The sequence below is a fragment of the Lutra lutra genome, chromosome 12 (assembly GCF_902655055.1).
Source record: "Lutra lutra chromosome 12, mLutLut1.2, whole genome shotgun sequence".
Classification (NCBI taxonomy): Eukaryota; Metazoa; Chordata; class Mammalia; order Carnivora; family Mustelidae; genus Lutra; species Lutra lutra.
The window spans coordinates 86,728,557-86,783,062 of record NC_062289.1 but is presented as its reverse complement, the minus strand read 5'-3'; the positions used below and the strand labels follow the sequence as shown (position 1 = coordinate 86,783,062).

Genomic DNA, 54,506 nt, shown 5'->3' with positions numbered 1-54,506 from the left:
AGTTTGTGAAGACTTCAGACAATCAAAGGTGGTACCTCAGAAGCCTGTTCAGTCATGGAAAGGGTCCTCTAGAGACACTCAGGGTGCTTCTCCCAGATCCTGTCAAACATAAGGCCCCTAAGATGCTTGAGGTCATTGTTCCGCAGCAGTCACAGCAGAAACTGAAGGTAGAGGAGACTTTGTTCAGGGAGATTTGTGGTTGTGGCTTTAGTTTAATGGTGTGAACACCCATTAAGGTTCCAGGAAGCCCAGGAATTCTTGAAAGAGTCATATTTGGACTCTTGGACTGAAGGAGAAAGAGACAGCACAGGCTGAAAAGAGGCCTTCAGACCTCCCAGATTCTGGCAGGAAGCCAACTGAGGTGCTCAGCTGCACATATGTGCTACTTTTTATGAAATAGGATGACTCAGAGTGGAGCCAAGAGCCGTGGATAATCATTCTCAGGCTCTGAGAACTCCTGAGGGAGTTGCCAACATTTGCCCAGCTGGATTTCAGACTTACTGTGGGCCAGTGACTCCTTTGTGCCTCTCAGAAGAATGTGCATCACTGTTGTCCTAGGCTGGTCCCACTGTAGTATGCTGGGGAGACAAATAATTTGCCTCCTTATTTTCATAAGTCTACAGATTGAAAAAATCTATACGTTGAGGAAATGTACTTAAGGAACTATACTTAAGGGATTAATTTACACCTAGACTTGATTTATTTTTGAGATTCTGGACTTCCTGCTGATGCTATAGTGGGATGAGGCTTTTGAGGCCCTTCAGGGGGAGATTTTTCATTTTTTCATATGCAAAAGACATGAATCACTGGCTCCCAGAGGACAGGTTGTAGAGAGGGTAGCCTCTAGGATGGTGCCTGGTGATACCTTTGTGTAGTCCCCCCCCCACTTGAAGGTGGCCTGGACTCGGATAGCAAAGTGGTGGAACATCCCTTCTAGGATTAGTTTACAAACACACTGTGATGTCTGTCTTGGGCTCCCTCTCACTTTTTTGCTCATTAGCTCTGAAGGAAGTCAGCTGCCATGTTATGGGCTGCCTTATAGAGAGAGGAGTGCACATGGCAAAGAACTTGTCTCCAGCCAGCAGCCCACAAGGCCCTGAGCCCCACCAAGAGCCATGTAAGTGATCTGGGAAGTGGATCCTCCACCGTTTGATCCATAGGATGACGACAGCCCCAGCCAACACCTTGATCGTTGTGAAGTTATGAGTCCAAGCCCCGTACTGGGTGTAGAGATTACTAAAGAAAAAAGCATTGTGGGTTTTAAGCTGCCACATTTGTAGTCATTTGTTCCGTAGTGATAGATAACTGATACAGGTGGTTAAAAAGAAGAAGAGGCATGCAGGTGAGAGGTCACAGTGACCTGGGCTGAGACGATAGCAGCAGACCTCAGGGAGAAGTGAACAGATCCGAGATGTATTTTGCACATGGATTCGGCAGGACTTGGTGATGGACTGGATGTGGAGGATGCAGGGGAAGGCAGTGGCAAGGGTCATGCCTAGGTTATCCCAGGGCATGAGCTCCCAGTGGGGAAGGGTGACTTCCTAAGAGCAAACTCCCTGGGGGTAAAGAAGTATTTGTAGGGGCTCAATGAGTGAAATGTAAGGGTGGGTGGATGAGAACCTGCAGCCAAATGACACCACATGTCATTTTCTCTGATGCACGAGTGCCCTTCATCAGTTTCAGAAGAGTGACCCTCGTAGGCAAGGGTTGGTGAGGATATGAGGAACCTGGAACCCTCATAAACTTTCATATGTTTTATACTGGTTAGTGTGTAAGATGATTTACAGCTGTGGGAAACAGTTCGGCAGCTCCTCTGAAAGCTAACATAGAATTCCCATGTGTTCCAGCAATTCTATCCTAGATATATACCCCAAAGAACCAAAAATAGGTATTCAAGCAAATACTTATAACAAATGTTCATAGCAGCACCATTCACAACGGCTGGAGATGGAAACATCCCAGATGTCTTTCAACACGTGAGCAGATTAACAAAATGTGGTATATCCATATGATGGAATATTATTCAGTCATAAAAAGGAAAGAAGCACTGATTCCTGCTCCTAAACCTCAAAGACATGATGCAGAACAAGAGAAGCCAGAACAAAAGGTCACATATTGTATGATTTCATTCATATGACATTTCCAGAACAGGCAAACCCATAGAGACAAAAACCAGACTAGTGGTTGCCAAGGCCTGGGTGGAGAAGGGAATTGGGAATAACCATTTCATTGATACAGAATTCCCTTTTAGGGTGATGAAAATGTTTTGAAATTAGATAGAGGTGGTGGTTGTACAGCACTGAGAATGTGCTGAGTGCCACTGAATTGTACAGTTTAAAATAGTGGTCAATTTTATGTTCTGTGAATTTGACCTTAATTAAAAAAACCAATATGACAATTAGCCCCATTATTCTCAAAAGGATCTTTCCTTTTTAAACTGAATTATTTCATAACACAGTTAAAAGGCCAGTTAAAGTATTAACAGACCCAGGCTACTAGATGAATTTTCTAAGTGCTTGGAACAAGGGTGGTGAACTTGTGAGTCTGACGTGTTTAGTCAGTCACTTATTGGATAATCTACTTGAGTAATTGCCAGGGAAGTATGTTCACTTTCTTTTCCTTTAGTGGCTTGGTATAGCTCTCATTCCAAGTGGGGTCTTTGAAGATTTGGGATAAGGAAGCAGTTGAAAACCATATAGCCTTTCTCCCTCCCCCCACCCCATGCTTTCCCTCTAGTTGGAGTTTCTTTTCCAGTTTCAGAAGCATTGTGTATGTCGTCAGTTTTTAAGAGCTGAACAAGTATAGTGGTGCCTGCGTGGCTCAGTTGGTTAAACATCTACCTTCAACTCAGGTCATGATCCCAGGGTCCTGGGCTCAAGCCCCATGTTCAGAAGCAGGGAGCCTGCTTCTCCCTCTCTCTCTCTCTCTGCAGCTCCCTCTGCTTGTACTCTCTCGCTCTCTCTGTCAAATAAGTAAAATCTTAAAAAAAAAAAAAAAAGTTCAACAGTATAGCAGTTCATGCAAACAGTGGAAATCGATGAACTCACTACCAGAGGCAACCTTTGTTAACTCTTTCCTGCTGCCCTTCTCTGAAACCAGGTTGGCATTTACCTGCCCCTAGCATAGCACCTGTAACGGCAGCTGGCTTTTGTGGAAACACAAATTACCTCCTTTCCAGAAACTCTGCAGAAACCCAAGCTTTATTCTGTGGTAGGAACTAACACCTCTAAGATAATCTTCACCTACCTTATCTCATTTAACCTCCTAGCAGCCCTGGGAGGTGGGCGCAGACAGACAGATGACTGTCGTTATCCCTGTTTTATAGATGAGGAAATAAGACTAATCGAGGTTAACTAGGCTTAACCAATCTTCAGTAATTGATCCAAAAATATTTATTGACAACCTGCTGTGTGCCCAGCAATGGGCTGGATCACCCAGCTGTTAAGTGGCAGCTCATCCTGGAACCGAGAACAGACCTGATTCTGGTGCCATAGCCCCATTTTCCAACCCAAGCACCATCAATGTAGCTGAGGCAAGGGTTACTGCAATGTGCTCCTTACTGCACCTTGCCCAGAAGTCTTCCCACCTACTCAAGACAAGAATAAATTAGTTGGTCTGAAGGCCTAGCAACACCCCTTCTAGCACAGTACTTCCAAAACCTTAAGGTGCAGACAGATCCCACGGGGATCTTATTCAAATGCACGCTTGGGTTCACTCTGCCTGAGCTGGGGCCTGAGAGTCTGTATTTCTCACAAGTACCCAGGTGATGTCAATGCTGCTAATTTATGACCCATTCTTTGCCTAGCAGGGTTCCAGTGCTCCCTTAGCCACTGTCTTCAACCTTGAGAGGCCATTTTTCATGCCTCCATGTCCCAGGCCCATGTTCCTGAGTTCAGAATAATGCAGTCCTTGAGTGGCACCCCAGTTCAGTTTTGTAATATATCACTTCAGGCATTGTAACACACATTCACTGAGCACCTACTCTAGGGATACAAGTTGATCTCTACCATCAGAGAATTCAGGGTTTAAAGAAGGAAACGGGGTGCCTGGGTGGCTTAGTCTGTTAAGCAGCTGCCTTTGGCTCAGGTCATGATCCCCAGGTCCTGGGATTGAGCCCTACATCAGACTCCCTGCTTGGCGGGAAGCCGGCTTCTCCCTCTCCCTCTGCCTGCCTCTCTGCCTACTTGTGCTCTCTCTCTCTGTGTCAAATAAATAGATAAATTCTTCAAAAAAAAAAAAAATGAAGGAAGCAGATCAAGTAAAAGATAATATATAGGCAACACGCGGAAGTCTGGGCTAAGTACAAAGTGCGCTCGGGGCTGGAGGAAATACCAGGTCCTGAAGGAAGTGAGTTGAGTACCATTCCAGAGAAGACATGGGTTGGGGACTAGCACTGATGATTTAAGACATTGTAGTGAGAGTGAAGGGACCAGCAGCATGTTTGCCAGGGCAAGTCAAATGAAGGAAAAGCTCCAGGACTCAGTGCTCAAGAGTTGTGGGGTTATCAGATCCAAGGATAGCTGGTGCTCTAGTGCAGTCAAGTTCTGTTCCAGCTTGGACAAGTCGTACAGTCCCTCCGAGCAGTTAGAGCCTGGTGAAAGCTCATCATCAGTCAGAACAGAAATGCTTTGCTCAATTTTACAGAAATAACGTGCCCAGAGGCACACTAATCATCACACCCCAGGGGGGGCTCTTTCTCCAGGTGACTTGAAAGTTCCAGTAATAAACTGGAAATCAGCAGGAGAAACCGACTGGAACACTGGTTTTCCGTTGTGGTGGTGTCTTCCTTTTTTTAACTGTGATTTTTCGAAATTCTCCCTATTGTGTTTGCTGGTTATAAAAGTAATATTACCTGAATATCCATTAGTAGGGGCTCGTTCAATAGCTTATAAACACTTATGCATTAAATAACAGGGTAGCCACTGGACAAGAGGCCTATTATATGCACTGAAATGAAAGATGCTCATAGTAGAAAAAGTGAAAAGCAGTAAGCGTTCGAGATAAAGGCAATGCTTCTCATAAGTAACAATGAAGGATTGTATAAAAGGCTTATTATTGACACACACACAAAGGTTTATTATTGACACACACACAGTTTTCTATACTTCTGATGTTTTTATATGCACTTGTAAATGTGTGTTTGTCGTGAGATAGTCAGGGATGTGCAGACCAGCAGGAAGTACAATTATTTGTGGCAGGTGGTTGATTTATCAGTTACCACTATCCTCCAGGAGAGGTCCTTGATTTGCTGAACAAGTTTGGAGGTGAGTGAGGGGGAGCAGAGTGTGCCCAGCTGGTTTGCTGTGTGGTGGAAAAGGATGAGTCAGGGGAATGCTGGGAGAGAGGAAGAGGAGGGGCCATGGAGAGTGAAGAACAAGAGAAAAGGAAACCCCTGGGCTAGGGGAAAGGGAGAGGATGCGTATCGGGGTAGGAAAGGACTGGACTGATAGTTTAAACCCCATGTGACGTGTCACTTCCCCTTGTTCCTCCAAAAAGCTTCAGTAAGTTTTGCTTTCAGGCATATATTTGATTTGGAGCAGATCTACACAGTTCTGAGTCCTGTTTCAAGATTAACACTGGGTGATACCAGAAGCTGCCCAGCAGGGCCCAGTCACATCTGAATTTGTTATGTGATTTTTTTCCCCCTACAAAAATGGAAGCCTAACCCAAGAGAAATGAAAATATGTCTACCCAAACACTTGTGCGTGAATGTTCCTAGCAGCATGATTCATAATAGCCAAAAAGTGAAAACAGAAGATAAATGGACAGACAAAATGTGACCTGTCCCTATGCTGAAATAGTATTGGACCATACAAAGACGAGAAGCGCTGATGCACGCTACACTGTGCATGAATCTTGAAAACATTCCACTAAGTGAAGGAAGCTGGACAGAAGAGGTCACATACTGTATGACTCTACTTATATGAAATGTCCACGACAGGCAGATCTCTAGACACAAAGTAAATTAGTGATTGCCAGGGAGGAGGGGAATTGGGGGAATGGGAAGGGGGGGCAGTTGGAAGATGAAAGCCAAGGAGTATGGGTTTCTTTTTTGGACGATGAAAATGTTCTACAGTTGGCTGTGATGATATGAGCGTACTAAAAATTTGAATGATGTGCTTTAAATAGTTGAATTGTATGGTATGTATGATATACAGCAATAAAATTGTTCAAGTAAGGGATGGAGGGAGGGAGGGAAGGAAAGATGGGAGGAAGGAAGGAAACAAAGGGGAGCCAACCTTCCGTTCTTGAGATAAACCAGTGTCTGTCAAACTTCAATAGACATACCAACCACTGAGGACCTTGTTAAAATGATTCCTAGGTGTGGGAGTGGAACCTGGGGTTCTGCATTGCTTCGAAGCTGCCTGGTGATGCAGTTGCTTCCACGTGGTCCTAGGTGGCTCTGGTGAGTGAGTGTAGATACCTCCATGGTGCCCGTCACTCAACAGCCCCTGCCTAGGTGATGGGCCTAACTACAAGTGAGTGCCGTATGAACCCATCCTCCAGCCACAGCTGACTGGCTCAGGAATGGGCATCTGACCCAAGCCGGGCCTAAAGGAAGCTCCTGGCAATTGAGACTTAAACATTAAGCCAGTCAGAGGTCATGGTGTCCAGGCTGATGCAGTCATTGTCTGTCCCGTGAATATTGAAGTGGTGAAAGCCCTTCTGCAGAGAAAGGAGAAGGCTGTGGAGAGAAGCAGAAAGGAACAGTATTCCCGGCTTACTGCCCACAGCCTTCTCCAAACATCTCCCTTTTGCTTAAAGTGGCACCTCATCCCTCCAAATGCCATCAAATGGCCACTGGTTTTTTTTTTTTTTTTTAATGGGCATTTAAGTTGTTTGATTTTTCTGCTAGTAGAAATAGCAGTGACATGCTTTTCACACCTGTCCAGTTGTTTTCTTGGATACATTTTTAGCAGTGGATTCCTACTGGAGAGGTCGTACTAGGTTATATTCTCCCATAGCGGGAGAGCACACGCTGGTGGTGGTGGTGTTTGTTTTTTCACCTAAACTTCTGTTCTCCAAATATATCATAATAAGATCTTACAGTCTGTGAATGGAAAATTTTAAGCATTTGCTGAACTTGACTTGGCTCCAGTCCTTCAGCTTCTCAGAGTTGGAAGGAACCTTAGCAATCCCATCCTGCATTTCCTCAGCATCCCTGCTTTGGAACACTTCCCTTGACCCCCGGTCTGAACCATCTCACACACAGTCTTTTCTGCCGCTGGCTTCCCTCACTGTGTGCCAATGGCCCAGGTCTCTCCTTTGGGAGCCACAGAAACACCATTGCTTTCCTGGGACAGCTTTTCATGTGTCTCACTTGGTAGCCTTGCTACTTACTGTGATAAAAACAAAAAAAAAAAACATAGGGGCGCCTGGGTGGCTCAGTGGGTTAAAACCTCTGCCTTCAACTCAGGTCATGATCCCAGGGTCCTGGGATCGAGCCCCACATTGGGCTCTCTGGGCAGCGGGGAGCCTGCTTCCCCTTCTCTCTCTCTCTGCCTGCCTCTCTGCTTACTTGTGATCTCTGTCTGTCAAATAAATAAATAAAATCTTAAAAAAAAAAAAACATATAAGGTAAAATTTACCATCATAACCATTTCTAAGTGTATAGTTGAGGGGATCTAAGTATATTCGTATTGGTGTACAATCAGTCTCCACAGCTTTCTCATCCCACAAAACTGCAACTCTGTACTTATTAAACAACAGCTTTACTTGGTAGCCTCTTGAAGCCCAAATGGAAAAGTGGATTTGAAAAAGTCACACTTACTGGGACGCCTGGGTGGCTCAGTTGGTTAAGCAGCTGCCTTCGGCTCAGGTCATGATCCCAGCGTCCTGAGATCGAGTCCCGCATCGGGCTCCTTGCTCATCAGGGAGCCTGCTTCTCCCTCTGCCTCTGCCTGCCATTCTGTCTGCCTGTGCTCGCTCTCTCTCCCTCTCTCTCTCTGACAAATAAATAAATACAATCTTTAAAAAAAAAAAAGAAAAGAAAAAGTCACACTTACTAAAGAATTGTAATACCTCACTTGACAGTCGTGATTTCCACTTTCCAGCTGAGAAACAAGACACAGAGGTTACTCAAATATACAGGCATATGACACTTCGATGTAGCTTAAAAATAAACTATCAGACTCTCCATTTTTATCACCACCATCATCATCGTCGTCATCATCTACCATCACCAGATAATGTAAGAAGTGACTTCCTTTCTGACACCCTGGCAATGGGATTAAAGAGAGGAGTCTTCTCCCTCTCCCTCCGCTGCTCCCCCTGCTTGTTCTCTCCCTCTTTCTCTGTAAAATAAATAAGTAAAATCTTTAAAAAAAAAAAAAAAAAAGATAAAGAAAAGAAAGTAAGGGAGGGGCACCTGGGTGGCTCAGTGGGTTAAGCCGCTGCCTTCGCCTCAGGTCATGATCTCAGGGTCCTGGGATCAAGTCCCACATCGGGCTCTCTGCTCAGCGAGAAGCCTGCTTCCCTCTCTCTCTCTCTCTCTGCCTTCCTCTCCGTCTACTTGTGATCTCTCTCTGTCAAATAAATAAATAAAATCTTTAAAAAAAAAAAAAAAGAAAAGAAAGTAAGGGGAAAAAAAAGGAAGCAAACCCCAATCTTTCTGAAGGAAGTTCTGGTCCCTCGTAAGTGTGGTCCCCAGACCAGCGGTAGCAGCATCATCTGGCACTTAGTAGGTACCCCTTAAATATTTCTTCTTGGGGCCACAAGATTGGGAGCCAGATTTATATTTCACTGATTTTTTTTTTCTTACCATGTGTATTTCCTTTTGAAAAAAGGTTAATAAAATCAGTATGAATCAATAAATATCAATAAATATCAGTCCCCTTTTATCCTTCACAAAACTGCTGAATGAGAGCTGGAAGTGACCATAGGGGTTACGCAGCTTGCCGGAGTTACCCCAGACAGCTCTGTGACTCTGGCTGCTGCTTTTTTTTTTTTTATTCGAGGGGAAATTCATAACATAACATTGGCCATTTAAGGTAAACAATTCTTTGTCATTTGTTACATTCACAGTGATATGCAACTAGGTTTTTAAACATTACAGTTCCAGAACATTTTCATCATCCCTAAAGGAAACCCCACATCCATTAAGTAGTCACTCCCCAACCTCCAGCCTCTGTAACCACCGGTCTACTCTCCATCTCTAGGATGGACTTTTCATATACACGGAATCCTACACTATGTGGCCTTCTGTGTCTGGCTTCTTTCTCTCAGCCTCGTATCTTTGCGGTTCGTCCATGTTGCATCATGTGTCAGTGCTTCCATCTCTTTTCATGGTTGAATATATTCCATTATGTGAATAGGCCACATTCTGTTTATCCCTTTATCTGGTGATAGACATTCGGATTGTTTTCCACCCTTTGACTACTGCTAGTAGTAGTGCTGTGAACATTCGTGTATAAGTTTTTGCTGGAGTCTCTCTGTTCAGTTATTTGGGGTATGTGACCCTGGCCTCTTGATTCCCTCATTGCATTGCCTGCCAGACGTAACTATCGTACACTGTGTCCCAACACGGTCTTTGAAAGACCCCACCAAGTAGTTCTGTCAGCTCTTGGAGAAGATGGCACTGTAGTTGTACCTATGGCCCACGAGGTGGCGCTGACACTTAAAACAAAACAAATTTTTTTAAAAACCTGCCTGGCCAAGCCAGTTCTCCAGGTTACCAGGAAAGTTCCTTGTGTTCTTTATTCAACCAGAAGCCAAGCGTTTCCTCTTGGATACTCAGCAAGACCAAAGGCAGAAACAGCAGCTTTACACCCAATACTCCTGTGACTGACCCATATACAAATACCCAGAGAGATTAGGTTGTTCATAACCTGAGAACTTTGTTTTTCGTCAGACAGCTACTTAGGGGATCTAATTGGTTCCTGTCCCTGAAAACACGAGGAGATTAGTAAGTGTCTAGGATGTTTAAGTCTCAACATTATTTGATTTAGTTTTGGAATCTAGGTAAGATTTGGCGAGGTGAGGTCCAGAGACGACAATCAAGAAAGAATTCTTTGAAGCAAAATGGGGTTTTCTTAAAGCACCGGGACAGGACCCCTGGACCGAAAGAGCTGCTGCCCCAGGATTGTGAGGAGTGACTGATTCTGTACTTGGGAGTTGAGGGAGGTAAGGAAAAGGGAGATTTTCAAAAGAACTTGCAGATGCTTAAGAGGATTTACAAGACACTGGAGGCATCACCATTGTCAAGGTTGTTTTTCCCTCCAGCAAGGCATTAACATTAAGACAGTTGTGAGCTTCCTGGAGGAATATTATACTCTGCCTCCCTCAAGGATTTGTCAACAGACTGCAGATTATAAGGGCATTTAATTTTTTAAAGATTTTATTTATTGGGGCGCCTGGGTGGCTCAGTGGGTTAAACCGCTGCCTTCGGCTCAGGTCATGATCTCGGAGTCCTGGGATCGAGCCCCGCATCGGGCTCTCTGCTCTCTCGGGGAACCTGCTTCCTCCTCTCTCTCTGCCTGCCTCTCTGCCTGCTTGTGATCTCTCTGTCAAAAAAAAAAAAAAAAAAAAAAAAATCTTTTAAAAAAAAAATTACCAAAAAAAAAAACCTTAAATTAAAAAAAAAAAAAGATTTTATTTATTGTCACCAAGAGATCATGGACAAGCAGGGAGAGCGGCAGGAGAGGGAGAAGCAGGCTCCCCACCAAGCACAGAGCTCAATCCCAAGACCCTGGGATCATGACCTGAGCCCAAGGCAGACCCTTAACCGACTGAGCTACCCAGGTGCCCCAAAGGTGTTTAATCTTACCTACATTTCCTTCTGGATGTTAAGTTATTGACAAGAAGGCTTTTTTTCTTGTTTAACTTTTTTTGAGGCAGGCAGAGGGGGAGGGGGGAGCAGGCTCCCCGCAGAGCGGAGAGCCCCATGCTTGGCTCTGTTGTTGGGTCCCCAATGTTGTGTCCCCCAGTAATGGGTCTGTGATTAAAGGAGCGAGACTGATAACAAAGCGAAGGTCAAGCAAAGCTTTATTTCATGCCACGCAAAGAGAATCAAACCTGCCGGCCGGGGGCCACACCTCTTACAGAGAGCACGACCCCTCCCTGCCTCACAGACTAACTTTTATAGAGCAAAGGCCATGTGGTTGGGCCTGACCACACGCAGGGGCCAATGAGATTGCAACACACGGAGAAAGCGGCACAGTCATGCTAGGTCACACACGGGTGGCCAATTGTACTACAGTTCACCCCATAGTAGCTGATGGAGCAAGTGTCTGGCTGAAGACAAAGCAAAAGCTGGCACCTTGCACCCCTTCTCCACCCGCTCCCCTCGGTAATGTGTGTGACATTCCTCAGGCACCCCTGACTGCCATAAAGGAGAAACAAATAGTTAACTTGCAGAGATCACAACCCTACAAGACAGGAGTCTCCCTTGGTTTACAAATGTTCTAGAGATCTACAAATAAAAAGCTACCTTATCAATAGCACAATTTCCAGAGGCAAATAACTCAGTTCCTCAAGCCCTAAATAAAGTTAAATTTCTTCTAAACCCAAATCTCACTAGCAAAGACGCTTGATAGCAGAAATGTGAATGGCTTACCAAAAGACAACATTGATCAAGCCACAAGGCCTCCAGTATCCCGGCACCTTGTAGGCCCTCTTTAGCATATGAAAGCTCCATTGAAACCTCCCTTCCCTTCACCTTCCCCCAACCGCAAGGTACAGAACCTGCCATCCCTCACAACCTGGGGCAGCTGCTCTTCCTGCCCACGGGTCCTGTCCCTGTGCTTTAATAAACCATCATTTTGCACCAAAGATATCTCAAGAATTCTTTCTTGGTCATCGGCTCCGAACCTCAGCCCACCGAACCTCACCTAGGTTCTAGAACTTCATCAGTAGCTATTTGAATTAGCCTATCACCTTAGTCAGAATGGGTGCCCAAAAGGCGCCCCAAGGGTGGGGCCCATACTCCTTGGTAGCTAGGGAGACAGTATGGTGCTTTACTGATTGGATGTCTCCACCTGATCGGACTCATCCCTGCATTCGGGCTGTTATCTCTACCTGACCTGACCCACTCTTGTATTTGGGCTTTTTTACCTGGGACTGGTTTCGGGGACTTGCTTTTAAATAAGTTCCCCTGGGGGGGCAGCGTCAGTGTAGGTTTTACTGCATAATCAACAAAATGGCTGTTCAACCGAGGTGGGGCCGCTCTGGCTCAATAGGCCCTTACACTATTCCAGGACCCCAAGACCATGACCAGAGCCGAAGGCAGAGGCTCAACCCACTGAGCCACCCAGGCGCCCCAAGAAGGCTTTTTTCTTGTAAATCACTAAGATCTTGTAAACCGAGGGAGACTCCTGTCTTACAGGACTATAATCTCTATAAATTAACCCTTTGTTTTTCCTTCTCTTAGCTTTAGGACAGCCAGGATTGCCTAAGAAATGTCAACTCATGTCCCACCCAAAGAGGGGGAGAGGGTTATAGGATTTTAGCTCATGCTTTTTCCTCAGCTTGCCTTTTGCTCCCTCGTCGTTATAGACGTCTTCCTAGCTAGCATTTCCTTGTTCTTCATTGGTTTAAAGAGTGCATGTTCTTAAATTTATAGTTAAATTTGATTCACAGGACCCCAGGGCAAGAAAATTTGCAGTTCTTTTTTTTTTTCAACACATTCCTTTTATTTATTTATTTATTTATTTATTTATTTATTTATTTGAGAGAGAGAGAGATCACAAGTAGGCTGAGCAGGCAGAGAGAGGAGGAAGCAGGCTCACTGCTGAGCAGAGAGCCCGATGCGGGGCTCGATCCCAGGACCCTGAGATCATGACCCGAGCCGAAGGCAGAGGCTTAACCCACTGAGCCACCCAGGCGCCCCTTTTCAACACATTCCTAAAGGGGTTCTTGGCAAAATTGTTTAGAGTACTAAAAGTTTAATGATAACTCAGAAGGGAACGTTCTAGTCTCTGTGTTCTTTTGGGGATCTCCCCCCTCTCATTCTTAGCCAGGTTGTGCTGGAGTTGGACACTCTTGGCTACAAGGGTGGACTATTATGACTCAGGTCTAAGTGAATCACCACATCGCATCCCCCTGGCCATAGTGATTGGTCAGGGGGGACATGGGATATCACATCAAGGGAACCAATCAGCATGAACCTCGGGTCCCTGCAGGAGCTAGCACAACCGGGCTCTTTCCTAGCCATTGAATTTGAGCCAGCAGGGTGTGAGGCTGGAGTTCTTGAGGACACTTGGCTCTTCTAAGGGTGGTCCAGACCCACCAGAACTAAAATGGGTAAATGGTCTGAAAATGAAGCCCACGTAGCAGAGGTGGAGCCCAAGAGGTGGAAACTTTTAAAACTTCTAAATCAAGCCATGGCAAAGCCATAATTCCAGGATTTTGGAATATTTTTTACACTAGCTGGAATTTGGTTTTCTGACGCTGGCAGCTAAAATATTGTTAAATGGTACACTGTATAGAAAAAACCTTCCCAGGGGCGCCTGGGTGGCTCAGTGGGTTAAAGCCTCTGCCTTCAGCTCAGGTCATGATCTCAGGGTTCTGGGATCGAGCCCCACATCGGGTTCTCTGCTCAGTGGGGAGCCTGCTTCCTCCTCTTTCTCTCTCTGCCTGCCTCTCTGCCTATTGTGATCTCTGTTTGTCAAATAAATAAATAAAAATCTTTAAAAAAAAAAAAAAAGAAAGAAAGAAAGAAAGAAAGAAAAGAAAAACCTTCCCAGAAGTAATCTTACCCTACACCATGAGATTTGAAGTAAGTTGGTGGTAAGGTTAGGTACCAGGAGGTATCACTCTAAAAAGGAATTTTCTTTAGCTTAGAGAATATTGAAAAGAAGGCATTGCCTTGATGACTGTCAAGTCACAGGATGGTGTTTCATAACATGGTAGGGATTGCTATTTCCCCTAACCCATCTTCCTTTTCTTCTTTAGAATGAAGAACTTCCAATTTTAACTAGGCACACAGATACCCAGCAAAATGCCTCTTCCTTTGCATCTAGATGTGGCCATGTGTCTAAATTTTGTCCAAAGACATATAAACAGAAGTATTGTGTGCAATCTCCGGTAAGTCTCCTTATAGGGAACAGTATCCTTTCTACCATCCTGGAATACTGATGTGATAACTGGAATGTCAGCAGCCACATTAAACCTTGAGGATGAGGGCCATACCCTAGGGATGTTGGAACATTGCAATTGTAGGAGCCCAGGTCCCTTAAAAACTTTGTGGGCTCACTTTAACAGCCCTTCACTGCCCACCTTTAGACTTCTTTCACTTGAGATAAAAATTAACTTTCATCCTTGTTTGAACTGTCTTTGCCACACATGTAGACTGGGAACAAAATCAAGGAGTATGAGTCAGAACTCAGTGAGAGACACCAAAATAGCTAAATAAACATTAGCTTTCCTTTCATCATTCCTAATACATTATTCCTTCTAAGCACTAAAACCAAACATTAAGTATTTAGTCCATGGAGGGTGATGTAAGCCCCACACAGTATAATCCCACAATCTGGGGTTGTCTGTCATTCCACTGTGATGCTTCACTTGATGCACTTACTTGTTTCCTTATCGCCATGGCTGAAAACACGGTGAGGGCAGGTCATGTGCCCAGCTCGCTCACTGCAGAAGCAGAGCCTAGCACAGAACCTGGCCTAGGAGATGTGTTACTGAAGACTTACTAGAACAAGGAATAGATGAATGAATGGGAAAAAATAAACCCAGCATTCTTTGTGAAAGTGTTGCTGCAAGGAGATCCCCAACTCAAGGCTCCTTGATGAAGTTCTAGAACATAGGTGAGGTTCGGTGGGGTGAGGTCCGGAGCCGATGACCAAGAAAGAATTCTTGAGACATCTTTGGTACAAAATGGTGGTTTATTAAAGCACGGGGACAGGACCCGTGGGCAGGAAGAGCAGCTGCCCTGGGGATGTGTGGAGTGGTCTATTATATACTTGTAAATTGGGGAGGGGATTAGGGATGATGTAAGTCTAAGAACTTTTGCCTTAGGAATTTTGGAAGCAAGGTTTCTAGGACCTTGAGGGGCTAGCTATTGTCTGGGGAAAAGTTTATTCATTACCAGTAATAAAACCTTCTCGTGAGACCCTTTAGATGTATGTTGTTGGGTCCATGGTCAAAGGAGCGAGACTGATACAAAGCGAAGGTCAAGCAAAGCTTTATTTCACACCAAGCATCGAGAATCAAACTGACCGGCCAGGGCCATCTCTTGCAAAGAGGCGACCCCTCCCAGCCTCACAGACTAACTTTTATAGAGCAAAGGCCATGTGGTCAAGCCTGGCCACACACAGGTGGCCAATTGAATTACAATTCACCCTATAGCAGCTATTTCAACTAGCCTATCACTCTGGTCAGAATTGGTGCCCAAAAGGCAGGGCCCACATTCTTGGGTGGTTAGGGAGGTGCTTTCCTGATTGGATGTCTCCACCTGGCTTGGCTCATCCTTGTATTCTGGGCTCTGTTATCAGGGGCTGGTCAGTAATATTTTTCTGTTTTCCCAGACTTGTTTCTAAGTAAGTTCCTCTGGGGGGACAGGGTCAATCTGAGTTTACTTCATAAACAACAAAATGGCTCGCTCTGGCTAAGCTGGCCCTTACACTAACAACGGTTTTTCCATCTTTATTTATTATTATTATTTTTTTTTAAAGATTTTATTTATTTATTTGACAGGGAGGGAGAACTCACAAGTAAGCAGAGAGGCAGGCAGAGAAAGAGGGGGAAGCAGGCTCCCCGCCGAGCAGAGAGCCCGATGTGGGGCTTGATCCCAGGACCCCGAGATCATGACCTGAGCCGAAGGCAGAGGCTTAACCCACCGAGCCACCCAGGGGCCCCGGTTTTTCCATTTTTAAAGGCTTATAAAAAACAAATATAAAAACAACAAAAGAATATGTGAGAAAGGTGTTACATATCCTACAAAGTCTAACATGTTTATCTTGGCTTTTTACTGAAAAAGCTTGCCACCTCTGCCCTAGATGTTCACATTTTTCGAACTTGGTCTTTACTAATTAAGAGCTCACACGGTGAAGTGACCTATAGCATGTAGGTTTATGCGGATGATTTCTAGCTGGTAAAAACAAAATGCTCATGGTTACCTGTCTCTTGCTCTAGAAGACTTTAACCAGCTTTGTGTTTTACCTAGCAATCTTACTCTCACATTCCTGTACTAAAATGCCATGGCCAGTTCCTCAAAGTGATTTTTGAACGTGCCTCATCCTACTGGTTCCTGTTGGGTCCCCAATGTTGGGTCCCCCCATAATGGGTCTGTGATTAAAGGAGCGAGACTGATACAAAGCGAAGGTCAAGCAAAGCTTTATTTCGCGCCAAGCATCAAGAATCAAACCGACCGTCAAACAGACTGGTTGGGGCTGCCCCTTACAGAGAGGGCGACCTCTCTCTGTTTCACAGACTAACTTTTATAGAGCAAAGGCCATGTGGTTGGGCCTGGCCACACACAGGCGGCCAATGAGATTGCAACACACAGAGAAAGCTGCACAGTGATGCTAGGCAACCAACTGAATTACAATTTACCCTAGTAGACATTTGAACCAGCCAATCCACCTTGGTCAGAATTGGCACCCAAAAGGTGCCCAAAGGGCGGGGCCCATACTCCTTGGTAACTAGGGAGATAGTATGCGTCCCCCCACTGATCGGATGTCTCCACCTGGCCTGACCCACTCTTGTATTTGGGCTTTGTTACCTGGGACTGGTTTCCATGACTTGTTTTTAAGTAAGTTCCCTTGGGCAGGGGTGGGGCAGAGTCAGTTTAAGTTTTACAACAAAATGGCAGTTCAACCGGGGTGGGGCCGCTCTGGCTGAATAGGCCCTTACAGTTCCCTCACTAATTAATAAGTAAAGGTTTGACCTATCTTATTTTATATTCGTTCATGAGTCATGTTTTTAACTTGTGAAAATCAGACTTTTGATGTAGTTTTTGGAGTGTGTGGTTGGGGTCCAGAGCTGATGGCTAAGAAAGAATTCTTAAGAGGTCTTTGGTGCAAAAAAGGTGATTTTATTAAAGCACAGGGACAGGACCCTTGGGCAGAAAGAACTGCCACCAGGATAGTGAAGGGCAACTGATTATATACTTTGGGGTTGGGAAAAGTAAAGCTAAGGAAAGTTCCAGAAGGATTTCATATGCTGAAGAAGACTCAGAGCATCCAGAAAGTCTTGCATTGTCAAGCTAAGGTAGAGCTTCCCTCAAGTAAAGCATTCACATTAAGACAGTTGGGAGTTTGCTGGAGGAACATTATACTCCGCCCGCCTCAAGTATTTGTCAGGCAGCATGTTAGAAGGTATTTAATTTTATCTACATTTCCTTCTGCCTTTGTGTCCTACATCGCTTTCACATGCCTTTCACCCTAAGTCTAGCTTAGGGTAAATACTAAGCAGATAGGAGTGGTACTCCTGCTTACATAAGGGGCACAAGTTATAGGGAAATAACCCAGGCTCAAGCCTTCAGGAACTGAACTTCTGGCAAGAAACCTGGAAAATAAAAGACAGCGTGAGTGCCCTCTAGGGAGCTTTCTTCTGAGCCTGCAGTCAGCAGGGGCCCTTCTTGGCCTTACATGACCACAATACCTGATCACTGTCATTGCACCCGGCACCTGTATTCTGTTCTAATCACCTCTTTTTTCTCTTTCAAGATTTTATTTATTTATTTGACAGAGAGAGAAGGTGAGCGAGCACAGCCAGGGGAAGCAGCAGAGGGGAAGGGAGAAGCAGGCTCCCCAGTGAGCAGGGAACCCAACTCGGGGCTCGATCCCCGAACTCCAGGATCATGACCTGAGCTGAAGGCAGATAGTTAACCATAATCCTCTCCTTGGAGAATCTGACTGGGCTTACCAGATTCTGTGCTTCTGGAGGTGTAAGTGTGGCTGATTCATTCTTGCATCGCCAGTACCTAGCACTCAGTAACCTCCCAAGAAATGTTTACAGTGGATGAAGGTTAAGTGTGAAGGGAGTTTGTGATCTTTCCCTCCAGCTGGCCAGCTTGGGCCAAGCATCTCCCTTTCACACTCTCAGAATACCCTCTTCCTTTTATGTTCCTATGTTTACTGCCGCTCCCTGTGGCCCCCGCTCCCGCCACCCACCGGCGGGGGGCGGGGTGTATCCTGACGGCTGTTCCAGGTTCAGCTGACCACCCCATCCCAGCTACAGTGGGCCACCCTCAGCCTGGGAGGCTACTGCAGGATGGGAGAACAGGGGCAGGTTCAAAGCTTTGCTAGCTTCATGTGTCCTGACACTGTTGTTGCTGGTTATCAGCAAAGCTAAAATACAGAATCATTTTCTTGGCAGTGAACCCCATCTCATCCTGAAGTAAGAAGGGGAATGTTTCTGCCCACTGGTCATCAAATCCTAGGCTTCTCATTGTGGCACACTGATTTCAGGTATGAACAACTGTGGAGTCTATTTGTGTGTGTGTGTGTGTGTGTGTGTGTGTGAATATATACATAATCTAAGTGATTAAGGTTATTTGTATTTTCTTATTTTAAATGTAGTCACATTGTTTTGCTTTCCTCTTTTTTGATGATGCCTTCTACTTATGGCAGTTGAATGCAGTTTTTTATATATGGCAGTAAGGTCCTTCATTTTTTATCTAAATAAGAGTCGATTTAAAGAAAAAAAAAGTGATACAGGTATATGCATTTATGAAGCACTATTCAAATAAGTCAGATTAGTTTTTAGTGGAATAGGGATTGTTGACCAAGATGTGGCTTGGCCTGAGTGAAGTCGGGAGTCAGGCAGCGTACGCCACACCTGGACACTGCAAAATGATACAGAAGGCGGGTTTTCTTTAAGGAGAGATCAGACTTTTCCTCACATTGTTAATCTGTGACCCACACATGATCACAACCTTGACAAACTACAGCTATACGGCTTTTTGCCGAGTCCATTACTCACCAAGGAAATCTTCAGATTCCTCGTTTACTAATAATCCTAATTACAGGTCCCTTAACTAAACCAGGGCAGTGTTCTGGACAGGAGATTTGCGAGGTCTGGTTACAGGAATACAGGCCTCACTTAAGATGGATAAACAGACATCTGGCTTCCAAATTAATCTCGCGAACTTGATCAGCACGAACCTGTCTCATTTTACTTTGACCCAAGTTTTTCAACTTAAAACAAGGACAACAGGGGTGCCTGGGTGGCTCAGTGGGTTAAGCCTCTGCCTTCGGCTCAGGTCATGATCTCAGCATCCTGGGATCGAGCCCCGCATCAGGCTCTCTGCTCAGTGGGGAGCCTGCTTCCCTCTCTCTCTGCCTACTTGTGATCTGTCAAATAAATAAATAAATAAAATCTTTAAAAAAAAAAAAGGGACAACAGACATTGGATGTGAAATGTGTCTTTCCTGGTTGACCGCCCCCTCTCTGAGGGCGGGGCCTGGGAGTCCTGTTTTGGTGATTTCCCTAGGGGCCTAGCACAGGGCTGGCCACAGGTAGACAGGATGGAGAGAGGAAACAAAAGCTATTTCCCCACAGGAGGGGAAGGGCAGTAGCATATATACAGTGTGACACACACACAGGGGGGACAACATCCCTGTGTGGTGGTATTTCCATGGGTTGCTGAGATGCACAAAGACTTAACCAAAAAGTGAAGAGCAGCATTGTTTTTAATGAATTTTAGTCCAGAATAGAGAGGAAGGTACTAGCTGTTGCCCAACTTGTTAGTACAAGTATAAACAATGGCTTTTTGTTCCCCATTGACACAAGTTACAGAAGTCTCTCCGATGGACAGGATAAGACACTTGAATCTAGTTTTGAAAAACCAGCCTGAACTAGCAGTACTGCTGGCATGTAAAAAGCTTTCCCATACTCTTTGCCCCACACCCACTCCCATCTAGCAATTCAAATTCTGAGACTTTCTTGATCAAGAGATTTTGGGAGAAAATTTCTCTTTCGAGACCTTTTAGTGTGCCAGGGTCATTCTTCTTGATTTTGCTGCTGACGTCCTTGACCTCCGCTGCTGGATGAGGGAATCGGCACAGTTCTTCAGGAGTTCTTCTGAGGCACTTTGATCGTGACCTGTAAGAAGAGTACAGAGCAGCTGTTCAGTCTTCATGCTTCCCTGCGATCTGTGGGCACTCTCAGCTGGCGTGCTACCTGAGGATGAGCACAGCGGCTTCCTTTACTTCTGATAGCTTGACAGACAACTGGCCAATCCCAGGGACATCGCCAGGACCCTGTTCTGCATGAGAACACTCTCTGCCTCCCCTTAACCCAGTCATTTTTTGATTGTCAGCGGGCAGAAGAGGGGGAGGATCACTACGGCATCTAGTAGGTAGAAGTCAGGAATGCTGCTCATGGAATGTCCCACAGTGCACAGGACAAACCCCACAACAAGAATTACACAACTCCACATGTCAATAGTGCTGAGCTTGAGTGACCCTGACCTACCTCTGTACTTTCCTCCAAAACAATTAAAGGAAAAAAAATAACATGCTGATAGTTCATGGATGTCTCAGTGTGTTATGGTGGGAAGATTCCAGACTCAGGTGCAATTGGGATTAAATCTTTCCTCCAAAACAATCAAAGGAAAAAAAAAATAACATGCTGATAGTTCGTGGATATCTCAGTGTGTTAAGGTGGGAAGATTCCAGACTCAGGTGCAATTGGGGTTAAATCCCTGTTTTACCCCCCATGGGACAAGTGCTTCACCTCTGTGTGCCTCGCTTCCTCATCTGTATGATGGGGTAATGACAGAATCTCCTTCCTGAGCCTGTTGTGAGCACTGACCCAGATGACCTGCATAAGGAAGTCTAGCAGATTCTGGACAAAGTAAGCTCTCTGTAAGGATGACTTCCAAAGAAGACATCTTCTCATTAGTGCCCCTTGCAAACTGGATTTCTCTTCTGAAGTTTTTAATCCTATTTTTTAAAAGATTTTATTTATTTATTTGACAGAGACACAGCGAGAGAGGGAACACAAGCAGGGGCAGAGGGAGAGGGAGAAGCAGGCTTCCTGCAGAGCATGGAGCCTGAGGCAGGGCTCAATCCCAGGACCCTGGAATCATAACCTGAGACGAAGGCAGACGCTTAACAACTGAGCCACCCAGGCGCCCCTTTAATCATATTTTTGTCAGGATTATCACTCAAGTTCCCCAAACTCAAAATACAGGAATCTTTAGCATCACGCGCACAAAGCACAGTGCCTGGCACGGAGCTGAAGCAGCTGTGCCTCCTTCGCCTGCAGCCCCCACCCTCCAGCCATCAAGTCCTGCCACTTCTTTTCTTCAAAAAGCTTCTTCCCATTCTCCAACATCCCAGTGCCCGAGCCCTCCAGCATCAGCAACTTACACCTGGATTCCTGCACAAACCACCTCAACTCAAGCCTCTTTTCAGGCTCTCCCTCCCACTGCCCTCCAAGCAATCCTGCTGCTGTGACTCCTGGGGCTCAGTCCTAGCACTGCCCCCCTACACCGGGCCTAAATAGTCTTATCACTGTTTTGATGAACAGTTACAGGCCAGTGAGTGTCATGGTCAAATCTGGGTCTTGCCTCTTGTATGGGACAATTTTATTTATTTATTTTTTTTTTTAAAGATTTTATTTATTTATTTGACAGAGAGAAATCACAAGTAGGCAGAGAGGCAGGCAGAGAGAGAGGAGGAAGCAGGCTCCCTGCTGAGCAGAAAGCCCGATGTGGGGCTCAAACCCAGGACCTGGGATCATGACCTGAGCCGAAGGCAGCAGCTCAACCCACTGAGCCACTCAGGCACCCCAGTTTTATTTATTTTTTAAAAAGGATTTTATTTATCTGAGAGCGAGAGAGAGAGAGAGTGCGAGCACATGAGCAGGGGCAGAGGGAGAGGGAGAAATGGACTCGCCTGCTGAGCAGGGAGCCAGACATAGGGCTTGATCCATCCTGGGACCATGACCCAGGCTGAAGGCAGAGGCTTAACCAACTGAGCCACCCAGGCGCTCCTGGACAGTTTTAAATAAACAGGCAAACAGGTTTATGTTAATCCAACGAGCTTCTTGAGAACACAGGTTGTGGCTTACCAGATGACTGAGTGAAGTGCCCGTCTGCCCTTCTCACCCTGGTCCTCCTGGCTGGGTTGCATGCCCTGAGCCTTCTCTTTCCCAATCCTGGGAAAGTCCAGCTCTGCCGTTACTCTTTGCTTTAAATATCGCTTGTGTTTGTTGCCTGGTTAAACTGTAATTAGTGTCCCTTGTAGGAAAAACCATTTTCGCTTTGGTGCCTTTCTTTGCTATCTTCTCCATAATTTTAAATAAAGGTACCTAAGTATATATGTATGATTATATAGACTTGACGTTGGGCTTACACTGCACTCATGGCTTTGTAGCCTATCTTTTCACTTTAAAGGATGATGATTTTCCATGTCAAATATCCTACAAAAGTATTTTTAAAGGATTTATTTATTTATTTATTTATTTGGGAGGAGGAGCGAGCCGAGCCGGCCCACATGGGGGACGGGGCGGGGTAGAGGGAGAGAGAGAGAACCCTCAAGCCGACTCTGCACTGAGCATGCAGCCCAACGTGGGGCTCGATCTCACGGTCCTGAGATCATGACCTGAGCCGAAACCAAGAGTCAGATGCCCGCCAACAGTGCCACCCCAGTTACCCCCTACAGAAAAGATTTTTAATGGCTACCTAGTAAACCATGATTTGGGTGTTCCATAATTTATTGGGCATTTATGTTACATTTGACTTTTCCATATTTGAGAGACCATGCTGTGATGAACAGTTATGGAATATCACTTTCTTTGTACTTCTGATTCATCCTTCAGGCTATATTCCTATCACTGACATTATGAAATCAAAGGATATTGGTATATTTATGGCCCTTGGTCTCTAACACCTCACAGCTTGATTCTTTTTTTTTTTTTTAAGATTACTTACTTATTTATTTGACAGAGATCACAAGTAGACAGAGAGGCAGGCAGAAAGAGAGAGAGAGGAGGAAGCAGGCTCCCTGCTGAGCAAAGAGCCCGATGTGGGGCTTGATCCCAGGACCCTGGATCATGACCCGAGCCGAAGGCAGAGGCTTTAACCCACTGAGCCACCCAGGTGCCCCTCACAGCTTGATTCTTATTAGAAGCTTTTCCCTTACTGCTTTGGCCCACTGGGATCTGTCCTTCCTCTCAAGTCTTATAGAACTTGGTGTGTAACAGCCTAGCAAAGGAGTGTGTAGGTGTAGTGATGGCCAGGTGCCAAGTATTTCTCATGAGACAGAGCAGAGACTGGGTCCTCACCCTTTTCTGTGGCTTAAAACAAGAAATAAGTAATAAGTGCGGATAGGAGTCGAGCACCAGAGAGAGCTGAGAAGGCGCCCATACTCACCGTTTTCACTTCGGTGTACGCCTGCAGCCCGTACTCGCCCAGCTCCCGGCCGCTCCCAGACATCTTGTAGCCACCGAACGGGGACTGGGCCCCAAACACATCATAGCAGTTGACCCTGTAATTCGAAACAAGATTTCAAAAGTAACTTATAGGAGATAGGGTGTCATACCCCTCCAACCTCCTGAATGGCTCTAAAATATTACTGAGGAAAAACAGATGGGTCGATCTATAGTTATAACCAGCCATGTAGGAGCCAAAAGCAAACCACATGAAAAAAAGCTGTTAAGTCATCACCCCTCATGATGTGGTCACAGATGAATGTTAGTAACATGGTGCACCACATCAGAGCTTCCCGTTTGCATGAATCGTTTGTGCTAACCAGGTACTTTTTTTTTTTTTGCCATTTTAAAAAATTACTAAATTAAAAAAAATTTTTATTTAAGAGCATTAGAGCACAAAGGGAGAGTGAGAGGGTGAAGGAGACTCCCTGTTGAGCAGAGAGCCTGTTGCAGGACTTGATCATAGGTCCCTGAGATCATGACCTGAGCTGAAGGCAGACACTTAACCCACTGAGCCACCTAGGCACCCTTAAAAATTATTAAACTTTAATTGAATTTGAAATTCACCACTTTCAGGTGCACAGTTGAGTGGATATAGCAGACTCAGTGTGGTGCAATCATCACTTCCATCTAATTCCAGAACATTTCTATCACTCCACAAAGAACTCTACCCAATAAGCAGTTATTCCCCACTCCCCTCCTCTCCTAGCCCCTGGAAGTTTTTGATCCACTTTCTGTCTTTATGGATTTGTCTATTCTGGACATTTCATATAAATGGAATCACACAGCATGTAGCCTTTTGTGTCTGGCTTCTTTCACTTAGTATCATGCTTTCAAGGTTCATCTGTGTTTGTAGAATGTATCAGCACTTTATTCCTTTTTATGGCTGAATGATATTCCAGTGACAGACCACATTTTGTTTATCCTTTCATCAACTGATGGACATTTAAGTCATCTCCACCTTTTGGATATTATCAATAACCTAGTGTGAACATTCAGGTATAGTTTTTTGTGTAGAGAGATGTACATTTTTATTTCTCTTGGGTATATATACCTAGCAGTAGAATTGCTGGGTCCTATGGTAATTCTACATTTAACTTGATGAGGAGCTGCCAGACTGTTACCCATGATGGCTCCAACATTTTACATTCCCACCAGCAACATGTAAGGGTTCAAATTTCTCCACATCCCTCATCGATACCTTTTTGTTTCATTTTGATTTTATTTTTTTTTAAATTAATTATTTATTTATTTATTTGGCAGAGAGAGAGAGAGAGAAAGAGATCACAAGTAGGCAGAGAGCCAGGCACAAAGAGAGGAAGGGAAGCAGGCTCCCTGCTGAGCAGAAAGCCCGATGTGGGGCTCCATCTCAGGACCCTGATATCATGACCTGAGTTGAAGGCAGAGGCTTAACCCACTGAGCCACCCAGGTGCCCCTTGTTTTAAAATTACAGCCACCTAGTGTGTGTGAAGTAGGTGCTAAGCTCATAAGACCAGTATTACACATAGCTGTAGACCCTTAGCTCTGGTCTCCTGCCCTTGTTCACTTGGTAAGGAGCCCCCATCCCAGTCACCCATATTTTTGCCCGAGAACAAAGCTGCATGGGCATATGTACTGGAGGGAAGTTTAATCTCCTACAGGAGAGGGGATGGGAAATCTCTGTCTGCTATACCACGCCCTGACCCAGGAGGAACTGAGACCACACCCCAAATTTTGGGGTGTGAACACCAGATTCCAGAAGACCCTGGCTTGGGGATCCCTGCCTAGATTGTCAGGGGTTGCCAGGAGGCTCTTACCACACAGTGCCTGCCTGGAGGGCTTGGGACAGATAATTGGCCTTGTCCAAGTCCTTGGTGAAGACAGCTGCAGCCAATCCATACTTGGAATTGTTGGCTCTCCCAATGACTTCCTCTATGGTCTTGAACTTAAGGATCTGCATCACTGGCCCAAAGATCTGCGGTAAGAGAGTACACAGTTGGGAGGGTGTAGCAGCCATGGAAACCACCTGCCATCTAGCTTTCACAGTGCTGAGCAGATCATTCCAGACATAGTCTAAGAGTTCCACAGGAAGACAACAGCTCCTGAGCTCAATGAAACACAAAGGGAAGGAAGCTAATGGAGATCGGTTACATTCTATATGCTAGGTATTTACATAGCTGGTCTTATTTCTGAACAATCCTGCAAGGTAAGGACTTCTGGCATGTTGTTACACATAGATTTAGTTTCAGAGAATTTACACCAGTTTTTCAGCAAGGCACACACTAAAAGCTAAAGAAGTAACTGTGAAAGAAACAGGGTCTCTGCTCTCAAGACATCCAAGTTTATTTTGTATTTTCTCTGCCCTATTCCTGGCATGAGCTATTTCTTCAAGGAATCCTGTTCTTTTTAGTGGAGAATGAGATTCAAAAGCGAAGTCACAGGGGCCAGATGTGTGGGCTGCTGTGGGGGTGTGGGAATGCAGTGTGGGTGGTTCTAATGTAGTCAGGGCCTTAAAAGGAACCGTTACAAGCAGTGTAATGAGTGCTGAGAGCTCCTGGATGGGCCAAGTGGAGAGCAAGGGTGAGGCTTTGACAAAGTGACAACCAACCAGTGACACTGGCCAAACCAGAGTCCAGGTGGGGAGCAGGGAGGAGGGAAACAGAGTTCCAAGCATAAACACACCCAGCACCCATCCTCAGGAAATTCCACTTTTCACTAAAAGGAGGTAGGACTTCTTGAAGAAATGGCTGATCACAGGACTGCCTGGGGAGTGTCGAGGCAAGAGGTGGAAGAAGAGTGCCAGGAGCTCATCATGGTTGGAGCAGGACTGTGGGATGGGGCGTCATGTGCTTCAGGCACTGGCCAAGCAGAAGCACCCCCCATCCTTCTGGAGAAGTGGTATTTGAGATTTCAGAAAAAGCCTCAAATCGTCATGATGGGGAAAGAGGCAGAACTCTGTTGGACTTCCTTCCCCTGATTTTGCATTTTCATGTTATTTTATTTTGAAGTATACATGAAGAGGAAATGCTGTCCCTGTATACATGAAGGGGAGCGCGTGTGGACCCTAGAAGGGCAGGGAACACGTCTTGGATACCTCTGGGTCTCCAGTGTCTGTTAAGAGCCGGGCACATAGCAGGCACTGAGTATTTGTGAAATGAATGAACGAGTGAGCCAGAGCTGCTCTCCTATGTTCATAATGAGTGCTGAGGGGAAGAACATCGGGAACCTTGCCACGTGGAAAAATCACAGCCCTTTGGTCAAGTCCAATGTCCTGCTTATATAAAGAGCATAAAAGGGCTGAGCAAAACCACTCCTTGACCCATGGCTTGCAGGGACCACAACACAAAGGGCCTGGAAACTGTACAAGGGAATTTAGAAGTTTCCCCCAACAGTGGGTAGCCATAAAGGGTGGAAGAGGGGGACAAGATCAGATAGAATTGTAAATAATCTGTCTTAGAGAGCCAGGATTTGGCCCAAAGCCAGACGATGGGTCGTGGTACAAAGACACCAGACATAACTGTCTACTTCTCCTAAGAACATTCCCCAGAGTGCTGGCCCCACGCTAACCTCCTCCCTGGCGATGGTCATGCTGTCTTGCACATCTCCGAACACGGTGGGCTGAATGAAGTAGCCACGGTCAGCAGCCGCCCCTCCACCACACAGCAGCTTCGCCCCCTCCTCCTTCCCAGATTTGATATAACCAAGGACCTTCTTAAACTGAGTTTCGTCCACCTGTGGGAAAAAGAGTCCGAAGTTTCAGAGATGGCTAGAGCCAGACCTCTCCTAGCTTTAGGCTTAGAAATACACAGGCAATGAATGACACAACTGAGCGACCAGAGGCTTAGGAATAAGCAAGGCTCAGAAGAGGAACTCCGAGGAGCCAATAAATGTTAAGAAAAGGGTCAACCAATCTCCTTAGCCCTCAAAGAAATGCATATCAAACCCACTGTTTTTATTTTCCAACTATGAATAATTAAGAATTTAAAATGGTGAAAAAAATAAAAGATAAATAAAATAGTGAAAAAATAAATGTGCTTGCTTCGGCAGCACTAGAAGTGCGAGCATACGGAGATTAGCACGGCCCCTACCCAAGGAAAGCAGATTCGTGAAACATTCCAGATCAAAAACAATAAGAAGAAAAAGAAGAAAATACATTGATGGCAAGGGTATGTTACATAATTCTAATATTCATATGCTCTCAGAAGGACTAATACGATGTCGTATGTCAGTTGTATCTCAGCTTAAAAAAAGGCCTATAAAGTGGTACAGCCCTTTTGGCAGGTACTTTATTAATACTGGTCAAAAAATGAAATACTCAGGGCGCCTGGGTGGCTCAGTGGATTAAGCCTCTGCCTTCGGCTTAGATCATGATCTCAGGGTGCTGGGATCAAGCCCCACACTGGGCTCTCTGCTCAGCAGGGAGCCTGCTTCCTCCTCTCTCTCTGCCTGCCTCTCTGCCTACTTGTGATCTCTGTCAAATAAATAAATAAAATTTTTTAAAAAAGAAAAAAAAAATACTCATTCCCTTTGACCCAGCTATTTAACTTAGGAATTTATTCTACATTGTCACAAAGGGACCTAAACAAGGATATTCACTGAGGAGCACTTTATAAAAGTAAGAAACAGAAACAGTTCTAAGTATTTGTCAGTAGAGGGACTGGCTAAAATAATATGTATATAGTATGTAATAATATAATATGTATAATATATATATAATATGTATAATAATAATATGTATATAGTATGTAATAATATATGTATATAGTATGTAAATAGTATATAATAAATATTGTTTCCTTGGTAATAATAGATCTGTGTGAGGCACCTGGCTGGCTCAATTGGTAGAGCATGGGGGACCCTTGATCTCAGGGTCATGAGTTCAAGCCTCCCACTGAGCATGGAGCCCAGTTAAAAAAAACAACAACACTGATCTGTGGACTGACACAGAAAGATACCCTAAGGTATTCTGTAAAGATGAGGGAAGCTTGTAGAATGTTATATAATCCTGTTTTTGTTCAAACAAATATACAGAAACGGAATTCTGCATGTTTGTGCACCTGCGCGCATGTGTGGTTATCTATGGGGAACAGACATAGAAGGGAGCCAAGGGGGTTTTATTTTTTCCTTTAAACACTTTTTATCAAAAATTTTATATAACTTTGTATTACCTTACTAATTAAATAGACATAAACTACAAAGAAAAACAGGAGAGGGAAAAAAAGGTGTTAGGATTCATAGTAGCACTATTCACAATGGCCAGAATGTGGAAAGAACCCAACTATCCATCAGCAGGTTAAGTAGGTAAGGAAAATGTGGTATGTCCATGCAATGGCACACTCCTCAGCCATAAAAAGGAATCAGCTATCAAGTCACCAAAAAATATGAAGGAAATGTACATGCACATTGTTAACTGAAAGAAGCCAATCTGTGAAGGCTACACATAGTGTATGATCCCAGCTATAGGATATTCTGGAAAAGGCAAAACTATGCAGACAGTAAACAGATCAGTGGTTGCCTAGCGTTGGGGTAGGGGAGGTTTGAATGGGTAGAGCACAGGGGAATTTCAAAAATGATTCTGTATGCTACTGGAGTGGTGGGTTCGTGTCTTAGTATGTTTGTCCACACCCAGAGAAAGCAACACCAAGAGTGAGCCCTGAAGTAAACTATGGACTTCAGTTAATAATAATGCAACACATTAGCTCATCAGTTATAACAAATGTACCATACTAATGCAAGATGTCAGTACTCGGGGAAACTGGAGGGGAGGGGTGGGGAGTGAAGGGAACTTCATACTTTCTGCTCATTTTTTTATAAACCTAAACTGCTCTAAAAAGTAAGTCTAGGGCACCTGGATGGCTCAGTGGGTTAAGCCGCTGCCTTCGGCTCAGGTCATGATCTCAGAGTCCTGGGATGGAGCCCCGCATCGGGCTCTCTGCTCAGCAGGGAGCCTGCTTCCTCCTTTCTCTGCCTGCCTCTCTGCCTGCTTGTGATCTCTCTCTGTCAGATAAATAAATAAAATCTTTAAAAAAAAAAAAAAGTAAGTCTATTAATTAGAGATGCCTGGGGGGCTCCCTCATTGAGTGTCTGCCTTCAGCTCGGATCATGATCCTGGGGTCCTAGGATTGTGTCCTGCATCGGGCTCCTTGCTCAGTGGGGAGCCTGCGTCTGCTTCTGCCCGCCCCTCTCCCCCGCGCTCTCTGACAAAAAAAAAAAAAAAAAAAAAAAGACTGGTCTTGACCAGCCCTGGAGCCTGGGGAGAGGATGGACACTAGCAGCAGACACCCTCAGGAGGATGGAGCCTGTACAGAGGCACCCATGAGCCCCAGAAGTGGGTGTAGGGAACGGTGGGAGCTGGGAGCGCCCCTAACCCTGTGGATTCCTTGCTTCTTGAGGGGTTAACGGGGGAAGGCCAGCACAGAGAGCCCAGGACAGGCGGGGTCTAAGAGCAATGCTGGAGTAAGGCTCAGGACGGGAGGAAATGGGCAGAGACACTGTATTTCTTGTTGTTGTAATTACTATTGACTGTAGTTTTGATTAAAATGAGTATGTCCTCATGGTAAAAAAAAAAAGTGTATATATATATATATATATATATATATATATATATATTTGATATATGTAAAAATATAAATATATATATATACATATATATAATTTTTTTTTTAATTCAAACATTTCAGAATAGTATAATGTCAAGTCCCTCTGCTACCCAGGCCATGGCTCTCTGGCCCACTCCCCAAAGATAACCACAGTTAACCGATACACGTGTGTCCTTTAGGAAGATGCATTTTTTTTTCTAAAGATATTATTTATTTATTTGACAGGGAGAGACACAGCGAGAGAGGGAACACAAGCAGGGAGAGTGGGAGAGGGAGAAGCAGGCTTCCCGCCGAGCAGGGAGCCTGATGTGGGGCTCGATCCCAGGATACTAGGATCGTGACCTGAGCCGAAGGCAGACGCTTAACAACTGAGCCAACCAGGCGCTCCATGGAAGATGCATTTTTATGGATGGCCAAGGTCCAGGAAGCATGCATTCCTTTTTACACAGATACTCCTGATATTTATTATGTGTATGAAATTTATAAGCTGGTTTCTATTATTGATTTCCACTTTAAAGCCAGCCTGTGAGTTCCAGAAAGGTGATTATTACAGATGAGAGAACGGTGGCTCAGAGAGGGCATGTGGCTTCTCAGGGACACACAGCTGGCACATGGCATAGCTGAGACTTGAAGCCAAGCCTCCCTGCCTTTGAGTCTGAGACCCCTTCTGCTCTTCCATGCTAGCTCTGGACACCCAGACCCATCTGCAGCAGCTGGGCTTACCTGAGGCCCTTGCTCAGTCTGGCTGTCAAAGGGGTTCCCAACTACACGAGACTTGGCCCGGGCAACGCTCCGCTCCACAAACTCGGCGTACACATCTTCTTGCACAAAGGTTCGGGAGCCTGCGCAGCAGCACTGGCCCTGGTTGAAGAACAGGGCGAAGTGGGCCTGCTCTACGGCCCAGTTCACTGGGGAGGCAAAAAAGCAACCATGAGAAGAAACTGAGGATGAGCCTGGCCCCAGGGTCTGCTTACCCTCTTAACCCGTTCATGCCACCAAGAGCACCGACCAGGACAGACCTGATTTCTCCTTTCCTGGGGTATGGACACCCAGTGAACAGACAGAGAGAGAGAGGAGGTCACAGCCCTCTGTGGTAACAGGCATGAGGGTAGTGGCAGGACCCCCCAGCCAGCCCACAGCAGTCAGGGAAGGGCAAATCAGGGGGCGCCCCGGCAGGACTGGGAAACGGGCGAAGAAGGAGGCAGCGCAGTCTGCTCCGAGGGAAAGCATGCGGTGTGGGTGGGCGACTGAGCACTGCAGCCCAGCAGCAGTGGGGAGCAAAGAGGAGTGAAGCCGGGGAGGGACTGGGTCATCAGGCTGGAGGGCCATGCTGCGGACTCTGACCTTCCTCCTCAGGCCTAGGGGGCAGACACTGAGTCCAGTGGTTGCCGAAGCTCAGTAAAGTGAGAGGAGCCACAGTATGGACAGCTCGTGGCTGCCTTTGTCCCACACCTCCTCCCTGAAAAAACCTTACTGTCTGCATCTGACATGATGATGTTGGGGCTCTTTCCCCCCAGCTCCAGGGTCACTCTCTTGAGGTTACTGCTCCCTGCAGCAACCTGGACTAGGTGGCCAACCTGCGGGGAAGCAGAAATACAGAAAAGCTCTCAGGAGGAAAGAACCAAATGCTCTTCTAGACGCAAAATGAGGGAGCGGCTGGACTACAAGAGACCCGGAGAATTTCACCCGGTCTAGCTATTCATGTACCACTGCTGCTCCACCCCTCTGAGCTCCCAGGACAAGAGTGGCCGGAACCCATGGGAGCAATATGACTTCTCTATACCGAGCGTGCCTACATACCAGACACCGTGCCAAGCGCTTCGTGTTCATTTAGTTCAATCCCTGCAATGACCTCAAAGGTAGGCACGACTTTTTGCCTTGCTTCAGAAATGTGGGAGCTGTGGCTCAGAGTGGTCAAGTCACTTGCCCAAAGTCACACAGGTGGTGAATGTGGAATCGGAATTCACACCTGGGCAGTGTGAGTCCATCACCAGGTCAAACCGCTATCCTGCCCCCTTCCCACAGTGTAGTGAGTGTGGTCTCCCAGCCCATGGCACGCTCTGTGGAGGCAATGATGAGGTGCTCCTCACCTCCTTGTTCACAGAATCTGGCACAAAGCCGCCCTGAACCTATCTGAATGAACAAATCTGTCTGTCAGGAAACCATCCCCTCGGTGAGATTCTCAGCAGCACCTCAAGGCATTCATCTGGGCAGTAACAAAGCAAGGGAAGAGCTTGGACCATGCTCTCTTGGGCTCTGTCCCTGCCCTCCCAGAGCCGCCGTCACTGCGCACGGACGGAATGCTGGGCTGTATCTATCTCTGGGGGAACGGTCTGAGAGCCCATTTGTTATGGTATTCAGTGTGCCTTTTCTGGAGCCATGTGATGAAGCCTCACAGAAATTCAAGGACAGGAAAGGCTACTCTTCAGAAGGAATTCCGTCCTTGCTTCGAAGGAGATGATCACCATACCTCTTACCTATCACTGTTTCTCCCGGGCCTGGCACAGAGCTGCACGACACTCCTTACTCATTCATTCCCTCCCTGAGCACTTACTCTGAGCTAGACCTTTGCTGATCGCGTCATAAGCTTCATCGCCCTTACTCCAATCCTGTGAGCTAGATGCACTTACCATCCCCGTTTTACAGATGAGACAGAGGCTTCTGGAACCTGAGTGACCTGCCCAAGATGGCAGAGCTAGTAAGTGCCACTGAAACAGTAAGACTCTGGAGCCCCTGATCTTCCCCACTACACCACACGTATTGTCTCCACTGCCTCCATATTGCCATCCTCATTTTAAAGAGAACAAATGAAGCCCAGAAGGCATTCAGTGAATCACCCCATGTCATAATGGCGAGGCTGGGATTTGAACTCATGTCTTCCCAAAGTCCACGCTCTGTAATTGTCAGGGCAATGCTGGTCCAGGAGCCTGACACAGCCAAAGGGCTTTGACCCCAGGCAGAAGGTCAGCTCTGGCCTTCATGAGGTGTACACGGCCTCGGCCTCTTTATTCCACATGGCGTGTTGGCCCCTCAACTCAGCCAGAGTGTCAAGCAACCCACGGAGGGCTCCACCCCAACAGCCACTACTGGCCACGTGGGGCCCTCACTCAGGCTCCTCAGAGGCCGTCTTGGGGGATCCTCCACGCAGCACCCAAAGGCAAATTTTCAATGCATCATCCTTGGAGGACAGTGGGAACTTGGGTCAAATATGCCACAAGCTTGAGGTCCTGGTGATGCCTTACCTCAGTGGAGCCCGTGAAGGCCACTTTGTCCACATCCTCATGGGAGGCAATGGCAGCCCCAGCTGTGGGGCCAAATCCAGGAATAATATTGACCACGCCAGGGGGAAAGCCGGCCTGTGGGCAAACAGACAGGGACACTGGGCGTCATTCTCCTGCTCCAAAGGGCTTGGACAGAAGAGCACACACCCCTCCCGGAGAGGCTAAAGCAGCCTGCCCAGTACCCAGACAAGCAGTTACCAGTCTGTGGGGCACTGCTCCGGAATTCCAAATGACACAGCAGAGAACCTACTTTTCAGGGTTCCTTGGGGCTGCCGCCACTCCCCAGTGGCATTCACCTAGAACAATGTTCATTCTTCAAAGGGGTCTGACAGTAAAACTCAGTGTAGAAAACAGGTAAGGGAGGGCCATTTCGGCTGGCCTATATGAGGTACAGGGGATGGGGGCAGGCTCAGTCTCTGGGCTGTGAATACCTGCCCCACTTTGGGGCCCCCAAAGCCCCTCTAAGAACCCCCAAAGAGCAAGCCTGTACAAGGGCATTCAGAGGTCAAGACTAACACAAACCACACACCTCCTTAATCAAGTTGGCCACATAGAGGGCGGTGAGTGGAGTCTGCTCGGCTACCTTCATCACGACCACGTTTCCAGTTGCCAGGGCTGGACCCAGTTTCCAGGCTTGCATCAGGAGCGGGAAGTTCCACTGAAATAAACAGTAACTCCTCTTGGAACCGAAGCTGAGAGCTGCGCTGGCCAGGGCAGGGGGCAGCCCAGGGAGGAGAGGCTGCACCGACTTCTCTGAGCCCCTTGCGCTACCCCCACAACTCGGCTGTGAGTTGAAGACAGATGGACAAGGTAGGAGGATGGGAGCAAGAGCGACTCAAGCTCATTAGAGATTTTTCCATACTAGGCTCCATGCTGTGCTGTTGCATTTTATACCCCTCCTGCCCTGAGACAGTGCTGTGTTCCTTTCCACTTTTCAGATAAGAAAACCGAGTCTTAGGGAGATCAGTGATTTACCCAAAGTCAGAGTCCACGCACGGCAGCACCAGTTGGCTTTGTTAAAGCCTGTGTTCTCACCCACCACCCAGGCCGCCTTCTGACAGCATCCACAGACCCCACCACCTGTACAATCAGCCTGTCCAAGATCGCTGCATCTCAAGGCACTCCTGATAAGCCTTCCTGTGTTTATTAGGAGGAGCCTAACACTCACCGGAATGATCTGCCCACACACCCCAACGGGTTCATGGCGGGTATAGCTGAAGAAGTCCCCATCGATGGGAATGGTTTTCCCGTGGTACTTATCAGCCCAGCCAGCGTAATAACTTAAAAAAAAAAAAAAAAAAAAAAATCCAAGCTTAATCAATGACTGGCAGGGACCCCTGTACACCTGGCAGGAAGAGAAGACTCGAACAGGCCCAATTAAGTCCTTCTGATCATTGTCCTTGCTCTTGGCTTAATCCAAGAAAGACTTCCTGGGTAACTGCTAGGGTCACAGTATCCACTCCAGACAACTAACATCTAAGCCTCAGAATCACCTGGGATGCTTGTAAAAAACACAACGTTTCAGGTGCCCACTTCCAACCTACTTAACCTGGAGCTCTGAGGCTGATCCCCAGGAATCAGTATTTTTCATAAACATTCAGATTTATGAAAAACTGTGACTGCTGAACCAGCCCAGCACCACAGATTAGCATTTAAGAACCATGGGTCGGATCTGGTAAGGAAGTGAAAACCTCTCTAACAGCTAGCCCTTCCTGTATGCAGACAAGGAAAGACTGAGGGAACGGCCACCAGAAACAAATCTTCAGCTGGCCTCACCCCTCGTAAAGCCTTCTATCTAGACACACGGACGGAGGGGACAGTAAAGCCCAGCACACTGGAAAGAGGGAGAAAAGAGCAGCGTGGGTTTCCAGCACGTAAAGGTGATGTTTTCAGGGAAGTAGGAAAAAAGAGAGAAGGGGAAAGATGAAATGTGGGGTAAAAGGAAGCGTTCTGAAATGAGCGGGATGGCCACAGGAGTCTGAGCCCCACGCTGACCAGGCTTCAAACACAGGTCTGTGAACCTGGGAGAAAAACAGCCAGGGAGTTGCCAATCTCTACCAGGGAAAGCACTACTGCTCCCTTCCTCCCGGTCTGTACGACGTGTGTCTTGTGAGCCCCAGAATGGTTACCTAATCAGCACAAAGGCATATTCCTAAAATTCAGGAGGGCATAGAACTTAGCCCGAGCTTCCCCAGGCTGCTCTCTCTGGGGCGTCCTCACAGAGTGTTCTAATCTTGGCACTAAGATCATGTGGGGCTGGAAAATTCTTTGCTATGCTGGCCGTGCTGTTCACTGTAGGCTTTCCAGCAACCTCCCTGGCCCCTATGCACCCTCCCCCCCATGCTGTGATAACCAGAAATGTCTCCACACATTGCCAGCCATCACCTGGGAGACATGACCAGTACCCTGGCTGAGAACCCATTATGTTGTCCAACCCCTACTTTCCCAGCACGGCTTCTTCTCCTCCACCTCTGTCCACAGGGAAGTACTCATTATTTGCAAATTGATCTGTCCACCTGGACCACAGCTGGCCAGACTCGAGGCCAGCCAATCAGGGCGGCATCTGGCCTCTGAATCTGGCATTAAAAGACTCTGGCATTTGGCACTCGGAGAAGGGACTGCAGTGTAGTCGGTAGGATCACACATACAGAAGCAAGCCCAGGTGTGGGCAACCACATTCCAGCATGTACCTGGCCCTGACAGTGGCCAGGGGGTCACTGAGAGAAGATGGGGCAAGAGGGATGACATAAGCCATAGTGGGGCCCAGCAGCCTTCTGGATTTAAGGCCCCCGACCCTCCGTATTGCCTGAGTCAGGCCGAGGCTTTGTTACCTGCATCCCTAAAGACCCCAGCAGAGCTCTTTTTCCTCATCCTGTATTTCTTGGGCATTAAGATGTCTGATCAAACTAATTCCAAAGCTAGCAAGAAGACTACGGCAGCAGGGGCACCTGGGTGGCCCAGTGGGTTAAGCCTCTGCCTTTGGCCCAGGTCATGATCTCAGGGTCCTGGGATTGAGCCCCGAATCGGGCTCTCTGCTCAGCAGGGAGCCTGCTTCCCATCCCACCCCCCCGCCTGCCTCTCAGCCTACTTGTGATCTCTCTCTCTCTGTCAAATAAATAAGTAAAATAAATAAAATAAATAAATAAATAAAAATCTTTAAAAAAAAAAAAAAAAGAAGAAGAAGAAGACTACAGCAGAGACAGATGAAATGGAGAACAGGAAAACAACAGAGGAAATCAACGAAACCAAAAGTGAGTTCTCTGTAAACTCACCAGATTGACAAACCCTTCGCTAGACTAAGAAAAAAAAAAAAGAAGACACAAACAACTGAAAACCGAAATGAAAGCAGGGACATTACCACTACCTTATAGAGATAAAAAGGCTTATAAAGAGAATATATGAACAACTACAGCCAACAAATGAGATAACCTACATGAAATGGACAAATTCCATCTAACATAGAAATTACCGTAACTGCCCTGAGAAGAAAGGGAAAATGCTTACGAGTAAGTTATAACTCTGGTACTGAGGAATTTTCTCCTAAGATGGAGTCTCACAGAACATGTTTCTCCAACTCTTGTGGTCCTGTTAAATTTACCTAATTTCTGGCCCCCGCAAAACCTGCTCCCCTGGGGCACGGCCAGAATAAAGAGCAGGAAGCCTGAGCCCATACCGGATGCATTTGAGGACCATGTCCAGATCCACCAGGTAGGAGATGACATAGGGCTTGCCGTTATCCAGGGTCTCCAAGGCCTGAGAAAAGAAAACGGTCAGCACGGACGTGCAGGCACAGGACTGAATCACAGCAGTCAGTGGCGACCAGTGCTGAACCTCAGCACAGACCAAGAAGGGCTGATGGGCCATTTTGTGCCACTGAATGCCATGGCATTTCTGGCCCATCGCCCCTCCCTCTCCAAAGGCAGGAGAGCAAGGGGTGGGGAGAGGAATGGTGCAACCGCTTTTCATGCAGTCACTTCACAGGCAGGTTCTGCTCTAAGCCAATCCAGGCGCTGGGATAAGAGACAAACAGAGGGGCTGAGTGAGCAAAGTGCCAGTGACTCATGACCTGAAGCCTCAATCATGAGTGTTAAAGAGTGCTAGAAAGGAGAAACCAGGCTGCCCAGCCCAGTCTGAGAAACCCTCTAGCCTAAACCTGAAGGATATGTAGCAGGTAAGCAAAAGGGAAGGTACAAATAATGACAAAGCGAAAAGCACACCAAGCAGAGGGAACAGCATGTACAAAGGCCCTGGGGGCTCAAAGAAGCTGGATAGTCAAGACGCTGAGGGAAGGCTGCTGAGCTGAGCTGTGTGTGTGTGAGGGCCACAGTCCAGCATGAGTTGGGAGATGGAGTCAGATGAGGCAGGGCCTTGTAGACCATGTTGAGGGAACAGGACTTTATCCTAAGGATATACGGGATGCCGTGGAAGGCTTCAGAGTGGAACACCATGGTATAATTTGCCTTCTAGAAGATTCACTCTGGCTGCTATTTGCAGATTGGACTGGGGAGAGGAGAGGGTATTACCACTTCATTTCTTCAGCCTCTAGCAGCCGCCCCACAGAGGGGCTCCAAGGGAGGTGTCTATCCCTGGGGGTCTCAGTGACGGCTCTCCACTGTGGCTCCCCTCCCCATCCCCAGTCTCCTCCTTTTATAACCATCGTAGGAGACAATGAGAAGTTCCTCTGGTTGGTACAGGGGCATACCCCCAAACACCCAGCCTATGCCATTCTGACCAGTGACATGTCAGCAAAGCAGCCCCTCCTGGCTGGCTGTGGGATGCTCTGAGCCTATTCACCAGGTGGGATGAGAGGGGAGAAGGGTGAGAACTCACTGCCAGGTAGGTCCGGTCCCGCTCAATCAGATCTGCTAGGCGGTTCAGGAGGCGGCCCCTGTCGGATGCATTCATGCGGCGCCAGGGTGAGCCCAGCTGGAAGGCGGCCCGGGCAGCCTTTACTGCCCTGTCCACGTCTTCCTGGAAAACACCCACCGAGGAAACTCAGGCCTTCTCAGCACTGTCTCCAATGACCACCCACCCCGCTGCCAAACACACCTATGGGACTTCAGTCAATGCTTTGTGGAAACCTGACCCAAATAGCCCTTCCCCACCAGGAAGCGCACTCCTGTGGAGTTTCAGACTCTCCCTTCCAGGACTTACGGAGGGAGTGAGGATCCTGACTGTTAACGTTTCTGTATTTTCACCTCAGAATCCCCCAAAGAGTTCTGGAGGGAAACATTCAGGGTTCTGTGTTTAGAGTGTGACCGTTTTCCCCCCTTCCTAAGAAAGCAAGCACAGAGAACTTAGACATTCCTTCTCCGATGACTGGTAGTCTCCACCAAATGCAGGTTTAATCAGCTTCTCTCTCCTTGGAGAAGCAGTAAAATCGACACAGCTAGCATTTTTCATATAGGGAGATGTGTATCAGGAGGTTGGAAGCATGGTTTCCATTAATATTAAACATATGTACCGTCAGACTACCATAAAAGTAGACTACCAAGAAAGTACTATATTCACATTTGCTTTTAGCAGAGGAAGCAGGGCTTTATACATGAATATAGAAAACTGTCTTAAAGCAGAGAGCAAGAGGCCTTCTTTTTTTTTTTTTAAGATTTTATTTTATTTATTTGACAGACAGAAATCACAAGGAGGCAGAGAGGCAGGCAGAGAGAGAGGAGGAAGCAGGCTCCCCGCTGAGCAGAGAGCCCGGCGCGGGCTCGATCCCAGGACCCTGGGATCATGACCCGAGCCGAAGGCAGAGGCTTTAACCCACTGACCCACCCAGGCGCCCCGGCAAGAGGCCTTCTTAAAATATTTTCAATGCCTCTTCTTCTTCTTTTTTTTTTTTTTAATGCCTCTTCTTTTTTAAGATGTCTTTATTTTTGAGAGCAAGCAAGCATGATCGGGGAAGAGCAGAGTGAGAAAGAGAAAACCCCCCACTGAGCATAGACACCCCCCCCCCCCCCCCCCGCCGCTGTGGCACTCACTCTCACAACCCTGAGGGGCACCTGGGTGGCTCAGTTGTTACACGTCTGCCTTCAGCTCAGGTCATGATCCCAGGGTCCTGGGATCTAGCCCCACATTGGGCTTCCTCCTTCTCCCTCTCTCACTACCTCTGCTTTTGTTCCCTCTCTCGCTGCCTCTCTCTGTCAAATAAATAAATAAAATCTTGTTTTTAATTAATTTACTTATTTATTTGAAAGAGAGGCAGTGAGAGAAAGCATGAGCGAGGAGAAGATCAGAGGGAGAAGCAGACTCCCTGTGGAGCTGGGAGCCCCATGCAGGACTCGATCCTGGGACTCCGGGATCATGACCTGAGCTGAAAGCAGTCATCCAACCAACTGAGCCACCCAGGCGTCCCAATAAATAAAATCTTAAAAAACAAAAACAAAAGCAAAAAACCTCACAACCCTGAGATCATGACCTGAGCCAAAACCGAGAGTCAGATGCTCAACTGACTGAGCCACCCAGGCACCTCTCAATGTTTTTTTGAAAGAAAGTAAGGAAGGAAGATAGATTTTTACTGAAAGTCTAATTTTTAAGTCGTAAAACTAATACTACTATTTTTTATTGCAAGTATATATAATTCCAACAAAATACACTACCAACACTAGACTAGATCTCAGGAGACCCCAATTCTAGTCTACAAGATGCCTCTATCTAGATGTGTACCTCCCTTCTCTGACCTTCAACTTTCAGGTCTAGAAAAGAGAGACTGGATTAGATGTTCCCAAATTTAGTTCCAAGTCTACAATTCTACTGCTGTGTGAATTATTGAACCCGGGTATAATCTAGCACCTTTGTCTGAAGGAAGAGTTTCTGTTGATTCATTTACTCAAAAGATATTCATTGAGATTTTTGAGTTATGAAAATAATACACTCCTGATAAAGTTTCAACCCCATAAAAACATATAAAGTAAACAATGAAATCATCCTTGCCTGCTCCCGGCCCAAGGTAGGTCACTTACCTTGTCTCCTTCAGCTACCTGACATATGACTTCTCCAGTGGATGGATTGACGGTGGGGAATGTCTTCTTGCTTACAGCATCATGCCACTCATTGTTTATGAAGATCTACGAGAAGGAAGAAAGTTCTCAGGACCGGCTCTCAACCCAACACCGACAACCAGCAATGTGGGAGGAAAAAAAAAAAAACCAGAACACATATGAATTAGCCTTAGAGTGATGTGGCAGGAGGTTTAAAGCCCCAGCCCTGGAGAAAACCAAGTCGGAATGCCCCCTCTGCCAAGCAACCTTGGGTAAGTCATTTGCCCTTGGTTTCTTTGACCTGAGAAATGAAAAGAATGTGTCTACTAGATCAGTTGTCCATACTGTTGGACAGTATGGACAACAGTATGGACTCGGTAGCTTAAATGATCCATCCTTCTCTCACAATTGTGTCCACTGATGGAGCTCAGCTGCACAGGGCTTCCCTGGGCTGGCTCATGGGGTTGTAGAGCAAGAGTGCATGGGGCTGGATGTGCACGAGGGGTTCTGCACCACAAACATGTCTGCTTAGGCCTCCTGACCATATGGCAGACTCAGGTGCGTCAGCCTTCTCCCATGACAGCTGGCTTCCCCAGAGACTGTTCCGAGAGACCCACGCAGAAGCTGAAAGGCTTCCTAAAATCCAGTTTCTGAAGACACACAGCCTCATTTCCACCACCAAACTCCAAGGGTCATTGTGAGTCACAGGCCCAGTCCAGATCTCAGGGAGGGGAGAGACCTGCCACTTACTCCTTGGAAGGAGCGGCCAAGAATTTGGAGCCATCTCTCCTCTAGCACACTACTGCACAGGGCTATCATGAGAATGGGGTCAGAATATTCTTTAATGATTCAGTAAACGTGTAGTAAACACCTGCAATGGGCCAGGCACTGTTCTAAGGCTGAGGACACAGTGGAAACCAAACCCAATAAGGACCTTTCTCTCTCATGGAGCTGGTGCTCTGATGGGTAGACAGTAGATAAGCAAGTAGAGAAGGAATACACAAGACCACCTCAGATTGCAGGGGTAGATACAGAGGAGGAAAACAAAATCCACAAAGAATACTAAAGTGGGGGAAGACAGACAACTTTACATGGGATGGTTGGTAGGGTCTCTGTGACAAGCAGATACTTCACTCAAGCCCTGACTGGTGAAAAGGAGGCAGCCACAGGAAAAGTAGGAAGATAAGCAGTCCAGGCAGCAGGGATAGCAAGTGTAAAGGCCCTGGGGTGGGAATTAAGACTAATGCATTTGAGAAAAAATGAAAGTGGCCAGAGTTAACTGGCTAACCAAGAAGGAAATGCTAGGAGATGGGATCAGAGAGGAGGGTGGGTCCTGTGAAGCCCTCCGTTCAGCACCTGTCAGCAATCATTGCTGTTGCTGTTGTGAGGTTTAACTTGATTAGTCTGGAGAGGGACTGTATGCTGGTTTAATAAGGCCAAAGTCGTGGCGGTGGGGCGGAACAGACTGACAGAAGCCTCTTCATTCAGAGAAAAGGTCCTTATCCAAAGCTGCTTAGTCAAGTGCCAAAATTCACTCTCTGCTTCTAAGAGCCAGGCGATGGCCTCAAGGGAGAACAGGGAAGAACTCTCCCAGCAAGCTGTTCCCCTTCAGGATGGGGAAGCTGGTCCGGGGGTCAGGGACACTTGGTCATTTTTAGCCAGGCTGCACAAACGTCATAGTCAGGGTGAACATCAGTTCAAGGCTACTCCCTGTTCCTTCCTCAAGGGTTCTCCTTGGCCCCACCATCCCAACATGGCCTGGCTCTGGCTTAGGACCCTGGGGAGTCATCCCCAGTTACTCTGGGCCAGAGTCTAGGACCACAAATAAGACCAAGCCACAAAGCAAAGTCTGAGCTTGGCCAGGGCCAAAGATTTCGGGGCCAGCAGGGCCCAGGGAGGGCTAACCTGGCTCCATGGTCAAGAGCAGCATCAGGAAGAACACCTGGATAAACCCGGGCTCCTCTGATCCTAGTTGTTTCACATGGGGCAAGGAACTTCACCTCACTCTGTAGTAAGAATCATCGCAGTACCCCTCGTGACGTGGCATGTGAGGGCCCCAGGTATATGAGCAAAGTTCGGGAGGAACAAGGCTGTGTCGGGGCCCATGGGACCGGGTGGCGCACGAAGGAGCTCATTAGGAAAGGGTCTACCAGGGGTCACTTTCCCAGGCTCAAATTTGGTATTTTGGCACCATCCCCACCCACCATCAGGGCAGAATCCGCAGCTGCGCACCTACAGTGAAAGGCTCTCGGCATCTAGCAGGAGCACATAGGTAAACATCATCTGGAGTCTTTGGAAGTGTGCAGTGTGGATTCACATTAGCCGGCTGATCGTGAATCTTGAGGGACACAGACACCTCTGTTGCTGGGGCGTGGCAGAAAGAGGTCTGGCTCAGAGCCCAGTGGCCCTGAGTTCCAGTGGGCCCAGCCCTGTGCACGTGCTCCCCTGAGAATCGGCTTCCCCCTACAGGTGAGCTCTTTACCTGGTTCTCCTCCCGCTCCAGCCTCCAGTCAGAGTCCAAGTATGTGCCTTCAAGGAGGTGAGAACTCTTGTTTCCTAATCTCCATCTCCATGGTTTATGTACTGCCCAAGTGCAGGCCTGATTATGGGGTTTTATTCTGGGGGGTGTAAAAATCACCAACCTCTAAGCCACAAAGACCTGGGTTGGAAGCTCACCTCTACCCCTCACCAGCTGTGGCCAATCCCTGCACTTCCAGATGCTTCACCAGTCCTGGGGAGAATCTGTCTGGGGCTGATGTGAAGATTAAATGTAACAAGGGGTATAAAGCTCCCGAGCCAGGGAGCTGCACACAATGGCTCTTATCACAGCAGTCACTACAAGTACGACAAAACTCTGGACCCTGTGGCTCTCTCAGGCCAAAGATTTTTCAGAGTAAAAGCCAGGCAGATCCGTATACCTCTGCCTGTGTTATTCCCTGTACCACAGCATACAGAATTAGTTTGTCCTGAAAAAGTTTTGATTGTTATTTTGCAAAGATCAGAAGTATGAAGCAAACAAGTAGGCCAGTCAGCGGAACCCCCAGGCCTCACCCCTTCCTCCCTGGGCCAGGCCCACACCATTGCCATGATCTTACACTAGGACTGTGGGAAGACGGGTTCCCCGGCACTATTTGCCTTTCAAAGCCTTGAACTTGCTGGGTCATCTCCATTGTTGAATTTTCAACAATCTACCCTTCTTTCTCGCTGATAAAATAAGCCTGAATGTGCCTGGTAGGAACCCAGAATCCTCCTTGTTTTAAGTTCCCATTTCCCTGCTCCTAGAGCCAGCATTCAGTGGTCTCCCCTACCCACCCTCAGTCAGGGATGGGGAGCAGCGTAGGAACTGTTCTCACTCTGAACCTCAGCCAAAGTTCTCCTTCAAGCGAGGAAAGTTTCACTGCATTCACTTAAGTAAACACAACTGCTGGTATCAAGTCAAATGCTTTGTAACCTCTTCCCCCGAAACCCAAAGCTTCACTCCCTAAACAGGCTTAAGTCAGTCACTGTGGGCGGTAGTTTTCCCAGCTTACACTTCCAAACTCAAGTTTCTAGAGGCAGAGCAACATGCAGACGACTATCCTAGAGACATCCTAGCAACATCAGGAGCTAACGCTCAGAATCTGGACCTCGGGCAAAACTCATAGAGCTTTTCCATCGACATGCTGTATTTTCTCCATATTTTAATAAACATGTCTCTCTTCATTTTGGACAAGTTGGACTCACTCATCCACGCAGTCCATCAGTTTTAACAGAGTGCCATGTCCATGCTGGGTACTGAGTGAAAAAGCAAAGTCCTGGCTCCCTGAGCTCAAGTCCTGAGGAGGAGAGAGGCAATCAGTAAGCAGACCAACGAAGCGAGAGGCACAAACAAATAGGCCACAGTGAGGAACAGGCCAGGGAGTCAGATGACACCCGACAGGGGACCAGAAGGAAGAGCTTGGGGACAGGAGGAACCCAAAGGGCCCCATGGCTGCAGAGTAAGGGTGAGGGGCAGGAGAAGGGGGCGCTGGATCCCACACCTGCTGTGTGCGGGGAGCTGTGCTGGTGCTGGGGTACGCAGGGAACGGGACAGAGGCGGGAGCGTCTGCTCTGAGTGGGATCATCGACTTTCTAATTTCTTCACTTGCTTTTCTCAGTAACGGTTTTTCTTGGACTTTATTCCTCAAGCAGATCACCCCATTATTTTAAGCAACACAACAGTCCTCAGTGAACAGACCACAGTTTATGTTAGCATTTCCCACACGTGTGCTTTCAGGATGAATTTCACTATTCCTGATGGTGCTGCTGTAGCAAACAGCCTTGGACATGCGCCTTTGCAAACCTGGGACCGATGACCCTATAAAAATTAGAACTGCTGAGTTAGAGGGAAACGAGATCCTTGGGCTGCCTCCAGAAACCTGGGTGGTGTAGTCGGTGCCCAGAAGCTAGGGAACCCAGGGAGGAGGCCTAACCAAGGCGAGGACAGAGTGACATTCCGGTGCCACCCCCAACCCCAAGACACGGGACAGTCGTCATCTGTGCAAGGTGTCCAGGAACAGGTTTGGTGGTGTTCAGCAGTTCCAATGTAACAGACAGGATGCATTTTGGAAGGTTTTAATTCGGGCTTTGATGCATGAAAGAATTGGGGGTCTGTTACCTAGGAAATGTATGTCCCTACAGTATGTTCCTTTCCCCAAGGGTGAGGGAGGAAATGGGGCAGACTCTTGCTGGCATTTGCTTTTTCAACAGCAATTAGATAACTTGTGTCCAATAGAAAATAGATGTTATCTTTCGTGTTACAAGATTCTGAGGAGCTAAGTTCAAGAAAAACATGGAATGCCACATCGTTCACATTTCTGAAACCTCAGGCTTAGTTTGGTGACAAGGCCAAGGGCAGCCACCTCCCCCAGGCTTGCTGACAACATTCTGGCACCTGACCCAAGCCCCGGCCTCCTCTCCTCAGCTCCCAGGGCATTTTATCCTGCATTCCTGGATTTTTTCCACCACATTCACCACGGGACGGTGGTGGGACGGTGGTGGGACGGTGGGTTCTACTCCGGACTGTCTGCCAAGCAGTCACGCCTTCAGTCTGTTGATGTTCTCTGGGCTCATGACATGGCAACCTCTATCTTGCTGCAATTGCTTCCCTTGGATAATTTTAGCCCTCCCTGCATGTTTTCACATTCTCATTCGCATGCCCCTTCTGAGTGGAAATACTGTGTTCCTATTCCTTGCTACTAGAACAGAAAATTATAAACATAGTTTCCATAAACTTCAATAAATATTTACTGAGCAGCAGTCATATTTCTGATCTCGCTGCCTAGGGGCTACAAATACACATGTGAACACAAACACGGCTCCTTCCTTCTGATTGCAAATGTGTAAGTTCAGTAATCCAAATATTCAGTAATCTAAATATTAACATCCTTCGGGTGCCTGGGTGGCTCTGTTGAGCTCTGACTCTTGACCTCGGTTCAGGTCATGATCTCAGGGTTATTAAGCTGGACTCTGCGCTGAGTGGGGAGTCTGTTAACTCTCTGCCCTTCCCCCACCTCTCTCTCAAGTAAATACATCTTTTTTTTTTTTTTAAGATTTTTATTTATTTATTTGTCAGACAGCACATGCACAAGCAGGCAGAGGGAGAAGCAGGCTCCTCTCTTCTGATGTGGGACTCCATCCCAGAACCCCGGGATCATAACCTGAGCTGAAGGCAGAGGCTTAACTGACTAAGCCGCCCAACTGTCCCAATAAATACATCTTTAAAACAAAAAAAAACACTGACATCCTTTTTTGACCCTAGGGCCTGGTCATGAGGTACCACAGAATGTGGCTAAGGACATGCACATCAGAGTTGAACCCTAGTTTCAAACTTACTACTTAATGTGCCCTGCCTGAGCCTCAGTTTCCCATATCTGTAACAGCTACAATACCTGCTTCATACAGTTGCTGGAGGGATAAAAGGTAAAAATGTAGTTATACATCCTCAGCACGGGGACTGACAGACCTTAAGTGATCAGTAATTACAATTTATTCGATCAGGGGATCTGTTCACATGTCCACAGCACACACAACTGTCCTCGCCACCTGACCTCAACACCACAAACCTTAGAGCCCATCGCTTGTAACTCTGTGTGTTTCCACAGATGCACAGATTCTGGAGAGGCGGGAGGTAATGAAAGGCATTTGTGTTCATTTATAATATGAAGGCCTGGTGAACTCCTCTGATTTTCTGGGTTACCTGAATCTATTATTTCACAAGACATAAAACCAGTATGGTCAGTGTGGAGGGAGATATTTCACTTGACTCATTCAACCCAGACACTTCAAACCACTGCTTAACCCAACATAAGTTGTGGCTCATTATGTAAGAATCTCCCAAGGAAAGCGAGGAAAATAAAATTTCTCTTCTGTATATACTAACAGCAGTGATTATCTGCAGGTGTGGGATATCAGAGGCCTGTCACTTTCTTTTTTCTTTTTATATCTGCTTACAGGTTACTTACCTTTAATGAGGTAAAACATTTTAACTAAAGCCAAAGTTCCCTTTAACCACTTCCTACTAACAGATTCTCCATGTAGCACCCCTCCCTCAACCCTCACACCAATGTGCATATCCCTTACAAGTCTATAAAAGTGTAAAAGTCTGTTTGGGTAGTTCAGTAAGTTTTATAATCTGCAGGATCCCAGACCCTTTCCTGCCTTGACACATTGTTTTTTGAGACCCACAACTCATACAGCTCCAGCGAATTCCTATAACCACTGCTCGAACTGAATTATTCCTTCCTATAACCACAACACCCGTTCTATTTCCCTATGGACGGCAAGCTGGCTTCCTGGATCTTTGCTAATGTAAACTACTCGGCAATGAACATCTGTGGATGCCTACATATATTTCCAGTGAGTTTCCACCTCACAGACTTCCATAATACTTGTCTTTTCATACTGAGGACGTATTAATATTGCAACCACAAAATTCTATACAGGGAGATCCTTTCCTAATTTCCTTTTTGTCATTTCTCTCTTTCATTCCTGAGTGCTGTGGTCAAAAAACTAAGAACAGAGACACAAATTTAACTCACCCCAAATTCAAGTTTACCAGGACCTAGCTCACCCCCTTCAGGAAACAGATTATAACTATAATATCAGTGGAATGAATGAACCTGCCCAAGTCAACTCCAATGAGTGGCAGGCGGTCTGAGTCCAGAGGGCAACATGGTATCTAACAATATTCCAGTCTTCATAATTATTATCAACCAACATGGGGAGTCTGGAAGATGGCAGAGTGCGAGGATCCTGAGCTCACCCTGTCCTGCAGACATTCCAAGATAACAGCTACATCTATGCAGCTGCCTCGGAAAACACCTGAGGACTGGTAGAACAGACCTTCCACAGTTCATCTTAGACAGGAGGCCATACTGGAAGGGTAGGAGGATAGAGACAGAGTTGGAAACCAAACCTCTGGCAAGACAAAGGGAACAAACACCGCAAACACGGAGAAGCAAATACAAGAGATCAGACCCTACACTAGGCAAACCAGGCACTGGCAATCACATCGGGAAGACAGTCTCCATAATACCTGGCTTTGAAAAACCAGTGGGGCTTAACTTCAGGAGCTTCTAAAATCAGCAGGGCTTAACTTGGGGTACTTAGTATCAACCAACATGAATTGGTGATGTCAAAGATGAAAGTAACTGTCACACTCCAGCCAGGGAGGTTATTTGCTGAAGCCACAGTCCCTTGGGTTTTCCTTTTACTTGTCTTTCCAGATCTTGATTACTCTCCAAATCAGGAAAGAGAAACAGAATGAAAAATGAAAATCAGTTTGTTGACAGAGGTGTGTCTCTGAAATCGCCAAGGATAAGAAGTGTTGCTCTTCAAGAAGCTTGGCCCTCCCCCTACAGGTCCATGTTTGTGAGTGGGGGAAGGAGAACGTGTTCTGAAATCTTCCCAACCCAACCAGTAAGTTTACCCTACCCTGTAGCCTCACCCAAGACAAGTAGAGGCAAGAAGACCCCAGGAAGGTGGACCAAACCACCCTCCTCAACCTCTTTTGGATTGAGAGGAGGCAGGAAGGAGAACTGTTGCCTGCACCCCTCCCACCCATCCAGGTGAGAGACCCAACAAGCCTGAAGTGTGACATTCCCTCAAAAGCCCACAAGCCCCTGCAAAGGCCCTTGGCAAGAAAACCTAGCCTGCAGAAGCAACTTCAAAGCCTACTGGACAAGCTCCTTTTGGGGAAGCTTAACTCCAGACCAGTTCGTTGAAATTCAAGGACTCAGTAACACCCTGGGAAATGTGCAGCAATATGATCTGATTTCCACTGGAGCTCCTGGCTCTTAGAGACTCAAAATATTCAGATTAGACTTTGTCATGCTTGCCAGCAGGGTTCGCAACAATGCAACACTGAGAACAGCCCAAGGAACTTTAAGAGCCAGCCAGTTCCAACATGGTGGGATGCACTGCAACCTTGGGAAGAATAAAAAAGTTATGAATGTGCTGAGAAGGATAACTCAGATACATTGTTCAATGAGACAGGGCTTCAGAACGGTAAGTGCTAGTCTCTCATTTATGAAAAAAAAAAAAAAATCTGGTGCATGCCTGCTCACATGCACACAAAGAAAATGCAAGATCATAGACCTCCCTGTTAACAGTGCTCATTGGAGGTATGCAGTGAGAGATGGGGAAATGTTATTGTACTCTAATTTTACGGTGAACAACTGTTACTTTTATGATCTCAAATGTGAACGTTCTAGTTAGAGGCTTTCCCTTGGGAGTCTAGATGTGAACCCCAACTTTGCCAGTGGCTTCAATCTTCCGGCAACTCGCGAAATCTCTCTGTAACTCAGCCTGTTCATCCATAAAATGGAGATGATCACAGTGCCCGCCTCACTGGGCTGTTGTAAGGATGAAACTGACAAAACAGAATGGTGGCAGGTGCACAGAGGAGAGCTGTTATTGCTTTAAGAGTTCACCAAAAGTAAGAGGCCCGGTGCTCACCCTCTCACCCACTTCCCTCTTTACAGAAAGAGAAATCTGAAGCTCACAGAAGGGCGGTTTGTTGCACATACTTAAAACGAACCCTTTTCACAACGACTTCCTGCTCTGGGAATTCCAGCACTTTACCCAAACTCAAAGATCTAAAGAGAGAGTATTCCGAGCAAGAAATTGGCTTCTGGGAATCGGTATTATCCCGGAAGGCCCCTCCTTGGTTTGCTGGAAGAAAACCAGCTCCTTGGAGGGCGCCGACACCATTTGGATGGCACCCCGGAGGCGAAGGTCCCGTAACCCTTTCCGCATTCCCCGGAGTGGACGTGAGCGCTTCAGGTCAAGGGGTTTTCCCCTTTTCCTTAGCGAATGGGTGAACTTCAACTGAGAAGGCCCCCTCCTTTTTTCCTTTTTCCTTGAGGACTTGCTTGGACGTGGGCAAGAATGAAGGGACAAGAAATGGCCAAGAAAAAGAAAAGCTCCCGCTAAGACGGACTTTGATGGAAACGTCGTCTGGGTGGGCGATGAGGAAAGCCCAGGGCAGACACTGCAGCGACTAAGAGACCGAGGGGCGGAGATTGGAACCCCGAGTGGGCGCAGGAAAACGGACAGCGGGGGGACAAAAACAAATAAGCGGCCCAAGTCACAGCCGGAGAACGGAACGGGGGCGGTCAGAGTTGGTGAAGGGGCCAAAATGCTCGCCGGAAGGAAGGCTAAAGTGTGCGTAAAGCCCAAACGCAGCAAACCTCTCAACCCCAACTGGGTAAAATGGGGCCCAAAAAAAACCCCAGGGCCTTCCCACTCGGCGGGCTCCTTCTCCCGGAGAGAACAAAGCCCCGGGGCCGGCGGCCTCACCTGGTTGTAGAAGACTTCAGGCTGCTGATTGGGGGCCGGCACCACCTCGGTGGCGGCGGCTGACAGGAGACGGCGGCCCAGGCGGGGCCCGAGGCCGGCGGCGGCGAGCGCAGCGGCGCGCAACATGCTGCGGAGGGAGCGGCCGCGCAGGACTGTGTGTGCCCTGGGGAAGGCTGGCGCAGGTGGGGCAGGAGTACGGGGCGGGGGTCACTGCGACCGCGACCTTTCCCCGCCCCTGGCGCGGCCGCCAATGGACGAGCGCGGGGCGGGGCATGGAGGGGGGCGTGTCTGCCACTTCCCCCCCCCCACCCCACCCCACCCCCGGTCCGTGGCGAGGCTGCCCGGCGGCGCCCGCTCCGGCCTCCCGCCCTGGGCTGATTCCCCACCGCTCCCTTTTGTGCCTCGCTACCGCCCCCCCGCGCGGCGCACCGGGCATCAGCAATAACCCGACCTCACAGATTCAGCGTGCATCGAACCCCTAATGTGTGCCTGAACCCTAACGTGGACAGGCCTGAGCGGGAGCAACCCTGGCCTTGACTTACGCAGGCTTACACTCTCGTCAGGCGGATCTTAAAACTAAACGCGAGGTAATTTCGGAAAGTGGTAAGGAATGTGAAGATACCGAATGGAGTGAAGACAGGGCTGGAGCAGAGCACTGCTTTTAAATCCTTTGGTCAGGAAGTGAGAAGTGAGACCTGAATTGTCTTCAGAAGATGTTACACTGGTGAGGAGTTCGCAGAAGGATGGCGCGCTTGATTTGCATCTTAAACTCACTGGTTTCTCCTTCTGTGCAGAATGCACTAAAGAGAGCAGGGGTGGGGGCAAGGATCTTGCAGATCGTTTGATTCCAGGAACATCCTGGAGCCGGGCACTGGGGAGCTGGGGAGGAATCGGAGCAGCTTAGCTAGGAAAGGGGATGGATATAAGGTCAGCTCTGTGCATTGCAAACAGAGGATCAGCAAAAAAGTCCGAGAGGAGATGAAGAAAGCTGGCAGGAAGACCTGGGCTGTGTTTTGCAGCAGAGAAGCAGAGGGAAGGGGCGGATGTAGGCAGCAAGGGTATGCGTTGCTACTGAGACTCCAGCCACTGGAGCTAAGGCTGAAGAGGCTGACCAATGCCAGGTATTAAGTGCCAGGCAAAGGTGTTCTAAGATCTGATGGAGATTCACATGGTCTATGTAGTGTGTGCGTGTGTGTTTTGTTTTGCGTTAAAGAGCTAATGTGATATCAAAAGGATAACAGGGCGCCTGGGTGGCTCAGTGGGTTAGGGCCTCTGCCTTCGGCTGGGGTCATGATCCCAGGGTCCTGGGATCGAGCCCCACATCGGGCTCTCTGCTCAGCAGGGAGCCTTCTCCCCCCACCCACCCCGCCTCTCTCTCTGCCTGCCTGTCTGCCTACTTGTGATCTCTGTCTGTCAAATAAATAAAAATAAAAATATTTAATAAAAAGAACAAACCAAAAAAAAAACACACAAAAGGATAACACATTAATTATCAGAGCTCCTGTAACAGATATGCCAGGAAATTCCAGGGACTACCTACAGTAAAGTCCCTGCTCACACTGTGACTCACACAGATGTTCCCCTCCACGCAGGCACCCAGGGACCCAGTCTCTTTTCCTTGTATGACTCTGAGGTTAATAGCTGATTCCCAAAGTTACCGTGGAGCTCGGCGTCATTTCAGACAACCGGAGGCGAAAAGAGCATTAAAGATGGCACAGAGGAAGTTTTTATGACTGAGCCTGTTTCACTGGCTCTTCAGTCACTTGGCCATTTCTCCGTAGAAGGGAGTGTGGAAAATGAGCAGTGTGCCCAGGAAGAAGCGGCAATAGGTTTGGAGATCAGCTTTATCAGCAGAGACAAACTGAAAAGTGAACCTCCCTCTTTTCGGAATGCGGCTCTCAGCCCCCACTTCCCCTTCCCCAGACATCCTGCTTTGTTCACTTAATCGCGTGTTAGGAGATGGTCTGCACCAGCACACAGTAACTGTCCCCATTCTCTTTTAACAGTTATGTAGAATTCCATTGGACTGATGTACCATTTTTATTTAATGAATTTCCTGTAGATGGGCTTTTAGATTGTTTCCAAACTTTTGTCATTATAAACAATGCCAAAATGTATATATCCTTGACTGACTTGGGAAATTCATAGAAGCAGAGCTGCTAAATCAAGGGATATTTGCAACTTTAATTTTGTGTTGGATCTTGAACAATATGGGTTTGAGCTGTGCAGGTCCACTTCCACGAAAATGTTTTGCAGTACGGTAAATCTATTTTCTTTTCCTTATTTTCTTAACATTTTCATTTGTCTAGCCTACTTTACGAATGAAGTACATAGTACATAGAACATACAAAATGTGTGTTAATTGACTATTTAGGCAATCAGTAAGTCTTGTTAACAATAGGCTATTAGGGGACGCCTGGGTGGCTCAGTTGGTTAAGCAGCTGCCTTCGGCTCAGGTCATGATCCCAGCATCCTGGGATCGAGTCCCACATCGGGCTCCTTGCTCATCAGGGAGCCTGCTTCTCCCTCTGCCTCTGCCTGCCATTCTGTCTGCCTGTGCTTTCTCTCTCTCCCTCTCTCTCTGACAAATAAATAAATACAATCTTAAAAAAAAAAAAAATAGGCTATTGGGGGCACCTGGGTGGCTCAGAGGGTTAAGCCTCTGCCTTCAGCTCAGGTCATGATCTCAGGGTCCTGGGATCGAGCCCCACATCGGGCTCTCTGCTCAGCATGGAGCCTGCTTCCCCCTCTCTCTCTCTGCCTGCCTCTCTCCTTACTTGTGATCTCTTTCTCTGTGTCAAATAAACAACAACAACAAAAAACTAATTTATTATTAACAATAGGCTATTAGTTAAGTTTTGGGGAGTCAAAAGTTGCATGTGGAGTTTTGACTGCGTGGGGATGGGGGGGGTCAGTGCTCCTAACCCCTGCGTTGTTCAAAAGTTAACTGTAGGGCGCCTGGGTGGCTCAGCTGATTGAGTGACTGTCTTTGGCTCAGGTCATGATCCTGGAGTCCCAGGATCCAGTCCTACATTGGGCTCCCTGCTCCGCAGGGAGTCTGCTTCTCCCTCTGACCCTCCCCTTTCTCATGCGCTCTCTCTCTCAAAAAAAAAAAAAAAAAAAAAAAATCTTTAAAAAAAAAAAGAGTTAACTGTAGATATTGCTGAATTATCCTCCATTGAGGTTTGATTAATATACAATGCCTTCCCCCCTGCCACTGTCATAGAGGAGTTTCCTCACACCCTCACCAATACAATTTATCAAGTTTTTTTTAAGCCTTGTTAATCAGATAGGTGAAAAATAGCATTTCACTATCACATTAATTTGCATTTCCCTTTTCAGGAGTGAGCTGGAACATCTTTGTCTACCTGAAGTCATGTGTCCTTTCTCTGCTACAAACTGTACCTTGCTCATTTTTGCATTGAATTGTTGCTGGTTTCTTTAAAATTGATTTGCAGGTGCTTTACATATATCAATACAATTAACATTTGGTCATTTCATGTATGGTGCACATATTTTCTGCCAATCATCGCTGATCTTTTCACTTAGTTGATGCCTTTTCTGGTTTTGTTTTTGTCTTAAGGGTTTGGGGTTTTTTGTGGTTGATGGTGGTGTTGTTTTGGGAGGGGGGTGTGCAGTGTTTTCTTTTCTCTAATTTATTTATATATTTAAGTAATCTCCACACCCATCAGGGGGCTGGAACCCGTAACACAAGATCAAGAGTCATGTGGTCTTCTGACTGAGCCAGCGAGGCACCCCTGTCCGATGTTTCATGTTGCTGGCTTTTATGCTATGCCTAGAAAGCCTCTCCCACTCAGATTATTTTTTATTTTCTGCTATATATATATATATATATATATATATATTTTAAAGATTTTATTTATTTATTTGACAGAGATCACAAGTAGGCAGAGAGAGAGGAGGAAACAGGCTCCCTGCTGAGCAGAGAGCCCTATTTGGGGCTCTATCCCAGGACCCTGGGATCATGATCTGAGCCTAAGGCAGAGGCCTTAAGCCACAGAGCCACCCAGGCGCCCCAACTACTTTATATTTTTTAAAGTTTTATTTATTTATTTGAGAGGGAGAGAGAGACCGCACAAGCTGGCCGAGAGGCAGAGGGAGAGGGAGAAGCAGGCTCTCCGCTGAGCAGGGAGCCTGATGGGCTAGATGCCAGGACCCTGGGATCATGACCTGGGTCGAAGGCAGACGTCCTAACTGACTGAGCCACCCAGGTGCACCTCAGATTATTTTTTAAATGTCTCCTGGGGTTCCTGGGTGGCTCATTAAGCATCTGCCTTCGGCTCAAGTCATGATCCCAGAATTCTGGGATCGAGCCCCACATCAATCCCCACTTGGGCTTCCTGCTCTGCGGAAAGCGTGCTGCTCCTTCTTGCACTCTCCCTGTTTGTGTTCCTTCTCTTGCTGTCTCTCTCTGTCAAATAAACAAAATCTTTAAAAATAAATAAATAAATGTCTCCTATATTTTTTCTGTTATTTTTCAACTTTATGGAGATAGAATT

The 54,506-nt window shown here is 47.0% G+C and overlaps 1 protein-coding gene across 1 annotated transcript; it reads right to left on the bottom strand.

Moving 5' to 3' along the window:
* Nucleotides 1–19,561: 19,561 nt before the first annotated feature.
* ALDH2 (aldehyde dehydrogenase 2 family member) lies at nt 19,562–50,184 on the bottom strand. Its single transcript, XM_047698339.1, has 13 exons — nt 49,987–50,184; nt 40,150–40,254; nt 38,018–38,158; nt 36,861–36,940; nt 34,356–34,467; nt 33,717–33,845; nt 33,149–33,262; nt 31,381–31,483; nt 30,630–30,814; nt 26,875–27,039; nt 25,125–25,282; nt 23,269–23,383; nt 19,562–19,991 (listed from the first exon to the last, which is right to left on the bottom strand). The coding sequence occupies exons 1-13, from the start codon at nt 50,110–50,112 to the stop codon at nt 19,959–19,961; spliced, it is 1,566 nt and encodes a 521-aa protein (XP_047554295.1). The 5' UTR covers nt 50,113–50,184; the 3' UTR covers nt 19,562–19,958.
* Between the last annotated feature and the right edge of the window lie 4,322 nt (nt 50,185–54,506).

What these genes read in the sequence shown, in the direction of transcription:
- ALDH2 (XM_047698339.1), bottom strand. Translation starts at nt 50,112, where the DNA reads ATGTTGCGCGCCGCTGCGCTCGCCGCCGCCGGCCTCGGGCCCCGCCTG. An exon ending in AGGTAGCTGAAGGAGACAAG is followed by an intron (nt 38,159 to 40,149) that starts GTAAGTGACCTA and finishes GGTGTTTTCCAG; the next exon opens with GAAGACGTGGACAGGGCAGT. An exon ending in TGGCCAACTTGATTAAGGAG is followed by an intron (nt 33,263 to 33,716) that starts GTGTGTGGTTTG and finishes GTTTGCCCACAG; the next exon opens with GCCGGCTTTCCCCCTGGCGT.